The following is a 72,089-nucleotide window of genomic DNA, read 5'->3' as shown; positions in this document are numbered from 1 at the left end:
TTAAAATTATTTGCTTATTGAGAGAACAAAATAATAAAAAAAAAAGAGGCAATTTGTCTATGATATTCAAAGGCAGGACATATTCCACATTGTTTTGTGTTATTGAAGCTTTTGATTTATGCTTAATTTGTGTTGCAAATTGTAAAAAAAAAAAAAATCCAAAGACAATTGAAAAAGATGGAGAAACCGAGATTTAATTATATAAGTTCATGATTAAATACTGAAAAATTAAAGATTTATCTGTAAGGATTAATCTAAATGTTAATTTTTTTTATTTGTCAACCAAAATTTGATATTCGTTGAAAGTATTTCAAAAGCTAAAATTTGAATGTATTTAAATGATGTAAAAAAATACATTTTGAATATTATTTGAGAAAAAATGAAATTAGGTTTACATACAACTTAAAATACATGTTATTTGAAAATTTTTAAATTTTATATCATATAGTACAATTATTAATTGAGTTTATATTTAATACATTATTAATATGCAAATTTTATATATTATTAATGAATTAAATGATATTATTTAATTAATGATCAAATAAGAGTTTTTATTAATTCCAAAGATAAATATATAAAATTTATTTTTTTAAAAAAATTCAATAATAAATTAATATCTTTTAATTAATTAATAATATATAAAATTTATATAATGATAATATAATCAAATAGTTTTACTGCCTTTTTTTTTTCGTCTTTATCAATGACTTTTTTTGTTTTTTTAATGAAACCAATGACTTTGGGGTCTTCGATAATTTTCCTTTCTAACTACGTCTATTTAAAAATTATCATGGTGTTCATTGTTAAATATTTAGGATTTGGCACCCGATATATTGCTTCAAATAAAAACCTTATGGACAGATTTATCCGTTGTTGAACTCTGACAATGTTTCATATCAATTTCTTTTAAATTTCCAGATTGATCTAACAAACAAAAGAAAACAAATTTATTACAGCTTCAAAGTAGGTCGTGTATTATAGAAATTTTTTTTAGTGGGAGTTTTTTACGTTAAAAAAGTAATTAATCGAGTTTGAGTTGATATAATATTAATTTTAAATTTAAGTTAAATTTCAAATTAGAGATTCAAAATTCGATTTGAATTCAATTGAGTTTTATTTTTTAACTCAAATTTTACTCGAGATAAAAATCAAGCTACTTGAGTTTGCTCGATTAGACTCAATTAATATAAAAAATAAGCTCGATTTTATATTCGATAAAAATTAAATTATATGTATTCGAACTCGAGATATTTTATTAACTAAAATAATTAAAATATATTAAAATATGAAATTTTGATTAGGCTCGTGAGCTATTTGAGTTAAGTATAAAAATATTCAAACTCAACTTGATCGATAAATCAAGTTACTCAAATTCAAATTCGACTCGATAATAATTGAATCACATTTAAATTTTATTTAAGTGAAATTTGAATAATTTACTAAATAATAATATATTATTTACATCCCTATCCCACGCTAATTTAAAAATGTGACGGAAATTACAAGGAAAAGGCTTTGAAAACCAAATGACAGCAATGCCCTAGCCTATGACGAACAAGCACCTACACAAATATTAAATATATTTGTTTTTATTTTAAGAATTAAATTCAAATTTCTTTTTCAACAACAAAACATTGGAATTTAATTTTGAACGAGACAATGACATGTATTCTTATTCCCATTTCGTCCAATTATTATGTAGTACGTGTGTTGCAATGAAATAATTTAAAAGACAGTTCATTTAATTTTTCTAAAGCGTCCGTTCGTGTGGGAAAGTGAGCTGCTTAAACATTACATAAGATCTAGCACCCAAAAAAAAAAAAAGATCAAAATTTTCGATTTTGCCCACATTATGGAGCCACTTGCGCAGCAAGGGTGAGTCATTTGTTCGTCTTTTCACTAAGCTTTAGGCCTTCGTACCTCAACAATGCTTGGCAAGAGAAGAAGTTTTGCTTGGAATTTGGACAAAAGTTGTAAAGACCAACTCAAAGGCGAGGAGTTGGTTGCAGATGTAATGTACTTCAAATCTCTGTCTCTAACTGTATTTGTAAGTTCATGATTATATAGCTAATTTTACTTCAAATTGCTTTGTCTCTAACTATATATGTGAGTTCATAGTTAATTAAATGTTAAAAAAAACTTAAATTTCACTCGGTAATTTTCGGTCATATAAAATATTTTTACTTTGATTTTATTGTGTGTTATAAATTGCACAAGATAGATAAAAATAGCATATAAATGCTGAAACAATTTTGCTTGCTAGCATCGGATCATCGAAACTCCAATTATTTGTATAAGCGGACAATTGGACTTTTTTTATTATATATATGACTCCAAATACGATGGACATTAACAGCGTGAACTTATTGGAACCCGCAATTTTCGAAAACCAACAACATACTAATTGATTTAAATATCAATTAACACGATTGGACCCTCTTAAAACAGAGTAATACATTATTAAACATTCAATAGTTGTCCTTTCCTCCTATTATAAAATGGTTCACAATTTTTGATAAAAGAGAAATACATCCAGCTAATACATAGAAATTAAAAATATTGCGCAGATTCAGGCACATCACGTTCTAGTCCTAGAGAAGGAAAAGTAATTTAGACTCTGTTTTGAAAAAAATTGCATCTGTCAAATTGGGTGTCACAAAGCCTATTAAATATGAATTATTTTATTATTTTAAAATATGTTAATTGAAATTGGATCTTTTTTAAAACAGAATAATACAGTAAGTTAAGAATATTGTGCCAAATTCAGCCATACCCTTTGAAGTCCTAGAGAAAGAAGAGTAAGTTGGACTCTGTTTTCGATCGGCAGCAGAAATGGAAGAGGCTATTGTGTCCTCAGCCTTTGAAAGGATCACGGATTTACTCATTCAAGAAGCAGTTTACCTGCGCGGAGTTCGTGTGGATCGTCTAAAGGCTGAACTAAAGCGGATGCAGAGCTTTTTGAAAGACGCTGACCATATGCAAGAACAAGACGAGCGTCTCCGCAACCGAATGGCGCAAATTAGAGATCTTGCTTACGATGCTCAAGATGTTATTGACTCCTACATTCTCGAAATTGCACATCAAGGAGGATTTCTTGGAATCATCAAGAGATTCACCTACATTTTCACCAAGCCGTCTCATCTGCACAAAATAGGGGCGCAGGTCAAAGCAGTCCAGACTAAACTTGAAGCTATTTCCAAGAGTCTTCCAGCTTAGGAGATATCTGGTGAAAGAGAGGAGTCTAGCTCTATTTCCAGAATGCAGCAGCAACAGCGGTTAAGAAGAACATATTCGCATGTTGAGGAAGCGAATGTTGTTGGCTTTGAGGGCATGACAAGGAATGTTTTGGCTCAGTTGACAGAAGAAGAAGACGGAGATAGACCTCATGTCGTTGTTTCCATTATCGGAATGGGGGAATAGGTAAAAGCACTCTTGCAAAAAAAGTATACAACCACATTGATGTGAGACGACATTTTGATTCTTTTGCTTGGTCTTTTATTTCTCAAAAATGTTTGCCAAGAGAAGTTTTGCATGATGTCCTCAAAAAAGTTCATTATCCTTCTGAAAAAGAAAGAAAGAAAACTGATAAAATGACCGAGGATGAGTTGATCAAAAGACTTTTAGAAGTCTTGAAAGAAAAAAAATATTTGTAGTCCTCGATGATATCTGGAGAATTGATCAATGGAATAGTCTTCAAGCTGCTTTTCCACGAGGAGAAAAGGGAAGCAAAATTTTATTCACAACACGAAATAAAGATGTGGCTTACTTGCAGATCCTTGCAACTCCCCAATAGTGCTTCCATTTCTTACAGAAGATCAAAGTTGGGATTTTTTCAAGTGGAAAGCATTCCCTAGAAATACAACGGAGTCTGACGCTGGCTCAGGAGAATTTTTCGAGACGCTAGGAAGACAGATGGTGAAAAAGTGTGGAGGGCTACCTCTTGCAATTGTTGCGTTGGGAGGCTTGCTAGCAACTAACAAATCACGGGCTCAACGGGAGATGGTTCAAAGAAACATTCATGCACACTTAAATAAGGTCCAACAACAAGACCATTAGTATGGTGCAGTGAATAGAATTTTGGTTTTAAGCTACAACGATTTGCCTTATTATTTAAAACCATGCTTCTTATATCTTGGTTATTATCCAGATGATTGGGAGATCTCAAAGAAGGAGCTCATTCGATTATGGATTGCTGAAGGTTTCATTTCACCATCACTTGATATCGGAGGAATGTTGATGGAAGATGGTGCTGAACAATTCCTGGAAGAGCTGATAAATAGATGTTTGGTTCAAGTTAGCAAGAGGGACCGTACAGGAGTAGGTGTGAAAACATGTCAGATACATGATTCCTTGAGGGACTTGTACGTGGATAAAGCTCAAGAGGAGAATTTCTTGGAAATTATTCAGCCAAATGAAGTGACTTCGTCGGCATCTATGCCACGAAGAGTTGCTATTCATCCTACCAAAAGGTATGTTTCTTTGAAGGGAGGACATCCAAAATTATGTTCTTTGTTGCTCTTTCAACATGAGAAATTGATAAAATTGCACATATCAAAATGCAAAAATTTAAAATGTTTAAGAGTCCTGAGTGTTGTGAAAAAGAATGAAGACAAGTGGCATGTGTCAATTGTAATTAGTAATCTATATCATTTGAGATATTTGAGGTTAAAATTGTTGGGATTTGCCTTGAATCTCAGAATCCCACATCGAAAGTTAAGTAAGTTTGAGTTTGTTTTGTATCCCACATCGGGAGTTTAGTAAAGGTATAAAGGGTTTCACCCTTATAAATAAGATGTTTTGGTTTTAGTTTCTAACCCCAGAGAGTTAGACACCAAGAGAATAGCTAAGTGATTAGGCTATTAAAAGGGTGTAATTGGGTTTTGGGTTAAGTTTTGAGTAAGGAGTTTTAGGAGACTTTTCTCATTCTAAAAGTCTCACAATTGTAAAGATTTATTTGATAGTGGATTAGATTTGGAATAGGCCATTTTGAGTTGGGCCGAACCAAATATATTTGTGTGTTCTTATTCTTGATTTGAGCTTGTTATTTTGTGTGTTGCTGCGCGTGGGTATTGTGATATTTCCCAACAAGTGGTATCAGAGCGAGGTTCGAGGTTCGAGGTTCGTGGGTCCAAGAGATCGTGAAGCAGTGTTTAAAGATGTCTGAAGAAGGTATGTCTGGTATGTCTATGCCTAAGTTTGAGATTCCGTTATTTGATGGAAAGAGTAATTTTATGTTATGGCAAAGTACGATTCAAGATCTGTTAGTACAACAAGGGTTGGATCAGGCATTAGAGAGTAGTAAGCCTGAGGGAATGTCTGATGCTAATTGGAATAGGATTCAGAAGAAGGCTGTTAGTACTATTAGATTGGCATTAGCTCCAGAAGTAAAGTACAGTGTGTTGACTGAGAGTACTCCGAAGAGTTTGTGGGATAAACTTGAAGGTATTTATGCTTCGAAGTCGTTGACTAATAGATTATGTTTGAAGATGGATCTGTATTCTTTGAAGATGGATCTGTATTCTTTGAAGATGGAAGAAGGTATGAGTCTTCACAATCATCTGAATGAGTTTAATAAATTGGTTTCTCAATTGCTAGCGATTTCTGTTGATGAGTTAAAAGATGAAGAAAAGGCTTTAATTTTGCTGGCATCTTTGCCCAAGTCTTATAGGCCTTTAGTTCAGACTGTGTTGGTAGGTAGGTCTACTTTAAAGTTGGATGATGTGACTGCTCTATTGCGTGAGAATGAAAGGTTTATGGGAGCTCAGAACTCATCACCTGGGGGGAGTACACTAGCTGTAGAGGGTTTTGATCGAGGGAGGACTCAAAAGAGGATTGATGGATCAAGATGGAGATCTAAGTCAAGAGACAGAGATTATAGTGATGTAGAATGTTATTATTGTGGTGAGAAGGGACATATCCAAGTACGCTGCAGGAAGCTGAGAAGGGATATGGCTGCTTTCAAAAGGGCGAATGATGAGAAGAAATCAGATGAAGAAAAGAGTGATACTGCTGCTGTCGTGTCTGACGATGATGATGTTGTTTTGACAACTTGTGTGGATGAGACCCAGACTTTGAAAAGTGATAAAGGTTGGGTTTTAGATTCAGCTGCTACAGTTCATGTTTGCAATGATAAGAGCTGCTTTGTGGAGTTGAATGAGAATGAAAAGTATGGAGATATTGTGGTTGCTAACAAAGAAAAGGTGCAGATTCAAGGCATTGGGAATGTTCGCCTTAGATCTCACAATGGTGTTATTAGGACACTTCGTCATGTAAGGTATGTACCAAATTGTCACTACAATTTGATTGCTTTGGGTGAGTTAGCTTCTCGGGGGTACACATTTTATGGTAGTAATGATTGGTTGAAAGTGTATAAGAATGATAGTGTGATTCTACAAGGGAATAGGGTCAATCACTTGTACATGTTTGATGGAGGCTCAGTTGCTGGAATGCCTGTGATGAAAGAAAAGAAGAAAGGTAAGCATGTTAGCTTTGCAGATACTGTTGAAGTGTTTGGAGATTCAAGTCAAGGGAGGATTTGTTGGGATTTGCCTTGAATCTCAGAATCCCACATCGAAAGTTAAGTAAGTTTGAGTTTGTTTTGTATCCCACATCGGGAGTTTAGTAAAGGTATAAAGGGTTTCACCCTTATAAATAAGATGTTTTGGTTTTAGTTTCTAACCCCAGAGAGTTAGACACCAAGAGAATAGCTAAGTGAATAGGCTATTAAAAGGGTGTAATTGGGTTTTGGGTTAAGTTTTGAGTAAGGAGTTTTAGGAGACTTTTCTCATTCTAAAAGTCTCACAATTGTAAAGATTTATTTGATAGTGGATTAGATTTGGAGTAGGCCATTTTGAGTTGGGCCGAACCAAATATATTTGTGTGTTCTTATTCTTGATTTGAGCTTGTTATTTTGTGTGTTGCTGCGCGTGGGTATTGTGATATTTCCCAACAAAAATGTTATGGAAAAATAATCTTGCCACGATCTATTGGGAAGTTGAAGAGTTTACACACTTTGCACGTCCAAAGTATTGGATTAACATCAATCCTAAAGTTCTATTCAATATGGAACGTTTAAGCCATATTTTATTACTTGATTATTATGGGAGTCCTTCTTCCGCACTGTATATGTAAATTCAAGATTAATTAAATATTGAAAAAAGAAATACTTTAATTTCACTTTGTAATTTTCAATTATATAAAATATTTTTACTTTGATTTTATTGTAGAGTCACAAATTGTAAAAATAGATAGGAGTAACGTAGAAATGCTGAAGCAATTTTGCTTGCTAGCATCGGTTTATCGAAACTCCAATTACCTGTATAAGCAGATAATTGGACTTTTTTTTTTTATTACATGTATGACTCCAATTACAATAGACATTAACAACGTGAACTTTTAGGAACCCGCAATGTTCGAATACCAACAACATATTAGTTGATTTAAATATCAATCAGCACGATTAAAACTTCTTAAAACAGAGTAATACATTATAAAATATTCAATAATTGTCCTTTGCTACTATTATGGAAAGGTTCACAACTTTTTTTTTATTTGAAACTTCTCCATATTTGATAATTATTTTGGATCTTGAATAATGTAGAATCAAACCGAATTAGATGAAATAAGGGGATAAATTCTCCCAACACTTATCTTTTTTATTCATAAGGCTTAAAACTTAATCCCTTAAATCAATAGTCAACGGTGGTTCACAACTTTTGATAAAAGAGAAATACATCCAGCTAATACATGGAAATTAAAAATATTGCGCAGATTCAGGCTGATCGCGTTCTAGTTCAAGAGAAAGAAAAGTAATTTAGACTGTTTTGAAAAAAATCGCATCTGTCAAATTGGGTCTCACGAAACCTAGTAAATATGAATGATTTTATTATTTTTAAAATGTTAATTGAAATTGGATCTTTTTAAAATAGGGTAATACAGTAATAAATTTTCAGGGTTGGGTTAATCTACCTACAGCAGAAGACTAAAGACAGTGATGATATAATTATATATGCTTCTTTTTCTTGCATTCAATTGATTTTGCGGGACAAAGTTAGTGGAAATGAAAGTAAATAATAAAGATTCTTTCTTCTTTTGCTTTCCCGTCCATTGTTTAATAGTCAGCAGACCCACTAAAAAGACAAAGGTTAACAACTTTGATAATAGAGAAATGGCAGAGGCTTTTGTGTCCTTACTTAGTCATTGAAAGGATCTAGGATTTACTCATTCGTGAAGCAGGAGAAATGCAAATAGAACAAGAAAAGACGAGGCAACTTCTCTATGGAATTGAAATATCAATTTTCGGTAGCCCGTTAACAATTATTAAACTTTAAAATGCTTTTTCTCTTTAATTTTCTATAGTCAATGACCATGTTTAATGGGAAATGCAAGAGGGTTATGGCTAGGCTGCAAATTTTTGTTATTAATTTTGTAGTCTTTTAAATGATTATATATTTGTTGGTTGCATAGCATAACATAAATATTTCATTCTAGCTTACTCTTCTAAATTATTTTTTTATTGAGTGAAAAAAAATTTTAAAAAGGGTAATTTGTCTATGATATTCACGGACAGAACATATTTCACATTGTTTAGTGTTATTGAAGCTTTAGGCTTATGCTTAATTTGTGCTATAAATTAAAAAAAAAAATTTCAAAGACAATTGAAAAAATAAAGAAACTGATATTTGATTATGTAAGTTCATGATTAAATACTGAAAAATTAAATATTTACCTATACGGATTTATCTAAATGATAAATTTTTTTAATCTGTCAACAAAAGTTTGATATTTGTTGAAAGTACTGCAAAAGGAAAATATTGAATGTATTTAAAAATCGTCTAAAAATACATTTTAAATATTATTTGAGAGAAACAAAATTAGGTTTAAATAAAACTCAAAATAGTCATAATCGTATTATTTTAAAAAAATAATTTATATTGTATTTATAATTATTAATTGAGTATATATTTAATATATTTTTAATATATAAATTTTATATATTATAAATAAATTAAATCATATTATTTTATTAATGATTAAATATGAATTTTTATTAATTCTTAAGATAAATGAATAAAATTTAATTTTTAAAAAAATTAAAAAATAAATTAATATTATTTAATTATTATTAATAATATTAAAAGATTATATATTCATAATAAATCAAATATAAATTTTTAATAATTTTATTACCGTACTTCTTTTAAAATCTTTATCACTAATAATTTATTGGATCTTCAATAATTGTCCTTTCAAGCTACGATTATTAAAAATTTGTCTTGATCGGATATGACAGAATTAGCTTGTCATCTTCAACATTTACATTGACAAGGAACGGCCACTCATCAACCCAGTAAAACGTGTCATTAACTCTTCACGCCTCTTTTGCTAACATGTGTGATACCGTGTTTGGTTCCCTTATAGCATGCATGCATTCCTATGGCAGAAAAGATGCAAGCCTTAGCCTAACTTCCAGTGATGAGATTGCCAGTTATGGACAGGTCCTCCTCGTGCTGTCGTATCTGTCGAACCACCCCCATAGCATCTCCCTCTATTTCAATTCTATTAACCCCATTTCAGCTGCAAACTTTGTTACACAAAAAGCTTCAATCTAATCACATCAGTAAAAATAAAATAAAATAATTAATTATATAAAAAATAATAATTTAATATAGTTTGATTTAATCGACTTACATCTACGGATAAAAAAAAATTCACTAATTATAGATAATTATAAATATAAATCAAATCATCAATTTCATTTAACAATCAATACACATAAGATCTTTTCAATCTCTTTTAGTCTTATGAAGTATTCTCAATTCAAACAAATATATATCTTTATACACATATACACCATACTTATGTAAACCTTTTTAATTTCTTTTAGTCTATTTATAAATATACAAACATGCATATTTATAAAATGTAAATCTTTAATACTCTTATGAGGTGTCTGTCTTATAGAATCCTATCTTTTTCTCATAATTAATCTTATATAAATTTCATCTATTTATAATCTATTTATAAATATATAAACTTACTTATTAAGAATCATTTTTTTTTTAAATTTTTTTGTCCATCAAATAATATCTAACTAATTTTAAACAAATTTCTTATGAAATTTGAGACATTATTCTCGACAAACTTCACAGCTTCAGCCGCAGCTCAGGCATCGATCGAGTCTGGATCCCAACAACCTGGAACTAACTTGTGCGTGGCTCCCATTACTTGCCCTCTATTTCAATTCTAATAACCCCATTTCAGCTGCAAACTCCACAGCTTCAACCGCAGCCCGCGCCTCGATCGAGGCTGGATCCCTAAAACCTGGAACTAACTTGTGCATGGCTCCCATTACTTGCCCCTCATGGCGTTCATTGTTAAATATTTAGGATTTGGAACTGATATATTGGTTCAGTAATAAAAAATTTGTGAACAGATTTACCCGTTATTGAGCTCTGACGATGTTTCACGTTAGTTTCTTCCAAATTTCATCGGATTTCTCATTGATTGATTTGATAAACAAAAGATGACAAACTCATGTCAACTTCAATATCAGTCATGTACTATTGATTTTTTTTTTTTGAAAAAAAAGTGGGAGTTTTCCCACACTACTTTAAAAACATGTGAAGAATGAAGTTACCTGGAAAAGAGCCTTGGAAACCAAATGACAGTGAAGTCCTAGTCTATGACAGACTAGCTCCTATAAAAATATTAAATATACTTGTTTTTATTTTAAGAATTAAATTCAATTCTTTTTTGTTTCATTAACAAAACGTTGGAATTTCATTACGAATGAGACAATATTTACATGCATTCTATTTCCCATTTTACCAAATTATTATATAGTTAATGAAGTAATTTATAAGACAGTTCATTTAATTTTTTATAGCTTCTGTTCATGTAGGAAGGTGAGTTTCTTAAACATTACATTAGATCAAAATTTTTTATTTTGCCCACATTGTTTTCTCTGGAGTGTGCTTCATCCCATATGCAAACTACATTACGGAACCACTTACGGAGCTCGGTTGAGTCATTGCTTCGGCTTTTCGCTAAGCTTTGGGCTTTCGTATCTCAACAATTAATGCTTGGCAAGACAAGTTTCGCTTGAAATTTTGAAAAAAGTTATAAAGGACCAAGTCAAAAGAGAGGAGTTGATTGCAGAAGTAATGCGTGGGATATATATAGCAATTCTACTTCAAATATCTGTCTCAAATATATATAATATATATATATATATATCTAACTTCATGACTAATTAAATATTCAAAAAAAAATTTTAATTTCACTTTATAATTTTTGGTTACATAAAATATTTTTAATTTTTTTAAAATCATAATTTAAAAATAAAAAAAAATTAAAAATAATCTATCAATTTTACTTGTAATTATCAATTCATCAAATTTCGTTTACAAATATGAACAGATAATTACACCTTCTCAACAGATTAACACGGTAAACAATATTCAGTAATTGTTTCCCTACTGTGGGTCCAATAATTGTCCCTTGCTAGTATAATAAAGATTCATTGTCCTCTTGCTTTCGTGTCCAAAGCTAAATAGTCCGCAAGTCCACCGCAATGCCAAAGGTTCACAACTGTTGATAAAAGAGAAATGCTGTACCAGATACAACCATTCACTTTGAAGTCGTTGAGAAAGAAGAGTAGTTTGGACTCTGTTTTCCATCAGCAGGAGAAATGGCAGAGGCTATTGGGTCCTTAGCCATTGAAAGGATCTCGGATTTACTCATTCATGAAGCAGTTTACCTAGGTGGGGTTCATGAGGAAGTGGAGTGCATCAAGGCGGAACTAAAGCGGATGCAGAGCTTTTTGAAAGACGCTGACCATAGGCAAGAACAAGACGAGCGTCTCCGCAACCGAGTGGCGGAAATTAAATATCTTGCTTACGATGCTGAAGTTGTTATTGACTCCTACATTCTTGAAATTGCACATCAAGGAGGCTTTCATGGAATCATCAAGAGATTCAGCTCCATTTTCACCAATCCTTCTCATTTGCACAAAATAGGGGTTCAGGTCAAAACAATCCAGACTAAGCTTGAAGGTATTTCCAAGAGCCTTCCAGCTTATGAGATATCTGGTGAAGGAGAGGAGTCTAGCTCTATTTCCAGAATGCAGCAGCAACAGCCGTTAAGAAGAACATATTCGCATGTTGAGGAAGTAAATGTTGTTGGCTTGGAGGACATGACAAGGAATGTTTTGGATTAGTTGATGACTGAAGAAGAAGATAGACCTCATGTCGTTGTTTCCATAGTCGGAATGGGGGCATAGGCAAAAGCACTCTTGCAAAAAAAGTATACAAGCACATTGATGTGAGACGACATGTTGATTTTTTTGCTTGGGCTTTTATATGCCAAGAAAAGTTTTGCTTGATGTCCTCATAAAAGTTCTTTCTCCTTCTAAAGAAGAAAGAGAGAAAATTGATAAACTGAGGGCGAATGAATTGATAAAAAGACTTTTTGATATCTTGATAGAAAAACGGTCTTTGGTAGTCCTTGATGATATCTGGAGAAGTGAAGATTGGGATTATCTTAAACCTGCTTTTCCACAGGGAAAAAAGGGAGCAAAATTTTATTCACAACACCAAACGGGGATGTGGAATTACGTGCTGATCCTCGCAACTCCCCAATAGAGCTTCGACATCTTACCGATGATGAAAGTTTGAAGCTTTTCAAGAGGAAAGCATTCTCTGGAAATACAACTGAGTCTGATGCTCGTTCAAGAGAAATTGAGATGCTAGAAAAAGAGATGGTGAAAAAATGTAGGGGGCTATCTCTGGCAATTGTTGTCTTGGGAGGCTTGCTAGCAACTAAAAAGTCGTGGGTTCAGTGGGAGATGGTTCAAAGAAACATCCATGCTTACGTAAACAAGGTCCAACAACAAGACCATGGTGCAGTGAATGGAATTTTGGTTTTAAGCTACAATGATTTGCCTTATTATTTAAAAACACGCTTCTTATATTTTGGCCATTATCCAGAAGATTGGGAGATTTCAAAGAACGAACTCATTGGATTATGGATTGCTTAAGGTTTCATTTCACCATCAGTGGAAAGTGGACGAATGTTGATGGAAGATGTTGCTGAACAATTCCTGGAAGAGCTGATAAATAGATGTTTGGTTCAAGTTGGCAAGAAGGACCAGGTGTGAAAACATGTCGCATACATGATCTCTTGAGGGACTTGTGCGTGGAGAAAGCTCGAGAGGAGAAATTCCTGGAAATTATTCAGCCACCATCGACTGAAAACTATGGTGTTCCTCTTGATGTGACCTAGTCGGCATCTATGCTACGACGAATTGCTATTCATCCTAGCAAAAGGTATGTTTGTTTGAAGGGAGAACATCCAAACTTACGTTCTCTGTTGCTCTTTCAGAACAAGAGATTGATAAAAATGCACATTTCAAAATGCAAAAACTTCAAATTTTCAAGAGTCTTAAAAATTGTGAGGAGTGATGATAAGTGGCATTTGTCAAGCGAAATTGGTAATCTATACCATTTGAGATATTTGGGGTTAAAATGTTTTGAAAAAATCATCTTGCCTCGATCTATTGGGAAGTTGAAGATTTTACACACTTTGCACGTCCAAAGTAATGAATTAACAATATCTCCTAATGTATTACTCGAGTTGGAACGTTTAAGGCATATTTTAGTTGCATTTGAGTCATGGTTGCGGCCAAGGTTTATTTCAAAAAGTATTGAAACTTTAAAGCACATTGGGGTTGAGAATTTAATTGAGAATAATGCAGTGTTCTGCTTGGCTAATATCCAGATCTTAGGAATATCTTTTAGGAGATCCAAAGATGTTAAGCCTATCCTAAAAGCACTGGTCGAATCACACCGCCTTCGGTCATTGCACATGAGGTTAGATGATTTTAGCCAATCATTTCCAGACTTGGAACCCCTTTCTCAGTGTCATCACCTCTCAAAATTACACTTACAAGGGAAGATAGAAGAAGATCTGCAATCGAGGCATCATGTTTTGAAGTTTGTTCCAGCAAACATTGCCAAGTTAAGTTTGACGGGATCTGAGGTGAAGCAGGATCCAATGGCTGTATTGGAAAAGCTGCCTCATTTGAGGACTCTCTGCTTATGGAGGGATTCGTACAGGGGGACTAAACTTATTTGCTCTACCAATGGGTTTCTTCAACTTGATTCTCTTGAATTGACATTTTTATCAGAATTAGAAGAGCGGAAGATTGAAGAAGGCGCAATGCCACGTCTCCGGAGTTTATCTTTGTCTTGTTTAGATAATTTGAAGTAATTGATGTATTTTATGTGTAAATATAGAAAGCAAATATATAAAATTAATTCTACATAATTAAATTAATGGAATAAAATTTTTATTAATTTATATTTGATTAATAGATTTATATCTCATTAAATATGATTTCATTTAATTTCATTTGGTAAAATATTAATACACGTTTGATTTCATTTGATAAAATATTAATGCGCATGGATTTCATTTGATTTCATTTATAACGTTTTATACTTTTAAAATCTAGATATTAATATACGTTAATTTAAATAAAATTCAATTTGTTTTATTACCATTATTAAATATAATAAATATAATTTGTCTTATTGTTCTAAATTAAAGGATCTATAAATGTTAATGGCAGAAAAAAATATTTCAATATCAATCAACTTACTAATGTTAGACCATTATTCACTCACAATTTTTATTATTTCAATATTAACTTTCATAATTTAAAATTATCTTATTAATTAGCCTACAACACACATTTTGTATAAGTAGCTAAGCATAATGCATCTTTAACTACTTTTCACTAATTTTATATCTTTTGATCACTACTAAACTCTACTTTAATTTTCGCTCTAATTTTCACTTTGTATCATTTCTTGATCTGTGCTGCTCAAAGGTTATTTTTTTTATACTTATATTTTATATTTCTTTAACTATGATATTAGCTTTTTTTAATATATTTTTGTTGATAATTGATTTAAAAATGATTGGGTATATACAAGGAAATTCTTTCACCAATAGAGTTACTATCATGAAAATTGATACCATTTTGGTTGATACTATATGTAATGTGAGTGTAACAAGAAACTATCTGAAGTTTATGGGAAATTTTAATGTTATTCCTGCAATGCTAATGTCCTTAATCCGACTCCAAAGTAATTAATATTTATATTTTTTTATATTTGATACATAAGAAAATTATTATTTCCATGATGATAATGGAAGTATTTTAAATTACTATTGTAGGCACCAATTTTGTTTGATATAATTTTGTTTATATTATTATTATTATTATTATTATTATTTATTAATCTCTAAAAAAAGTAAAAAAAAATCTTTTAGTTTCAACTTTGGCAACTGAAATCAAGTTGACAGAGTAATGTTTTTTCTCTCTAACACTATCTAACTTTGCAATATGAAATCCAATGATCAAAAGTCACTAGACAAATCTCCAAAATTTTTCACAAAAAGATCCCAAGAGATTTGGGATTTCAATCTTAGAAACTTTATAAATAGAGCTAATTTTTGCAAAACAGAGGAGAGAGAAAAGGGGGAAAACCTAGGGCTTTTGCAAAAAAAAAAGAAAGAAGAGGGAAACAAGAAAGCTATTAAAAAAAACATCTTAGTCTTCTTAAGGAGGAACCAACAACAAACACAAAAAAAAAAAATTCAAAAACAAAAAAGAACCCCTCAAAAATGAAATTATCGATCTAGGAGGTTTGAGAATTTTTTTTTTTGAAAAATTTGAGTTTCAAAGAATGTTTAGAAAACAAAAAAGAGCAGTTTGAGATTTTTTGGAAATTTTTGAATTTTTTTTGGTCATCGGATTCTAAAAACTTTGAATTTTTCAGCGACCTTACAAGTTTCTGGCGATCGAAATTTGGATTCATTATCAGAATATGGGAAACTTTGAATTTTTCAGTACTGTTGAAGATTCCAACCACCAGTGCATGGTGGCGATCAGCTGAAATCTAGGTTGCCATGGCAACCGACGAAAAAGGCTGATTTTTTAGATAGAGAGGCTCTGAGGGTAGAGTGAGAAAGGAAAGAAAAAATTAAAAAATTGAAACAAGCCTTTTATAGGCACTTCAAAAGGATGTCATTTTGGGCGTCTGAACAGTGCTCGACCAGCGTAGGATTCGCACATCAACCCGCACGTTGACCTAACTTGTTTGGCATGATTTCCTTTTTTTCTTTTTATTTTGATTTTATTTATTTTGTGTTAATTTTTATGTTAATTTTTTTATTTTTTATGATATTATTGCCATTATTATTATTATTGTTATTTTATAATATTACTAGTAATAATTCTTTTAGAAATAAATAAATAAAATGAAAAAACAAAACTAAAATAAAATATGGACATAAAAAATATAATATGCAAAAAAATTAATAATAATAATAACTATTTGAGGAAAATAAAATTTTATTGCAAGCAAAAAGGTTATTTAAATTTCACCAAAGTGTTGGGATAATTTAAAATATAATTTTATTTAAAATATACTTTAAAAATAAAATTAAAAAAATAAATAAAATAAAAAATGATAAATTGTTTAAATGAATATTTTAAATGTAATTTTTAGAGAAAATTAAAAGAGTTTGGTTTTCTTTAATTATTACAAGTAAAAATGATTTTTTGGATTTTACCATAGAGTTGGAATAATCCAAAATTATTTTTATTAGAATAAAGGTTTATGTAAACAATATAAAATAATAAAATAATAATAATTAATATTTTTGAATAAATAAAATAAATGTAATTTTTTAAAGAAAATTGAAAGTGTTCGATTTTCTTTAATACTAGTGAAAATTTAATTTTTTTTAGATTTTGCTGATGTGTCGAGATAATCTAAAAATTTTTTGAATAATAAAACAATAAATAGTAAATAATAACAAAAAAATAATCACAATAAAAATTTATTAATTGATTAATTAGTTCCCTTAATTGTCATAAAAAAGATTTTATTTACAATCTCATCAGAAAGTTGGGATGATCTTAAAACTTGTTCAAAATTTTTAGGATTTCATCAAAAAGTCGAGATAATCTTAAAATTTATTTAATAAATTTTAAGAACTCACCAAAAAGTCGGGATGTTCCTAAAATCTTTTTTAAACCAAATAAATAAAATATCTTATGACGAGATTTCGAGAATTTTGTGAATGGTCAATTTTGCCAAAATATTTTCTAAATAATGATTTTCTATAAATTTTGTCAAAGCGTTGGAGTATTTATAGAATACGAAATAATAATAATAATGTTAATTTCATAACAAAGAAATATTTTTTCCATAAATAAATTTTACAAAATTAAATTTAAATATAAAAAAGACTACAACATCAAAATTAAAGGATTACACATGTTTAATTGGTACCATTCTTCGAACAGGCGATGTGAGGGTACTAATACCTTCATCACTCGTAACCGTACTCTGGACCCAATCTTGATTTCGAAGACCCAAACTTTTTTTAATAAATCTTAATTAATTTTAAGATTTTTATAAAAAATGATATTTTTGGGTGGCCAATCACACCCTACAAAAAAAATTAGTGGCAACTTCAAAAATTTTCATCCAAGTCTAGCGATTGAGTCCCCCACAGATGAAAAATCATTATGACAGCTTGGTGACTCTTTTAGGGATACTTAAGAGTCAAGCCAAAAATTAAACATGCGTCATCCAAACTTTGATTTTACGGTCTTTTTAGTATTTAATTTTAATTTCTTGTCTCATCTAAGAATAAAAGTAAGAAAAAAAAAGGTAAAAATTTGATGGATTCATCTAGTTTTATTATGTTATTTTATTCATCTTATATTGTTGCTAATTATATTGTTGATTTTACTTTGATTAATAATTGTTACATTTCCTCACACGCACACACATTTGCATTTATGCACGAGCTCTATACCCAGGCTCTCAAATCTATTCATTTTTAGGAGGGAGTAAAGTACCTACACTTTCATGAGGTTATAATGCCTTCGCTTGGGCTGTTGAAATACTTTCACTCAAGTTGAACCCTTTTCGTCGATAGGCCGTTATAAGTAAGGATTAAGGGCCTTACTAATCCAAAGTGGATGATAATGAGGATAAATTTGGGAACCTTTTTAGCATGTGTTAATTACCAAACCATGCATATAGTGAACCTTAAGAAACTAACTTTAGATAGGGCCATACCATTTTTGTAAATTGTACCATAAATTAGGACACATGAGGGAATATTTATTTTAATATGATTAGTAACCCTATTTTTTTTTGCTTTCCTTTTGTTTCATGATCATGCATCATTATAAACACTTGCATATAGGATGTGCTTGTCAATATGCTAATATCATATTGAAGATTTTCAATCTTGCTTCAGAAACACCATTATAATGTTCTCAGTTTTGAAACCTATTGAGTTTGAAGAGACCAATGTGGTGATAACTCTATCATTAGAAGCCCAAAGTAGAATGGGAAACTGTCTGAAAGAATCTAAACAAGAAATTTTGCCTGAAGAAATTAGGGCTTCGATAAAATGATATCTCTGAGTTGGTTGAAATCTGGCTCCATCTAACAACTCCTAAGAATATGGCTTTTGAGGAAAAATATGGTCATATTACTTCATTCCTTGAGGTGTCTATGAAAAATTAGTTGATAAAAGCTCTAGTTCAATTTTGGGACTATGCATATAGATGTTTCATGTTTAACAAGATAGATATAACCCTGACGATCGAAGAGTATATTACATTGTTATGGTTGCATCTCCCCAATCCAAACAAAATCTATTGAAAAAGTCAAAAACTTGGAAACTTGCTTGTATGATAGAGGTTTCCACTCAAAATGTGAACTTATATATCCAAACAAAAGGCAAAAGTGATTGTATCCCATGGGAAATCTTGTGTGATTACATCGTCAAACACTTAGAGGATGAACGAGGCATGAGAATGATAGCTTGGCAATTTATAGCTTGATCATTTTCTCAAAGGTCTTGGGGCACATTAAGTTATCAATAATTAACTTCCTCAAGTAGGTAGATAACAAAATCAATCTTATTTTTTCTATACTAGCAGAAACTTTTAGATCATTGAATCACTGTAAAAAAAAAAGAAGACGCTTTATAAGGTATGCACAGTTACTCTACATTGGGGTAAAAGTCATCTTTAGCATCCTATGGGTAAATTTCATCCTACTTATAGTAATAAAAGCAGGCCAATTGAAGAATGCTACAATGTTGAGTGGCCAGAATCAAAGACCAAGGAAAAATGGGTATTAATTTTGTAAAATCTCACCAGTACTCAAGTTATATGGAAAGCTCCATGAATGCCATGAGAAGCCATGTTGTACAAGTGTGGTGACAAGCTATGGGTTCCACTCTTAGGACTATGAAGAAGTATAAGTTATGCTTTAACAATGATTCGTTGATAATTGGGATCAGAGCAATTCGTTATGATGACTCATGGCCTTTACGAATTAGAATTCTCTTTCGAGGAGCTAGGATTTCTTGGAAAGATAAAATAGATTATCAAAGAATGGAAGCAGATCTGAAGAGTAGATCATAGGGGGGTATACGGACAAAGCCATACCTGAATATCTGATATGAAAAAGTCAACATGTCACAAGCAAAGTTGGTCATAAAGAAGATAGACCATGCCACTAAGAAGATGCCTATTATGAAAAGATCCTTGAAGACATGAAGATTATGAAGCATAAATTTAAAGAAGAAAAAAAAATATGAAAGCTTAAAAAAAATAGGCTTTAACATGAGATTATTGAGTGCAAAGATAACACTGATAAGAGTGAAGCAAAATCTCGAAGGCTTGAAAGAGAGCAAGAAAAGATTTCTGAAAGTTGGTATAAGTCTGTCACTTCAATGACCACAAAGCTTGAAAATTTCAAAAAGAATGTAGAATAGCTCTAATCCAATTTATTGTCTAAGGAAGAAGAACTTAGTCAATTAGTGGAAGAAAAAAAGATATTACAAGGTCTCGTAGATGACTTGAAACAGTAAATGCACTATCGATGTGAAGCCATTCAAGTTTGAAGAAAGGAACGAGATCGATTTGAACATTGAGCACAATATTGAAAGGAAGAATGTCTAGTAAAGGAGTCCCAAGCCACCCGCTTGGTAGAACATTTAAGAAAAGTCAGCTTCAAAGCAAAAGACATGGCCCAAGAAGCTAAACAAGTAAAGGAAGAAATTTATCCAAGACAACACAACTAATGCTTGACCAATTTTTTAATAGTGCTTATGAATAGTACAAACATGTAGGGCACTTTTTTTAAAAATTTTAATATTGTAATAAAAGAAATATTCAGTAGGAATAATGTGACATTATGATATGTTGGTTCAAGTTCAAACTTAAAATCTTTTTCAAATATTGGAAATATAACAAGCACATCATTTGCATTTATGCATTCATGCATCATATGTATGTTCCATTTAAAAGTGCATCATGACTAAAGAAATAGGCCTCAAAATAACAAATCTCAAAGAGTTTCCTTTAACTTAATAAGGTGTAAGAATAGTTAGACTATAAAAAAAACATAGATCAGGCCATTCGTCATCGTTACAACACTCGTTTACAAGTCAAAATCATAAAAAGTAAGCAAGCATCTAGAATAGAAAAGATGGAAAAACCTTAATTTGATATACAAGAGCAAATGATTAGGTCGCAACAAGAGTTGATAGAACAAATTACTAGATCTCAAGAAGAGATCGAAAAGAAATAGTTGCAATGATAGACATGATAAAGAAAATGATCAAAGAAAAAGGGATAGCTGAAGAAATGATTATTGAGAAAGAGCTTCAAGCTTAAGAAAATGCCAGTGATAGGGAAAATTCATTGTATCCACTAGGGTTTACCCCACCCTATGCTCAAACCTTTCATCAAGTGCATCCACAAATGACACAACTTAAAAGTTAGCCAAATGCTCAGTTTAATTTACCTCCCTTTACGGTTCAACCACGTAGTCAAGGACATGTTGGTCTAAACATTGGGGTGAGTCATATTGAGCCCATTATGGTCCCAGATTTAAATGACCCAAGAAAATATGAGAGACTAAAGAAAGGCACATCCAAACAATCTAAGAATACAAAGACATAGTAGAAGTTAGATCTCTTGAAAGAAAGGCTGCGAACTATTGAAGGCATAAATGTTTTTGGCACAATTGATGCCAGTGAACTCAGTTTGGTTTTAGATCTGATAATACCATCAAAGTTTAAATAACCAAAATTTAAAAAATATGATGGATCCAAATGCCCTCAGGCACATATCACCATGTTTTACCAAAATATGACTAGACATATAAACAACGATAAGCTGTTTATCCATTATTTTTAGGATAGTCTTACTAGATCAGCTGTCATATGGTATATTCGATTAGACAAAAGTCGTATTCATTCATGAAAAGATCTAGTCAAAAAATTTATTAATCAATACAAGCATGTCATAGACATGGCTCCAGATAGACTGTCATTGCAAAACATGAAAAAGAAAGCTAATGAAAATTTTAAAGCATATGCCCAGAGATGGCAAAATATTGTTGTTCAAGTTTAGCCTTCTCTCACCAAAAAAGAAACAACTATTCTATTCATCAATACCTTTCAAGGCTTGTACTATGATAGACTCATTGATCATGCCACTAAAAAACCAAAACCAAAACCTTTTATCCCATACCACTAATATCCTGTAAACTAACCTTCTTACCTAACCATTTCTAACATTTCCCAAAACCCATACCATTACCAACCATTGCAAACCTAGACACCTACTTTTCAAACTAATTTCATCCCCAATCACCTCCACCATGACCTTTCCCTCAGTTAAACACCATACACTTTAATCGAAGGGAACCCTAAAATAATCAAGAGCAACAACAGTTTGATCCAATTCCTATTACTTATATGAAATTGTTCCCTTAGTTATTTCAGAAACACTTGATGGTCTGATAACCCATAGAGCCATTAAAACCCTATATCCAAAGTGGTATGACCTTGAAGCTTCCTGTGACTATAATTATAAAATTTAGGGCCACTCTTCGAAAAATTGTACAGCTTTTAAATGTAGGGTACACAGCTTGATTGATAACGAAATTTTAAATTTTATAACAAAAGCTGGACTAAGTGTGAAGGCCAATCTATTAACTAATCATGGTGGGGGAATCAATAAATGTTTTAAGTAATGAGACAACTCAAAATATTAAAAGTAAAGTAAGCAAGATCAGAATCCTTATGGATCAAATAGTTGCTGCCTTTATGAAAGCCAATATGATTTGTCTAATATATGGAAACTTAGACAATGGTAATTTCACATATAATCTTGATCAAAATTTTGAATTCCACATGGGGATAGTTTGTCATTCCTTTCAGATTGTGAAATATTTCGATAGGAATTGCAAAGAATGATGGATTCTTTCTTGCTTGAATTTTATGAGAAACATGAAAAAAGTTCAATAAATGTTGTAATGGAAGATTAATCCAAAAGCAGGCCTTATCGAATAAATTTTGAGCCTATTACCATTTTCTATAAAGAAAAATCGAGTGTTAAGGTTGATAAGCCAGTTTATATGAATTTTGAGCCTATCACAATCTTTTATGATGAGAAATTAAATGCTAAAATTGATGAACCAGTTTTTACAACTATGCTAAAGGTGACAATTGAGGTCCCTAGACCATTCTTGTACAAATATGATAAGGCAGTCCCTTGAAAATATGATTATAATATCATATCACAAGATTTGGATAATGGTTCCCTTTAATGTGGCTCACATGATGCAAGCATAACAAACATAACTGGTGTAGAGTGCATAACTCGAAGTGGATGGTGTTATACCCCAGAAGCACTTGAGAGAGCATGAAAAAAAAAAGTAAAAAAAAGAGAGATGAGGTAGAAAAAGAAGATAAATCATCCAATGATCAAAAGACTCACCCAGCTTCAATCTTGGATCGAGAATGTAAGAATTTGGTTATAGAAAAAGAGACTTGTGAGTTCTTGAAACTTATTAAGGATAGTGAATATAGTGTGGTGGAGCAATTAAATTGCTTACTAGCTTAGATTTCTATTCTCTCATTGTTGTTAAATTCTGAGCCTCATAAAAATGTTTTGCTTAAAGTACTCAATGAAGCTTATGAGCTCACAATATATTTGTGGAAAACTTTGATCGTATAATGAAAAATATCATAGTGAAAAATTTTATATCATTTAGCGATGATGAAATTCCACCTAGTGGTAGAAGTGATGCTAAGGCCTTACATATCTTTACAAGATACAAGGGTCATACATTAGCAAAGCTACTCATTGATAATGGATCCTCTTTAAATGTCATGCCTATGACTACATTATCTAGATTACCAATCGACATGTCTTACATAAAGATGAATCACATGATAGTGAGGGCTTTTGATAGATTCACTATGAAGTGATAAGTGAAATCGAACTGCCAATCCAAATTGAACCATGTACTTTTGATATAATCTTTCAAGTCATGGATATCATTTCTTCCTATAGCTGTCTTTTAAGAAGATCATGGATTCACATGGTAGAAGCTATTCCTTCCACTTTACATTAGAAGGTAAAATTCATAATTAATGAAAAGCTAATCATTGTTACTATGAAGAAGATCTGTTGGTGACTAAACCCTCTATGGCATTATATGTTGAAGTAGCTGAGGAAGCCCCATAATGTTTTTTTAGATCCTTTGAATTCATTAATGCAACTTATGTGGGTGAAAGATCAAAAGTGCCTATTCCATGTCTATCCAAAGATTCCAAGATTGCCCTTAAAGAAGTGATAGAAAAAGGACAACAAGTAGGAAGCTAACTTACAGGGAATGCAATGACCATGGATGATGCCTAAAAAAAATGATCAGTTTGGTCTAGGGTACAAGCCAACTTAAAAAGAAAGAATGAAATTCATAGAAAAAAAAAAGAGAAAAAAAGTTGGCTCATTTTTTGGGGCAGGAGGTAGAAACTAAAGGCCTATCTTTTCCTCCCCTCTATGAAAGTTTCATCTCAATTGCCTATATCTATTTAGATGTAGCAAGAAACATAAAGAGGGGTTTACACCATCATTGGAAGATATCTTTGCTAAATTTTCAATACAAATGGCGAGTAAAGAAAAAAAATGAAGATCCAAGTTATCCATGGGTGTATCTTACTCCTTTTGGTACAAAACTAAAGAATTGACATGTTGAGGAGCTATCTGTTGTTTTTAAATTTTCTCCAAAGTAATGTGTTGAACCTAATCTATATGTTTTTGTTAAAAGCATTAAATGTCTTATTTGTGTTTGTTTCCTCATTTTCAATTGAATAAATGACAAGCATAGCACATTTATCCATTTCTTTTACCTTTTTCATTTCAATTCCTTGCATTACTATACATCCCTCTATATTTCATCCATTTCACTTATTTTTAGTATCTGAATAATAAATGTAAAATCATCATGACAATATTTTGGGATTTGATTTTGAAAATTTTGTTTATATTGGTGAACTCGATGATGAAGATGATTTAAAAGACCATGCAATATCCCTAGAATTATTGAGATTAATGGAACATGAAGAGAAGCAAATCATGCCTCATCAAGAGCCACTGAAGTTGTTAATTTGAGGGACGAAAAAACTAAAAAAGAGGTTAAGATTGGTACTTCGATGTTATCACTAATAAAGCAAGAGCTAATAAAGTTACTACATGAATATGTAAATGTATTTACTTGGTCATATTAAGTTATGCCAAGACTTGATACTAAAATTGTAGTGCAAAAGCTACCTCTGAAACTTGAGTGTAAACCAATTAAACAGAAGTTGAGAATGATGAAACCTGAATATTGATGAAAATAAAGGAAAAAATGAAAAAGCAATTTGATGCAGAATTATTAGAAGTGGCCAAATAATTCAAATAGGTGGTGAATATAGTCCTAATACCCAAGAAAGATGGTAAAGTGAGAATGTGTATTGATTATCGAGATTTGAATAGAGCAAGTCTAAAAGATAAATTTTCATTGCCTTACATTGACATCTTAGTGGACAATACTGCTAGGCACTCTTTGTCTTCATTCATGGATGGGTTTTCAGGCTACAATCAAATTAAGATGGCACAAGAAGATATGAAAAAGACTACTTTTATGACATTATAGGGAACATTTTGCTATAAAAGACATGCCCTTCAGTTTAAAAAATGCCAGGGTAACTTATCAAAGGGTCACAGTGACTCTATTTCATGATATAATGCACAAAGAAATAAAGATGTATGTGGATGACATGATTGCTAAATCCTGTGAAGAAGAAAATTATGTGACTAATTTCAGAAAGTTATTTAAGAGATTAAAAAAGTTTTAGCTCAAGCTTAATATAAATACACTTTTAGTGCAACCTAAAAAAAATTACTGTGATTTATTATTAGTAAAAAAAAATAGAGATGGATCTAGATAAGATACGCACCATCCAAGAGCTACCACCTTTGTGCACGTAAAAATAAATAAAGAGATTTTTAGGGAGATTGAATTATATTACTCATTTTATTTTCTAATTTACAACCAAATATGATCCCATATTCAAGATTCTTCAAAAACATAGGTCAAGAGAATGGGATAAAGATTGTCAAATGGCATTTGAAAAACTTAATAAATACTTATCAAACCCATCAGTATTAATGCCGCTTGTCCTTGAAAGACCTCTTATAATGTATTTGACGGTGTATGAAAAATCAATGGGATGTGTTTTGGGGCAACATGATGAAATAGGAAGGAAAGAACAAGCCATTTACTACCTGAGCAAAAAGTTTACTAATTACGAGTCTAAGTATTCACTATTGGAAAAGATGTGTTATGCACTAGCTTGGATAGCTCGTTGGCTTAAACAATACATGTTGTATCATACCACTTGGCTCATTTCAAAACTAGATCCAATCAAGTACATCTTTGAAAAGCCTTCATTATTGGGAAGAATAGCAAGATGGCAAGTGTTACTTTCTGAATACGACATTATATATGTGTCTCAAAATGTAATCAAAAGAAGTGCTATTGTTAAATTTCTTGCAAAACATGCTCATGAAGATTATGTACCTATGACATTTGATTTTTCATATGAAAACTTGGTATCTGTACTGCACATAGATAAAGAAGAGCATAATAAAGATATATGAAAGATGTATTTTGATGGTGCATCGATTGCTTAGAGGCATGGTATAAGAGTAGTTTTGATATCTCCAGAAGAAAATTACTACCTAATCACTGTAAAACTAAGTTTTGATTGCACTAATAATGTGATAGAATATAAAGCATGTGTTATGGGTCTTCAAGCTGCTCTTGAAAAAAAGGCCTATACGTTAAAAGTTTATGGAGACTCTGCCTTGATCATATTCCAATTACGAGAAGAATGGGAAACCAAAGATTCAAAGTTGGTTTCATACCAAAAGTACATATAGACTTGATCAAAAACTTTAAGAATATTTGGTTTCATCATTTACCCGAGAAGAAAATTAGATGGCTGATGCTTTGGCTACATTGCAGCAATGTTCAAGTTAAATGAAAATGCTAAAATCCAACCCATCAAAGTTGAGCTTGCAAGAGAAATAGCTCACTATTCAAATGTTAAAAAAGAAGTTGATGGAAAACCATGATATTTTGACATATTACAATATGTTAAGTATCACCAATACCTAGAGCACATATTAGAAAATGATAAAAAAACTTTGAGAAGATTGGCAATGGGTTTTTTTCTAGATGAAAAAATTTTATACAAGAGAAGTCGAGACCAAACACTATTGAGATGTGTGAATGATGTTGAAGCCAAAAAGTTGCTAAAAGAAATCCACGGAGGTGTTTGTGAAACTCATGCAAATGGCCACATGATGACTAAACAAATTATGAGAGCAGGATACTATTGTTTGATAATGGAAAAAGATTGCATTGATTATGCTAGAAAATACCACTAATATCAAATTTATGTAGACAAGATACAAGTTCCTCCAACATCTTTTCATGTTATGTAAACACTTTAGCCTTTTTCTATGTAAAGAATGGACGCGATATGGCCCATTACACTAAAAGCTTCAAATGGACATCAATTCATCTTAGTGGTAATTGACTACTTCACAAAGTGGGTATAAGTAGCTTCATATGCTAATGTGACAAGAATGGTGGTTTACAAGTTCATCAAAAAAGAGATCATATGTCGATATAGCCTTCCAAGAAGGATCATTTTCAATAATGCTCTTAATTTGAATGATAAAATGATGACTAAGGTCTATGCTCAGTTCAAAATCAAACACCACAAATCAGTGCCTTATCATTCAAAAATAAATGGGGTAGTTGAAGCGGCCAATAAGAACATAAAGAGAATTATTGAAAAGATGATAGATGTGTATAAAGATTGACATGAAAAGCTAACATTTGCATTACATACTTATCAAACTTCAATTCACACATCTACAGGAGTTACACAATTTTCATTGGTATATAGGATGTAGGCAGTGTTGCCCATTGAAGTTGAAATAAGCTGAGTGGGTTTACACTCGATATAAATATTTGAATTCATTGAAGAAAAAAGACTAGCTACACTTTGCCATAGCCAACTGTATCAAAGAAAAATGATATGAGCTCAAGACAAAAAAGTTCACCCACAATAATTTCGAGATGGAGAATTAGTATTGAAGAAGATTTTTTCTAACCAATAAGATCTTCGAGAAAAATGGACTCCTAATTAGGAAGGTCTATATGTGGTAAAAAAAGCATTTTCTAGCAAGGCATTGATCTTTACAAGAATGGATGTGGATGATTACCAAATCCAGCCAATGTTGATGTAGTAAAAAAGTACTATGCTTAAAAAAAAATGAAAAAGCAAAATGAACTGAAAAGATATCTGAGTTAAAAATCTGAAAGGGTGACTTGGATAAAAATAAAAAAGTATTGAATGAAATGGGCCAATTCTCAATCTGTGTTAGAAGATCTCATTGGTTTTGGGTTAGCTTAGTTTACTGTATTTTTAAAAAGTCAAGGGCACCAATCAAGAGTTTTCAAAAAAGAATCTATGATGAATTAGCTCATAATGATCTAAATGTTCATTATGTGATTATTTGTTTTCCTTATTATATCTTTTTGGATAATGCATGAAACACTTGTCCCTTTCATTGAAATAAAATACCTTTTTGTTTATCCTTCCTTTATCCCTCTCATTGAAAAAAAAAAAGTGCAATGTGTTATAATTGTCATGAAATTCAAAAGATGATAAGGAACAACAACAATCATGAAAGACACACACCTTATTTTGAAGAAGATTTAAAAGGAACAAAGGTCAATGAGAAGGGAGGCCTATAAGTCATGAAAGTGGTAAACATTGAACATGAGAAATGTGAAGAGAAAATTTTTTTTTAATCAATTGCTAGAATCCATGGGAATCAAGTGAAGAAGAAAGGAAACCAACATTGAGAAATTTTTAGGATTAAAAAAAATAAAAAAATGGTGTTTTCATTTGCATCATAAGTGCATTTGCATTATGATCATCATTTATTGTATGACATGGCAAAATCATGAAAATATCATTCATGCACACAGTTGATACAACAAATATATGGGTCTAGGACAATTTAAGACCAACAAAAAAAAAGTCAAAAGCAGGATGTGAACCCTCTATTTAAAAGAATCTTTTAAAGACCATTGCCTTTTAAATTTTTAATTTAAAGTTTATTGCCTTTGGTTAAAAAAACCATTTAAAGTTTGTTGCCTTCGGTTAGAGGAGCATTTTAACATTTAAAGTTTATTGCTTTTGGTTAAAGGAGCCATTTAAAGTTTGTTGTCTTTGGTAAGGGGGCTTTTGGTTAAAAAAGCCATTTAAAGTTCGTTAACTCTGGTCTGAGGAGCCTTTTAACATTTAAAGTTCGTTACCTTTAGTCAGAAGAGCCTTTTAAATTTAAAGTTCATTGTCTTTAGTCAAAGAAGCTATTTAAAGTTTTGTTACCTTTAGTTAGAGGAGCTTTTTAATTTTAAGAGCCTTTGTGCAGAAGACTCTATCAAAATTAGGCATGTTTTGTAAGACCAAAGGGCATAATCTATAAGTCCTCTCAGATTTTTAATTTAAAGTTCATTGCCTTTGGTTAAAGGAGCTTTTTAATATTTAAAGTTTGTTGCCTTTGGTTAAAAAAGCCATTTAAAGTTCGTTGCCTATAGTGAGAGGAGCCTTTTAAATTTAAAGTTCATTACCTCTGGTCAAAGGAGCCTTTAACATTTAAAGTTTCATTACCTCTAGTTAGAGGAGCCTTCTGAATTTAAAGTTTCTTTGCCTCTGGTTAGAAAAGCCTTTTGATTTAAAGTTTCATAGTCTCTGTTTAAAGGAGCCTTTCAAATTTTCTTTCAAAAAAAAAACTTTATGTTTAATGTTTCATCTTTTGTATGTGTTTATCTGAACAAAATTAGTGTCTTTTTATCTTTGCTTTATTCCTATTCGCAAAAATAAACAAAAAGGGATAGTTGTAGGCATCAATTTTGTTTGATATAATTTTGTTTATATTATTATTATTATAATAATTAATTAATTAATTAATCAATCTTTAAAAAAAGAAAAAAAAGTCAAAAAACATCTTTTGGTTTCAACTCTGATAGTTGAAATCGAGTTACCAGAGTGATGTTTTTTCTTCATGACATTACCTAACTTTGCAGTATGAAATCTGGTAACCAAAAGTCACTAGACAGATCTCTAAAATTTTTTGCAAAAAGATCCCAGGAGATCTGGGATTTGAATCCCAAAGCTTTATAAATAGAGCTAATTTTTGCAAAACAAAAGAGAGAGAAAAATAAGAAACCTAAGGATTCTGCACAAAAAAAAAAAAAAAAGAGGGAAACAAAAAAGCTATAAAAAAAAAAAAAACACCTCAATCCTCTTAAGAAGGAACCAGCAGCAAACATAAAAAAAAATAATTTCACAAACAAAAAAAATGACCTTTCAAGAATGAAATTATCTAGGAGGTTTGAGATTTTTTTTTGAAAAATTTGGGTTTCAAAGAGTGTTTAGAAAACAAAAAGGATCAGTTTAGGATTTTTTAAAAAATTTTGGAAATTTTTTTAAGTCGCCAGATTCTGAAAAACTTTGAATTTTCTGACGACCTTTGAAGTTTTCGACGGTCAGAATCTGGGTTCATCACTAGAATCTGGGAAACTTTGAATTTTTTTATGCCATTAAAGATTCTGACCACCGATGCACAGTAATGACTGACAAGAATCTAGGTTTCCATAACAGTCGGTGAGAAAGGCTAGTTTTTTTAGAAAGAGAAAGGCTTTTGGGATAGAGAGAGAAGGGAAAGAAAAAATAAAAAAATGAAACAAGCCTTTTATAGGCACTTCAAAATTATGCTATTTTAGGCGTCTGAATGGTGCATGACTGTGTAGGATCCATGCGTTAACCTGCATGTTGACTCGACCCATTTGGCAAGTTTTCCCTTTTTTTTTTTTATTTTCTATTTTGATTTTGATTTTATCTATTTTTTGTTGATTTTTATGTTATTTTTTATGTTTATCTTTTTTATTTTTATGATATTATTGTTATTTTATATTATTACTAGTAATAATTCTTTTAGAAATAAATAAATAAAATATGGACATAAAAAATATAATATGCAAAAAAATTAATAATAATAATAATAATAATAATAATAATAATAAAAATATTTAAGGAAAATAAATTTTATTATAAGCAAAAAGGTTAGTTAAATTTCACCAAAGTGTTGGGATAATTTAAAATATAAGTTTTGCTAATAAAATAAAATAAATAAAATGAAAAATGATAAATTGTTTAAATGATTCTTTTAAATGTAATTTTTAGAAAAAAACTAAAAGAGATCGATTTTCTTTAATTATTGCAAGTAAAAATAATTTTTTAGATTTTACCATAGAGTTGGAATAATCCAAAATTATTTTTATTAAAATAAAGGTTTATGTAAACAATATAAAAAATAAAATAATAATAATAATTAATATTTTTGAATGAATATAAAAAATGTAATTTTTTAAAAAAATTGAAAGTGCTCGATTTTCTTTAATACTAGTGAAAAATTAATTTTTTTTAGATTTCGCCGATGTGTTAGGATAATCTAAAAATTTTTTAAATAATAAAAAATAATAAAAACAATAAACAGTAAGTAATAACAAAAAGAAATCACAATTAAAATTTATTAATGGATTAATTAAATCCCTTAATTGTCATAAAAATGATTTTATTTAGGATTTCGTTAGAAAGTTTGGATGATCCTAAAACTTGTTCAAAATTTTTAGGATTTTATCGAAGAATCGGGATAATCTTAAAAGTTATTTAATAAATTTTGGAAACTCACCAAAGAGTTCAGATGTTCCTAAAATCCTTTTTAAAATAAATAAATAAAATATCTTATGACGAGATTTTGAGAATTTTGTAAATGGTCAATTCTTCCAAAATATTTTCTAAATAATGATTTTCTATAAATTTCATCAAAACGTTGGAGAATTTATAGAATACGAAACAATAATAATAATGTTAATTCACAACAAAGAAATATTTTTTTCATAAATAGATTTTAGGAAATTAAATTTAAATATAAAAAAGAATGCATCATTAAAATTAAAGGATTACACATGTTTAATTGGTATCATTCTTCAAATGGGTAATGTGAGGGTGCTAATACATTTTTCACTCGTAATCGTACTCTAGGACCCAACCCTGATTTCGAAGACCTAAATTTTTTTTAGTAAATCTTAATTAATTTTAAGATTTTTATTAAAAGATGATATTTTTGGGTGACTAATCATACCTTACAAAAAAGATTGGTGGTAACTCCAAAAATTTTCATCCAAGTCTAGCAATTGAGTTCCCCACAAATAAAACATCGTTATGACAATTATTTTATATTTATAATTGTATATTTTTGCACTTTTTATAGGTATAAGTTGAATATTAAGATATATGATAATTCTGAAAGGACGATGTTCATACTATTCAATACAAAAGCAAATGATTTAATTAATAGAGATATTGACGATCTTTATGAAATATCTATTAAGGTATTTAGTTCAAAATTATTTTAATATTATTTAATATTAATTGAATGATATATTTATACTTATGATTTAAGAAAATGAAGACTATAAAATCCAAGAGATATTTAAAGATCTTAGAGGTAAAACTTGTGTGTTCGAGATGAGGGCAACCAAGTATAATCTTGAGATAAGCAGTACCAAACTTATAGTGAATAAGGTGTACGATTTTGATCCTAGGCTTGAATGTCAAAAATTATTGGAAAAGGTATGTGTAAGCTTATTATAATGATTATGTTTGTTATAAAGTTATATAATCTAAATTATAACTCAACTGTTGTCAAATTATAGATTATTGTTTTATTTATCTTTTCATCTCCATCTGTGAGATTTATTGGCTCATCAAGTAAAATAATACCTACTTCAAAGATAGCAAGAAATACTGAAAAATTAATTGTTACATTTTCGCTTTAACAACAATTTATGAAAGAATCTCCCATGAAAAAAATTTGTATGAGAGATTGATTTTAAGAAAGAAAATTTTAATTTCTTGAAATTGAAAACAATATTGTTTTTTTGTTTAGAGATTATTTGGATTCAATAAATTATAGTTTGAGTTTTCTTTAAAAATGATGATAATTGCATAAATATATTCAATATGTAATTAATTTATTTTATTATATTAAAATATATAAATTTAAATAAAAATAATTATATAAGTTATGAGTTATTTATAAATTTCGTAATTTATGTTATCATTTAAAAAAAATTATATTTATATAAGATTTATTGATATATAAATATATTTTCATGCATTGCACAAGTTTAAAACTAGTTTTAATTTGTTAATACAATCAGTCCAATGCGATTGAATGCTGCTATACTACAATTTTAAAGCAAAATCCTAGCCTTTGTTAAACAAGTTCCGATATTTACTACTATTAAATATAGTATTAAATATAATGTGGAAAAAGAAGGTACAAGGAAAAGAGCTTAGCTTGGAAAACTAAATTACCATAAAGTCCTAGCCTTTGTAAAACAAGTACCGTTATTTAATACTATTAAATATAGTTTTTTTATTTAAAGAATTAGATTCAATTTTTTATTTCATCAGGAAAACATTGCAATTCTTTTTGAATGAGACAATTACATGTAATCTTTCCCATTTCACCAAATTATTATGTAGTTAATGAAGTAATCTAGAAGACAATTCATTTAATTTTTTGTAGCGTCTGTTCATGTAAGAAAGTGGGTTGCTTAAACGTTATATCAGATCAAAATTTTCGATTTTACCCACATTTTTTTTTCTCTAGTGTGTGCTTCATCCCATATGCAAACCATTCTTCGACTTTTCATCAAGCTTTGGGCTTTCATAGCTCAACAATTAATGCTTGGCACATCAAGCTTTGGGCTGTCGTAGCTCAACAATTAATTCTTGGCAAGAGAAGTTTTGCTTGAAATTTTGACAAAAGTTGTAAAGACCAACTCAAAGGGGAGGAATTGGTTGGAAAAGTAATGCGTGGGATACATATCTAATTCTACTTCAAATATCTTTGTCTCAAATATATATATAAGTTCATGATTAATTAAATATTCAAAAAAAGAAATATTTTAATTTCACTCTGTAATTTTCGGTTACATAAAATATTTTTACTTTATTTTTTTTAAAAAATGTAATTTGAAAATAAAAAAATGTAAAAAATGGTCTATCAATTTTGCTTGCAATTATCAGTTCATCAAACTTCAATTACAAGTATGAACAGACGATTGCACCTTCTTAAAACAAAGTAACACAGTGAACAAAATTCAATAATTGTCCTACATTCAATAACTCTGAGTCAGATTTTCAAAAATAAAAATCTGTGTTCAATGCTCAATTATAGCTCAAAAAAGAGGAAAAAAAAAGAAATTGTCAAATGTATTATTAAATATGTTGTAAGCCACTTATAATTCCTAAATTTTCTTTTGGTTACCAATAATTCTGTCAATATCACATAAAATTATCGATCCAATTACAAGCAAACAGAAGATGAAAAAAAAAAAAGAATAAAAAACCCTTCTAAAGTTTCTACATGCCGCTCAAATTCTACCCTGTTTTTCATCGTGCCTTTCAGCTAACAAAAGTGAACTTTCAGCTGCCCAGATCTATATGACACTTGATATTCATAGAAGTTCGGTTTACAATATTAGTTTTGGTATTTGTCCAAATGAAACAACGTTTTATTCCTTCCTATTATTTATTACCGTTCATTATCTTCCCCCTTGCTGTAATTTTCAGGCTCCATAACAGAAAGATCAATAGCTTCTAAACTTTCCTGGAAAAGAAAATTGTTGAGAAACTGGCAATAACAACAAAATCTGAACTGCATTTAGGTTGCATATTTATTTTGTTCATAATTCTTCAAGCAAAATAATGGAAGATGTCAGAAGAACTTCTGAGTGTTTTTGTTTGACTCCCAAATCCACCATAAATCAAGATGTCTTCAGAAACAAAAGACTTGGATCACGCTTGCAATGAGATTTGCTAGAGCTCAGTCAGACATGCATATCCACAAAAAGTAAGCACCAAATTCAAAGCCGAAGTTAAGAAAACATGGAAAGGAATAACACATTTACTGATGCAATTTTGATTTGTTAATACCATCAGCCCAAAAAATGTCTCATTCTATGATTCAATGGGGGCAAAAGAAGAATTGTGGGGGGGGGGGGGGGGGGGGAGGGCCGCAGCATACTCACAGATCAAGGTTACCATCAATCTTGCTGAAAAAATCTCCACCAACAGGATGAAAGGAACTTATCAATCTGTTTATGACAACATCTGTGTCCACATTAAAATACTGTTTGTATGACGAGATACTAAACACTCCCTTCTAGTTGTTTGGTGGCTGTTGTTCAAATACTTCTGCAAAGGATAGACAAAGGGATCATTTAACCTGGAGGTTCCTTCAGTAACACTAAATAAAAGCATTACGATATCACCATCATGAACTACATCTAACAGCGACACCAGTAACTCAGCCACAATCTCCTAAGGTGTTTTAGAATGTGAATGCAAAATCATTAGTCTACAACTCTACATTCTAAGTTAGAAGCGACACACGCAAACACAGAACCAAATAAACAAGGAGAGAATGCCCAAGGAAAGTTAAAAATATAAACAGAAACACCAAAACGATGTAGGCATCAGGGGAAGGTTCATTTCAGTACTTCCCTGGCATACCGGATGTTACTTCCAATAAATAAAACCACTCAGACCAAATCTCTGATATCTCAACACTAGATGTCGTGATTTTGAAGTTTGGGAAGAACAAAGTTTCCTTACTAAACCACACTTTAAGACCCTTTTTTATTTTTTTTTATATATTTAGTATAACTCTTAATGTCATTAATCATTGCAAATATAGCAGAAATTTCAATTTTATCACGTCAATAGCAAAAATAATCACTTTCTAATTATAAAAGTACAGAGTAAGTAAAAGAAAGACTGATAAATTTAACTAATTTTTCTTATATGGCAAGAAAATAAATTAAAAGAAAAAAAAAAGAAAATACAAGTTGGAGGTCCAAGAGTTTGATAAGCTCCACCACCACCTCCTCCGCTACACAATTTGGTGGAAATTTTGCATATTATGTAAAAGATGTAGAAATTGAGACTTAATTATGTAAGTTCATGAGTAAATACTGAAAAAATTGAAGATTTATATGTAAAGAATAATTTAAATGATAATTTTTTTACTTGTCGGTTAAAGTTTGATATTTGTTGAAAATGTTTTAAAAAAAAATTTTTGAATGCATTAAATTGATGTAAAAAAATACATCTTAAATATTATTCGAGAAAAAATGAAACTAGGATTAGATAAAAATTAAAATACCATTAATTGTGTTACTTTAAAAAAAATTTAATTTCATATTGTATCATATAGTTATTAATCAAATTTATATTTAATATATTATCAATATATGAATTTTATATACTATTAATAAATTAAATAATTTTACTTCAAATCAAATATAAATTTTTATTAACCCTTAAAATAAGTACATAAATTTTTTTTTTTAAATTCAATAATAAATTGATATTATTTAATTCACTTATAATATATAAAATTTACATATCAATAATGTATTAAATATAAAATTTCAATAATTTTATTGCCTTATTTTTTGTTGAGTCTTTATCACCTATGACTTTTGAATCTTCAATAATTGTCCTTCCAACTACGTCTACTAAAAAAATTATCTTAGTTGGATATGACAGAATCAATAAAAAAAGAAAGGAAGGATAGGATAAGTCATTGTTAAATATTTAAGATTTGATAGTTCAAATAAAAAATTTGTGAGCAGATTTATCCGTTATGGTGTCAGTTTCTTCGAAATTTCCTCTAATTTCCTATTGATTGGTTTGACAAACGAAAGATGACAAATTCATGTCATCTTCAATGTAAACCAGATATTATCGTTTTCTTTCACACGAAAAATAGAAACATGGTTTGGTCTTCTATTTGTTGTCAGTAAATACAAGCTTAGGGCTTTCGTATCTCAACAATTAATGATTGCTTGGCAAGAGAAGTTTTGCTTGGAATTTTGACAAAAGTTGTAGAGACCAACTCAAAGGGGAGGAATTGATTGGAGAAGTAATGCATGGGATATATAGCTAATTCTACTTCAATATCTTTGTCTCAAACATATATATGTATCTAAGTTCATGATTAATTAAATATTCAAAAAAACAAGTATTTTCATTTCACTCTGTAATTTCCGGTTACGTAAAATATTTTTACTTTATTTGTTTCAAAAATTGTAAGTTGAAAATAAAAAAAATAAACAATGGTCTACCAATTTTGCTTGCAATCATCAGTTCATTAAACTTCAATTACAAATATAAACAGACGATTGCACCTTCTTAAAACAAAGTAACACAGTAAACAAAATTCAATAATTATCCTATATTCAATAACTGAATGTCTGATTTTCAAAAGTAAAAGTCTATGTTCTTTTTTTTTTTTTTTGTAGGAAAAATTCAAGGTAAATAGATTATTCAATCTCCTAGGTCAAGATATCATGACAGTTTAAGATAGATAGCTGCAGGTCTTATATTCGAAATAATCTCAACAAATGGTCATCGGTAGAACTCGAACCCAAAACTTCTTCGTCGAAAAAGACGAGCTTAACCGATTGAATCAACTACTTGTTAGGTAAGTAAAAGTTTATGTTAGAACTTTAATTACAGCTCAAAAGACAGAAAAAAAAAAAGAAATTGTCAAATATATTATTAAATATGTTGTAAGCCACTTATAGTTCCTGAATTTTCTTTTGGTTACCAATAATTCTGTCAATATCCCGTAAAATTATCAATCCAATCACAAGCAAACAAAAGATGAAAACAAAGTCCAAAAAAAAAAAAAAAGGCAACAAACCCTGGATTCTTTCATTGACTTGCTAAACCTCTTCCAATCCAACGTTGAGAAGTAGCAAGATTTTCCATGTGAAGTACTAGACAAGTTAACTATATAGCAAATTCTTTGAATTCCAAATAATTAAAGAATATAAACTTATAGTACGGGACAACCCATTGAATGTCAATGATCACGTGAAATAGCCCGTAAGTTACGCACAAATAACTTTTGCTAGAATAAAAAATATGGATAGTCAAATCCACCAGAAATAGCTAGCCCATAAGTTATGCACAAAAAACTTTTGCTAGGTTAAAAAAATAGATAGTTAAATACAAGAGCCTTTCACGTATCGCAACTCTATGGGCTCAGAGCATCAGGCATGGTATATAGCATCAGCTTGAACTAACCAACTAGATCACTCTTGACTTTCAGGTTTGGGTTAAGCCACCGACGTCAGAAGACTAACGTCAGTGATGATATAATTACATATACGTCTCATTCCTTTATTCAATTGATTTTATATGACAAAGTTTAGTGGAAATGATAGTGTAGAATAGAGATTCTTTCTACTTTTGCTTTCCTGTCCAAAGTTAAATAGTCAGCAGCCCACAAAGGTTCACAACTTATAAATAAAAAAGAAATGCCCCCAGCATTAGGAATATTGTGCCAGATACAGTCATATACTTTGAAGTCCAAGAGAAAGAATAGTAATTTGGACTGTGTTTTCGATCAGCAGGAGAAATGGCGGAGGCTATTGTGTCCTTAGCTATTGAAAGGATCTCGGATTTGCTCATTCATGAAGCAGTTTTCCAGCAGGGTGGAGTTCGTGAGGAAGTGGAGCGCCTAAAGGCTGAACTCGAACGGATGGATAGCTTCTTGAAGGATGTAGACTATGAGCAAGAGCAAACCCAGCTTCATCGCACTTTGGTGAGACAAATCAGAGATCTTGCTTATGAAGCAGAAGATGTTATAGACTCTTACATTCTTCAAGTTGCACATCAAGGAGGCTCTCAGGGAATCATGGAGAGATTCGCGTCCACTTTCACCAAGCCTTTTCGTTTGCACAATATGGGGGTGCAGGTCAAAGGAATCCAGACAAAGCTTGAAGACATTTCCAAGAGTCTTCCAGCTTACAATCAGATCTCTGGAGGAAAGGAATCTAGCTCTAATTTTAGGATGCTGCAGCAGCAGTCAAGAAGAACTTATCCACATGTTGAGGAAGTGGATGTTGTTAGCTTGGGAGGCATGACAAGGGATGTTTTGGCTAAGTTGATGACAGAAGAAGATAGGCCTCATGTTGTTGTTTCCTTGGTAGGAATGGGGGGCATAGGTAAAACCACTCTTGCAAAAATAGTATACAATCACAATGATGTGAGACGACATTTTGATTGTTTTGCTTGGGCTTTTATTTCTCAAAAATGTATGCCAAGAGAAGTTTTGCATGATGTCCTGATAAAAGTTCAACCTCAAGAAAGAGAGCTAATTGATAAACTGACGGAGAATGAGATCATAGAAAGACTTTTTGATGTCTTGAGAGAAAAACGATATTTGGTAGTCCTTGATGATATTTGGAGAGGTGAAGATTGGAATTGTCTTAAACATGCTTTTCCACAAGGAAAAAGGGGGAGCAAAATTTTATTCACAACACGAATCATGGAAGTGGCGTCACTTGCAGCCTACACAATAGAGTTTCCATTTCTTACAGATGATGAAAGTTGGAAGCTTTTCAAGAGGAAAGCATTCCCTGAAAATACAACTGAGTCTGATGCTCGTTCAAGAGAATTTGAGATGCTAGGAAGACAGATGGTGAAAAAATGTGGAGGGCTACCTCTGGCAATTGTTGCTTTGGGAGGCTTGCTAGCAACAAAAAAGTCACTGGCTCAGTGGGAGATGGTTCAAACAAACATGCATGCACACTTAAACAAGGTGCAACAACAAAACCATGAGTATGGTGCAGTGGATGGAATTTTGGTTTTAAGCTACAATGATTTGCCTCATAATTTAAAACCGTGCTTCTTATATCTTGGCCATTATCCAGAAGATTGGGAGATCTCAAAGATGGAACTCATTCGATTATGGATTGCTGAAGGTTTCATTTCACCATCAATGGAAAGCGGAGGAATGTTGATGGAAGATGTTGCTGAACAATTCCTGGAAGAGCTGATAAATAGATGTTTGGTTCAAGTTGGCAAGAGGGACCGTACAGGAGTAGGTGTGAAAACATGTCACATACATGATCTCTTGAGGGACTTGTGCGTGGAGAAAGCTCGAGAGGATAATTTCTTGGAAATTATTCAGCCAATTGATATGACCTTGTCGGCATCTATGCCAAGAAGAATTGCTATTCATCCTACCAACAGGTATGTTGCTTTGAAGGGAGAACATCCAAAGTTACGTTCTCTGTTGCTCTTTCAAAATGAGAAATTGATAAAATTGCGCATTTCAAAATGTAAAAGCTTCAAAAATTTAAGAGTTTTGAAAGTTGTGGAAAGGAACAAAAACGAGTGGCATGTGTCAAGTGTAATCGGTAATCTGCATCATTTGAGATATCTGGGGTTAAAATGTTCTGGAAAAATCATCTTGCCACAATCTATTGGGAAGTTGAAAAATTTACACACTTTACACATCAACAGTTTTGGATTAACAATATCTTCTAATGCTCTATTGGAGTTGGAACGTTTAAGGCATATATTAATAGATCTTTTTTCTGGAAAAGGCTTGTGGATGCCGCCAAGGATTATTTCAAAAAAAATTGAAACTTTAAAGTACATTGGGGTTGAGAATTTAATTGAAAATAATGCAGTGTTCGGCTTGGCTAATATTCAGAGTTTAGGAATATATTTTATGAGATCAAAAGATGTTGAGCCTATCCTAAATGCACTGGTCGAATCACAACGCCTTCGGTCATTGGACATGAGGTTATCAGAGGATTCAAGCCAATCATTTCCAGACTTAGAACCCCTTTCTCAGTGTCATCACCTCTCTAAACTATTCTTAGAAGGGAAGATAGAAGAAGATCCACAATCAAGGCATCATGTTTTGATATTTGTTCCAGCAAGCATTGTCAAGTTAACTTTGTGGGGATCTGAGGTGAAGCAGGATCCACTGGCTGTATTGGAAAAGCTGCCTCATTTGAGGACTCTCCGCTTATGGTGGAATTCATACAGGGGGATTAAACTGCTTTGCTCTGCCAATGGGTTTCCTCAACTCGACTCTCTTGAATTTCGAAGTTTATCAGAATTAGAAGAGTGGGAGATTGAAGAAAGCGCAATGCCACGTCTCCGAAGTTTATCTTTGGCTGATTTAGATAATTTGGGGAAGATTCCAAAAGGGTTGAGGTATGTTACTGCTCTCCAAGAAATGAGATTATATTCGATGAAGAGGTCATTTGTAGAAAGGATTCAAGTGATAGACAGGAGAGAAGGAGAGGATTTCTCTAAAGTCAGCCACATACCCTCCATCCAAATATTTCACACATTGGATAATTACTGAAAACTCTAATTTTGTAGGTGAGTTATTTGTTTTTCTATAAAATATTAATCTATTTTTTTTTCATTTGGGACAATAAATATTCATTTATCTAATTTCCTTTCCATAAGAGATGATGATATATGTCATTTTCATCTTGTTGTAGGTATAATAAGATAGGCACTGATAGGAGGCGGAGTTGGATGCTTTGTTTGATCATGAAAATCATCAGTGCCAATAGAAGCAAGAAAAGGCTGGAGGCACTTCGATTTGCTTTTTGATTGTTTCAAAGTGTGATTTGTTTCTTTTTTCCTTGATAGTTGATTCTGATGATCAAGTGCTTTTAGGAAATGAATTGCTATGAGCTTTAATGAACTGGCTGTTTATTGATTTTCAATGTGCAGTGTATGAAGATTGTCCATGTGTTGATGGCAAGCTACCGATAGTTTTATTTTCTGAATTTTATTTTTTTTTAAAGACTTTTTTCTTGTTTATTACTTTGTTTGACTGTTTCTTTTCACTAATAAACAGCATTGCTAGTGGACTGATAAGATAGAACAGCAGGAGGGTAAAAGTAATTCTTGATTGATGGAAATTTTCTTGCTCGATGACATAAAGATCAGTAGCAACAATACTTCTGAACTTTCCTGGAAAAGAAAATTGTTGAGAAACCGGCAATAACAGCAAAATCCAAGCTGTGTTTAAGTTGCATACTTATTTTTTTTCATAATTCTTCGAACAAAATAATGGAAGATGTAAAAAGAACTTTAGGGTGTTTTGTTTGACTCTCAAATCCACCATAAATCAAGACGTCTTCATAAACAGAAGACTTAGACCGTGCTTGCAATGAAATTTGTTAAAACATGGAAAGGAATATCATATTCACTGATGCAATTTTGATTTGTTAATACCATCAGCCCAAAGAGATTGAATGCTGCTTTACTATAATTTGTGCATCAATAAGTAACTAAAAGAATCGAAAAGAAGAAAAAAGGAAGGCCCAGATGTCTTCCTAAGGGGGTTTATATATATATATATATATATATATATATATATATTTACTTATTTAAAGTTGTCAAGATTTAATTTATGATCATTGGAGCTAAAATTCAACGCTTTGCCAAAGACCACTCTACCAAGTACCAACAGACCTCACAATTGTTGGCCTTCCTGATCAGTCTTTGAAATCAGGAAAGCCAGCTCAAAGCAATCCCTAGTACAGAGAACAAAGCAGCAACTGCAATTTCAAAATCATTGATGATAAAATTGCAAAAGACAAGTACTCAATACTCATGAAAAGTCACTTCTGTAAAAGAAGGTAAAGTATTATTAAAATTTTAAGTTATAAATGTATTGATACATGTCAGTGATTTACGCAATTATCTAAAAGCTTGCACCTGGGAAAAGCAAATTCAAAGATGATCACAGTTGGTATCAAAATGTAAGTCACCCTCCATCTATTTTCATGGAAAAATATATTTCTCACTGCAGCATCACAAAATTTGCCACTGCAAGATGAACTGTGAAAGTTAAATGTATTGTGCTGTGCTATCACATAACCAAAATTAGCGAACCCATCATTTCAGTTGCAGATCAAACATAACTATAATTTTGTGGTAATATCTGCTAAAAGCATCTTCAATATTTCATAGGTCATGAAACATAGACCAACACATAGCACCACTTGGTAATATTCTAGCAATATCCCTCTAAAATTTTTATTAAAAGATGATATTTTTGGGTAGCCAATTACACCTTACAAAAAAAATTAACAGCGACTTTGAAAATTTTCACCAAATCTAACGATCGAGTTTCCCATAGATGAAAAATCATTATGACATTTCTTATTAATTTTGTAGTCTTTTAAATGATTATATATTTGTTGGTTGCATAGCAAAACATAAATATTTCATTCTAGCTTACCCTTTTAAATTATTTGCTTATTGAAAGAAAAAAAAATAAAAAAAGGCAATTTGTCTACTATTCAAGGGCTAGATTTATTCCACATTATTTTGTGTTATTGAAGCTTTAGATGTATGCTTAATTTGTTTCTGCAATTGAAAACAAATCCAAAGACAATTGAAAAAGATGGAAGAAATTGACACTTAAATTATATAAGTTCAGAAATAAAAAAGGATTTATATGTAAAAGTTAATCTAATTGGTAATTTTTTTTATCTAAAGTTTGATATTTTTGGCAAGTACTTTGTAGAGTAAAATTTTAAATACACTTTATTGATGTAGAGAAATACATTTTAAATATTATTCGAGATAAAATTTAGAGAAATTATTTAATATACTGTCAGTGAAATTTTTTAATTTTACAAATGAAATTAATAAAGTCACAATGGTCATATTTTTTTAAATAATTTTTTATTTTTTTTAAATATACACTAAAAGATATATGTCACCCAATCTCTCGTAATACTAAAAAAACTAGTTTACTACTCGTATGATGCACGAATTATTTTTATTTTATTTAAATTTAAATAAAAATAAAAATTAATATTATTAAATTATGAACATGTTCAAAATATATATAAAACATAAATGGAAAAGAAAAGAAAAAATAAAATCCACCTTAAATGGAAGAGCAATAAAAAAGTAATGTTAAAGTCTGTTAGAAGATGAAATATTGTTTGGAAAATAAATTGAATAAAAAGATGATAAAGAATCAAGCTATATAATTTTATTTAATCCATAAATATATTTAAATAATAATTTTATTTATTTAATTATCTTATATTTAAATTAATTTTTCATTTAAATCTTGATAAACTTTAATCCAAAAACATATTTAAATAATAAATTTATTTATAGATAATATATATTTAGATAATAATATTTAAATTTTAGTATTTTATATTTTTATCTAATAATTTTTCTGATATTTTATATCTTGACTCTATTTACAATAAATATCTTGAAAAATTTTTACTACTGACATTTCTATTGTAGAGGTATGAGAAAGTTTAGAATCTAAATGAATTCCTGATAACCAATTTCTCAAACATATCATAAATTTAAATCATAAAATATTCTTGCAATCATATGACTAAAAGGTGTAGAAATTTTATACCAATTATGTTTAGCTACACATGAAAGGCTTAAGAAATGTTGTAAGTGCGGAAGTCTCATTGATACATTTGGCTTTTTTTTTTTTTTTTTAATTTTGAAATTATGCATTTGCCTTTTGACTAAGTTGAATTGGTCCACTAATTGTTAGACAAATGGTTCCTATTTTGTAACATAGAAAATAATCTCTAATCTTCATTTTTGTTAAAGTTTATATGACTTTGTTAGTACCTGTGTTTGTTTATTTATATATATTTATATTTTCTTTATGAAATATATTTAAAAGTTGAAGATAATGTAATAAGTATTTATCAAAAATATTAAAGATATTAAATAATATTTTTAAAAATTGTGATAAACTTAAATACATATTTTAACTATATTAGAATAGATAAATTACTTTAAATTTGATTTTAAATTAGTGATGTGCAAGATAAAAGAATTTCATTAGAATTTAAATTAATTTTTGATTAAATTTTAAAATTTTAGATAATTTAATAATTTTTAAAATATATTTTTTATAATTAATTTAAAATTAGTAAATATCTTATGTGTTATTATAATGAGAAATTTTAGAAATGATTTTAAATGTCAAAAAAAAAACCTGTCCACATAAGTATTCACATTAGCAATTATTATCTGGTAACTATGTATGTTATAATATAATATATATATGATTTCTCTATTAATGTATTTGATAATTCCTCTAAAACTTGATGTACAATAAATAATATTATTATTTTAAAAAATTAATTTCACATTGTATTGTTACTGATTTTATTTCCTTGTTTTTATAATTTGTTGAGTGTTCGTCAGAAATGACTTTTGGGTCTTAAGTAATTGTCCTTACTCCTTTGCAGCCATTGCCATTAAAAAATTTTCAGGGTTGGATTGATATTAATTCATACACAGCAGAAGACTACTTTTTTCCGTATATGACAAAGTCAATGACTACATGTTATTATTTTGTGTTTTGAATAACTATAATTGATAAATCTTCCCACTCGAACATTTTTCCTTAAAGTTTCCTATATTCATTTTTTTTTCTTAATGATTTTTTTCACTTTTCTTATTAAATTGATTAAATTTTAATATTAAAGAATTTGTAAATATCAACAGCAAAGTAAAAAAAAAATGGGACAAATATAGTACCAAAGTAAAATTAACGATTGAAATTAATGTTAAATATTATCTTTAATGTTAAGGGTTATTGTGCAGACTCTCAAATGAAGAAATAATTTTTTAAATTTCGTCTACATATGGAGGAATTTTGAAAAATTTTTAAAAATTAAAGATATTTATTTAATTCCTAAAAAGAATTTTTTTAGAAATATAAAGAAATTAAAGAAATTATTCTTAAACATTAAATTAAGACCATTTTAATTAAGACTAAATGAATAACAAATAATTAATTGGTACTCTTTTTTTTTCTTAAAAAAAAAAAAGCATTGTGAAGATGCTAATATTTTCCTACGTATAATTAGATTATCCAATCCAATTTTGTTTTTGACAGATCGAAAAATTATATTTTTAAATGATTTTAATTGATTTTAGGATTTTATTAAAAAGATAAATTTTTTTAGAAAATCAATCACACTTAATAAAAAATATTGATGGTGACTTCTTTTATTTTCAAAATCGTCAAACAATATAGTTTTTGAATGTAATCGTTGTGTAGAAACACTTGAAAAAGATGAAAGAAACTGAGACTTATCATGATTAAATACTAAAAAATAACTATTTATCTTAAGGGTTAATTTAATTGATAATTTTTTGTATTGACACAAGACTAAAATCTTAAATGTATTTGACTGAGATAGAGAAATACATTTTAAATATTGTTCAAGAAAAAAAGTTAAGGTTAGATAAAACTGAGACACCGTTGGTAAAAAAAAAAACTTGATTTCACATGGTACCTAATATAATATAATATATATATATATATATATATATATTACAACATATAAGAGTATGTAATAAAAATTGCTTTTATGAACACTTAAGTAGATGGTTTTTTTTTTTTTACATGTAAGAAAATTTTTAAAATTTTTTTATAATGACATATAAAATATTTCTTAATTTAAGATTATTTATAAACAAATTTATTTAAAATTTCATTTAATTATATCCAAAACTTTAAAATTTTAAATAAATGATCACTTCATATATATTATTTAGCTATCCAAATATATATTTACATAGATAATTTTTAAATTATTAGTAACAAAATCTAATTTAGATATATATATATATATTTTAAAATGGATTTTCTAATAATCTAAATATATATCTTTTTAAATTTAAAAATCTCATGGATATATTATCCTCTAAAATTGATTTATAAAATAATTATATTTAATAAATTATTTAAATTTAAAATGAAAATCTATCAAAGATTGAAAATTTTGTATAAATTTTGAATTCAAATATATCAAATTTAAAATTTATCTTTCTTTTTTAAATTTAGCCAAAATTTAAGAATATATATATATATATATATGTATCATAAATTTTGAATGCATACCTCCACTAAAATTGATTAAATTTGTCTTTAACTATTCTGAATTTGAAAGACAAGTTTTGTTTTTTAATTCCCTTGTCATTAGATTACTTTAAAAATTCAACGGCAGTCACACTTACCCATCATTTTATCGTTGTCATTTTCCAACTTTGCATCGGAAATAGCAATGAAAGGCGTTGATGGAAAAATTTTTGTTGTTTCACTCCCACTCACAGTCACCCATCATTTTTTTTGTTTGAGAAAATTTGTAATTTGTAACTATAACACTTATATATATGTTTGTGAAAAAATCAGCCAATTTTTATTCGTTGGATGATTCGCAATTAGAGTTAGAGATTCAACCACCTAAAGTTAAGAAGCAAGGACTTCTCTTCTATATACATTTACCTTTATATCAATTGCCCTTATATCAATGTCAATATTTTTTTACAAATTGAACAGTAATTTGGTAATTAATATTTTTATTTCATGTAGAAAAAACTCATGGACCATTCGGAAATGAGACATTATTTGGACTTTAAAGGTCAATGCTAAGGAAAGGTCAATGATTACAGTTATAACACTTTCAATACTTCCTTTCAGTTTTTTTGTTTATGGGAAGAGCAACATTACCTTAAAGAGTATTAATTATTTGCTTTATATAAATAAATTTAAATCAATTAATGATTATAATTTATTTTTAGTTTAATTTATCTTAAATCACTCTGAATTAAATTTTAATTTTAATTTTTAACATCCAATTTCATTATAAATAAGAATGAATAGCCTTTGGTGTGGTAAAAATTAATTTGAAAATATGTTTCAATACTTTTATTTTGTTTGGGTTTACTTTTTCTTTTTTTTATTAGATCCATTTGTTTGTTTTTTCATTTTTTTGATTTGTTTTTACAGTAATTTTTTATTTTTTAATGAATTAATTTTTAATTTTTGTACATAAAGGTTACGTATATTATGTTAATTTCCGGAGTTTATTTTTGCGTAATTTAGATAATTTTAGGATGATTCCAGAAGGGTTGAGGAATATTACTGCTCTCCAAGAAATTAAATTAGAGCTGATGACGAGGTCATTCCTAGAAAGGATTCAAGTGATAGACGGGAGAGAAGGAGAGGATTTCTCTAAAATCAATCACATACCCTCCATCCAAATATTTGGCAGAGTGGATGACTGAAAACTCTAAATTTGCAGGTGAGTTATTTGTTTTTTTATTCTTTTGTTTTTCATTTGGGACTATAAATATTCATGTATATCATTTCCTTTCCATAAATGATAATGGTATATGCCATTTTCATCTTGGTGTAGGTGTAATAAGATAGGCGCTGATACAAGGTAGAGTTGGATGCTTTGTTTGATCATGAAAGGCAATCGTGCCAATAAGAGCAAGAAGAGGCTGGGGTCACTTCGATTTGCTATTTTATTGTTTCAAAGTGTGATTTGTTTCGTTTTTCCTTGATATTGATTTTGATGATCAAATGCTTTTAGGAAATGAATTGCGACGAGCTGTAATGAACTGGCTGTTTATTGATTTTAAATGTGCAATGTATGAGGATTATCCATGTGTTGATGGCAAGCTACTGATAGTTTTATTTTCTGAATTTTATTTCTTTTTATGGACTTTTTTCTTGTTTTACTGAGTTTGTTTGACTATTTATCTTCACTAATTGTCGTAACGATTTTGGGACTATCAAACGTAAAGGATTTTAAAATAAAAAAAAATAAAATGAGTCACCACGAATCTTTTTTAGGGTGTGATTGATCACTTATAAATTTATCATTTTAATAAAACTATAAAAGCGTGCTTAAAGTTTATCAAAAAGATAAATTTTGGTCTACGAAAATCAAGTTGGATCCGAGAGTCGATTACATGTGAGGAAGGATTAGCACTCCCACTACGCCCATAAATTGGTACCATTTACTCATGCACTATTTTTTGTGTTGGATGAAATGATTTCAATTTGAAATTTAATACTAATTTTCTTCATTTAAAAAATATTTTTTGCTAAAATTTTTTATTTAGAAATATTGAAAAAACCTTTAAGTTAAAGAATTATCTTAAAATTCTCTAACATCTAGGTAGAATTTAAAATAACTCTTTTCACTAAAGATTTAATGCAACATTTCTTAAAATAAAAATAACATTCTTATTGAAAGATAATTATTAGTGACTCTTCAACATCTAGGTAAAGTACCGAGAATTATTTCCTTCGGAATGTTATTTTTGTTTTATTTTATAATATCAAAATTTTAAAAGTAAGTAAAAAAACCATTTTGTGTGAAAAAATAAATAATGGTATTTACCATATAGCAAATAAAAATTAAAGACAGAGAAATGCTAGCGAGTGCAAACAATAACAAATAAATGTATGTAAGTCAATAGGTGCTGTGTATGATGATGAAATGCAAATTTGAAATTGGATTCTTAAATATAATGAGATCACCTTAACTTTCCAATATCTAGGCAGAGCTCAAGTGCGACTATTTATATTTAAGATCCTATATTATTATTATACCTTTTTTTTATCAAAACTTATCAATTTTAATCCCATCGTTAAAGCAAATTAAGGACTGGTATGAAAACTTAAAGAAATAAAGTTTTTTAAATAGCCCATCATCTAGGCGACATTTGAGAACAAATTATTTCAATTGAAATTTTCATACGTGTCCTTAAGATTTTGATATGGTTTTGGTTAAAGCTTAAGTCGATGTTTTAAAGGTTAGGGTCTCAAGATTTTGAAGATTTGAAAATGTGTATCAAATTTGGGTCTTTACCTTTGGATTTTTAGGTTTTGGATTTTAGAGTTTAGGATTTTGGATTTTAGGGGCTTTTAGAAATTTGGATTTTCAGGTTTTGGATTTTAGGGTTTGGGATTTTGAATTTTAGGGTTTCATGTTTGGGTTTGAAGTTTGAGGTTATAGTTTTAGGATTTAGAGGATTTAGGGTTTGATTTTAGGGTTTAGTGTTTAGAGACTGGAATTTAGGGTTAGGATTTTGGATTTTTGGGTTTTGAATTTAGGGTTTCAATTTTAGGGTTTGGATGTTTTAGGGATTTGATTTTAGGGTTTGAAGGATTTAAGGTTTCGTTTTTAAGATTCTAAAGGTTTAGGGTTTCGTTTTTAGGATTTAGAAGGTTTAGGGTTTAATTTAAGATTTAGAGTATTTAGGGTTTAATTTAGGGTTTAGAGTGTTTAGGATTTGAAGGATTTAGGGTTTTGATTTTAGGATTTGAGGTTTAGGATTTTGACTTTGGGGTTCAAAGTTTTAGGATTTTAATTTTAGGGTTCGAAGGGTTTAGGGTTTAATTTTAGGGTTTGAAAGTTTGAAATTTTGATTTTAGGGTTTTTAGGTTTAGGGTTTAGGGTTTAATTTTAAGGTTTAAAGAAAACGTGAACATCTCTAAAAATCTCCAACATCTAAGTGAATTTTCGAAGTAAGTTTGGTTCCTATGACTTTTGAAAATTAATTTTTTATTATAAAGAGTTAATATTAATTTATTTAATTTTAATATATTATTTTTTAATAATAATTCCCCAACATCTAGGCAGAATTATCATTATTTAAAGCACAATTGTATTCCTTCCAATATCTAGGTAGGAACAAGTTTTTTTTTTAATTATTACATATATTTTTTTATTTTTTATTTAATTCTTGAATTATTAAAAAAATTAAAAGGAATTAAAAGTTAAAAAAAACATTTGGATTTTTATTATTGTTATTGGCGTTTAATTATTATTATTGTTAGTTATTACTATAAAACAAAAAGTATTTATTTTAATAAACTCTAAAAGTTTTAAAGTATGCATAACAACAATAATAATAATGTTAAAGATGATATAAATAAATAATATATAAAAATAAAAATAACAAAAAAATATTGATCTGAACTGGACCGATCAACAGTTCGGTCAACAGCTGGTCTGGTCGGCTCTATTTGCAAGAGTTTGGACCAATTCAAATCGGCTCACTATAGTTCGTCTGAATCGGCTGAAAGCTGGCTGAGGCATGTTAGTAGGTCGATTTGCGTGGATCTCAGGTCAGGTTTGGTCCACACGCGGATCCTCTTTTACTAAAACGACTTTATTTTGGTTTGTTTAATTTTCTATATAAGCTCCAAAAAAATTTTTTTGCTCATTTCTTTTTCTGTTCCAAAAAAAACAATTTTCCCAGCCTAAAAATTCTCTCTAGCTTCGCCAAAGTTCAGTGCCATGCTGCTGCATCAGTCGTCGTCTAGGTCGCCACTGGTGGTCGTCGTCGGTGAACGCCAATGACCAAAAAATTTCAAAATTCACCAAAATCTCCTTTCAACCTCCTAAGCTCAAATCCGCTGCCTTTTTCGAGAGAAAAAGCCTGATTGGCATAGATCAAGCCTAGAAGTTTTCTGTGTTCTCCCATTTTTTATTTTTTATTTTTTTGTTAAAGACTCAAACTGACACTCTTTTTTTCTTTGTTGTATTAGAGCTTTGACGCTGAGGTTCCTCCTTACAGGGAGGACTGTTTGTTTTTGTTTTTGTTTTTGTTTTTCTATTTGGGTGTTTGGGTATGAGTTTGAAGGTTTTTGAATGCAAAGAATTGGGGTTTCTAAATGGAGAGGAACCGGGTCTCTGGATATGTGTTTTTACCTTTTTTGAATTTGAGAGCTTGAAAGTGGAAAATAATGGATGCTTTATAGGACTGGGAACAGTGGTGGTAGGGAATGAAGATGGGGTTACAGCGCCCAGTGAGGGGATTGGACAAGGGGGTGGCATGATGGCTAGGGTAATGGCATGATGGCTAGGCAGGGGCGCGGGCAGCCAATGGTGTCGTGCATGGCACCCACTGGCACTAGCCCCTACGTTTTTGTTTTTTTTTTCCATTTAAACTTTTCTGTTTGTATTTTTTTTCTTCTTTTTCTTCTCTTTTTTAATTAATTTTTAGTTTTAATTAAATCAATATTATTACTATTATTAAAATTATTATTATTATTACTAAAGAAAAAATGTAGACCGAATAAAATTGGTGTTTACAGCTACCTCTTTTTGCACATTACTGAGGATCAGGAATAAGGCAAAGACAAAAACTATGGTTTTGTCCGAAACTAACTCGAAAATTTTCTAAAATTTTTTGTTTTGTTATTTGGCTTTTTTTTTTAAATAGGATTAAATTATGAATTAAGTGGAAAAGAACAATTAAAATGATATCGTGAAGTAAAAATGATGATAGAGATAAAATGATTAGGGTTAAAATGTGAGTTAGAAAATAATGATGACGAGATTGAACCATAAGTCAGAAAAATAAAAGGCGACTAGGATTAAACCTCAAGTCAGAAAAATAAAAATGATCCGAATTAAATTGCGAGTCAAAGATTAACGACGATCGGAATTGAACCGTAAATCAGAAAAATGAAAGCGACTGGGATTAAATCGCAAGTCGAGAAACTATAAAAATGACTAGGATTAAACTATGAGTCAAAGATTAACGATCATTGGGACTGAACCGTAAGTTAAAACAATAAAAGCAACTAGGATTAAACTATAAGTTGGGAAACTATAGAAATGATCGGGATTAAACCATAAGTCAAAGATTAATGACGACTGGGACTGAACCATAAGTCAGAACAATAAAAGCGACTGGAATTAAACCACAAGTTGGAAAACTAAAGAAATGATCAGGATTAAACCACGAGTCAAAGATTAATGACTATTGGGACTAAATCATAATTTAGAATAATAAAAGTGATTGGGATTAAACCACAAGTTGGGAAATTATAGAAATGATCGGGATTAAACTATAAGTCAAAGATTAATGACGACTGGGACTAAACCACAAGTCAAAAAAATAAAAGTGACTGGGATTAAACCGTAAGTTGGAAAACTATAGAAATGACCGGGATTAAACCACGAGTTAAAAATTAACGACAACTGGGACTAAACCACGAGTCCGAAAAATAAAAGTGACTGAGATTAAACCGTAAGTCAAGAAACTATAGAAATGACCAGAATTAAACCATGAGTTAAAGATTAATGACGACTGAGATTAAACCGTAAGCCCAAAAAATAAAAGTGACTGGGATTAAACCACGAGTCGAAAAACTACAGAAATGATCGGGATTAAATCACAAGTCAAAGATTAACAATGACTAGGACTGAACGCGAGTCCGAAAAATGAAAGTGATTGGGATTAAACCGAAATTCAGGAAACTATAAAAAATGACCGGGATTAAACCACGAGTCAAAGATTAACGACAATTGGGACTGAATCGCAAGCCTGAAAAATAAAAGCAATTGGGATTAAACTGCGAGTCAGGAAAATGGAAATGAATAGGATAACACCATAAGTCAAAAAGTAAAGAAAACGATCAGGATAACATCACGAGTAGAGAAATAAAGAAAATGACCAGGATAACACCGCGAGTTGAGAAATAAATAATGATCGAGACAACATCGCGAGTCAAAAAGTAAGAAAATGATCCGGACAACACCCAAAGTTGAAAAGTAAGTAAATGACTGGGATAACACTGCGATTCAAGAAGTAAAGAAAATGACTGGGACAACACCGCGAGTCGAGAAGTAAAGAATTCGGGACAACATTGCAAGTAGAAAAGTAAGAAAATGATCGGGATAACACCACGAGTCGAGAAGTAAAGAATTGATCGGGACAACACCGTGGGTTAAAATTAAGCCTGGAGGTCTTACAGAATCGATTAGGACAACACCGCAAATTGAAAAATAAAGAATCGATTGGGATAATACCGTAAATAATAATTATACTCCGAGGTCTTAAAGATTATGCCCGAAGGTCTTACAAATCTCAAAATTTTTGAATGCTCCTCTAATCAAAGGCCATAAAACTTTAAAATGTTGAAAAGTGAAAATGGCTTTCCCCCAATCAGAGTTGATAAATGCAATCATGATATAAATCTATCCTCATCAAATGATGCTTGTAGACACCCAATCAGGTCCGGGCCCGGATCAATTGGGCCTGACCCAGATCATTTGGGCCTGGCCCAAATGGGCAAGGCCCAATTGAATTTTTACCCCGTATTTTTTATTTTTATTTATTTATATTTTTTTTTCTCTTGTGTATTTTATTATTTATTATTATTATGTATTAATATATGTATATATATATATATTTTTTTTTTCATTAGAATAGATTTATATGTATATAGTTATATATTTATTATTATTATATTATTATTCTTATCTTTTTTAAATTATCTGTTCTGATTTTTTCTGAGTTTCAGATATTATTTGAAAATTTTTTATCTTTTGATTTATCTTTCCAATTATCTAGATTTTTTTAATTTTATTTTAATTTTTATTTTGGAGGGCTAGGATTCAAAGTTGAAGACTCCCACTCTGGAGGGGAATTCAATCAGAAGAGTCCAATTGGATTCAAAGACTGAATTCCCGTCCAAAGAGGAATTGGGATTGATCAGAAACTCCTGATCAATCCCTATAAAAGGGACCCCCCTGGAACAGTCAACAACACACAGAAAACAGAAGCAAAAGCTACTGATTGAGAGAATAGGGGTGTTTAGAGAGCTAAGGAAAAGTTTAGGAGTGTTCTGGCAGTGAGAAAAATTTTTTAGAAAAATTTGGCGAAAAAATTTTCTGGAAATTTCTGGGAAATTTCCAGATTCCGGCGAAAATTCCGGCGACTTTTGAATTTTCCGGCGACAAATTCCGGCGAACTTTGAAGTTTCCGGTGACAGACCCAGTTTCCGGCGGAGAATCCCAAAAACCGGCGACCATCCGGCCAACTTCCGGCCAATTTCCGGCGAAATTCCCAGATTCCGGCGAAATTCCCAGAATCCGGCATCGGCGTTCTTCAAATTCTAGAGAGAAGGCAGAGAAGAAGGAAAGAAGAGAGAGAGAGGGGAGGAACGGTCTGCTGAAAAACGGAGGAAGGTGCCTTTTATACCCTCCCAAAACGACGTCGTTTTGGCTTTAAGTTAATAAGAGGATCCGCGCGTTTTGCCGAACCCGACCCGACCCGAAGCGTCGACCCGCTTTCTGACCCGCGCGTTTCAGCCCCTCCGAGCCGAGCCGAGCCGAGCCGCTTCTCCGAGCCGTTTTCTCTTCCTTGAGCCGAGCCGAGCCGAGCCGCAACCCGAGCCGCTCCAGGTTTTTTTTTTTTTTTTTTTTTGAATTTTTTTTTATTTGACTTTGATTTTGATCTTGATTTTTTTTTTCTTTTTTCTTTAATTAATCCGACGACGGAGCCTCTACAAGTAAAAACAGTAGTTTTTCTTGCATACTCCTGAGGTGAGGGAATTTTCTCAAGTTTCTGCTAAAAGTATTAGAGTCAATTGAGAATAATTTCCGATAATTAATTACTTGGCTGATTTTGATTTTTTTTTTCTTTAATTAATCCGACGACGGAGCCTCTGCAAGTGAAACAGTAGTTTTTCTTGCATACTCCTGAGGTGAGGGAATTTTCTCAATTTTCTGCTAAAAGTATTAGAGTTAATTGAGAATAATTTCCAATAATTAATTGGATGATTTTGATTTTTCTTTAATTAATCCGACGACGGAGCCTCTGTAAGTGAAACAGTAGTTTTTCTTGCATACTCCTGAGGTGAGGGAATTTTCTCAATTTTCTGCTAAAAGTATTAGAGTCGATTGAGAATGATTTCCAATAATTAATTACTTGGTAAATTTTTAAGGCTCATTGGATAATACAAATTTAAGCTGGTACCATCTTTTGATGGGCGTTGTGAGGGTGCTATAACCTTCCTCACACGTAACCGAACTTCCGAACCCTGTTCTGGTTAGCAGACCCGAACCTATTCTTTTAGGGACCCTTAAGCTTAGGTGTTCCCTAAAAGGGCAGATTCTTTAGGTGGCCAATCGCACCTAGATAAAAAAGATTGGTGGCGACTCCCTAAAGTCAATGTCTGGCGATAGATCCCCGGATCTAGACGTTATGACAGCTTGGCGACTCCGCTGGGGACCTTGAGAGTCAGGCCAGCAAATAATTTGTGTTATCCAAAAGCCTAATAAAATTGAACCTTTTTGTATATATGTATTATTATTCATTCATGTTTGTTTATCTTGTTAATTATGTCATTCATATGCATGTGCATAACATGAGTTCTATACCCGAGCTCCGTCCCTCTAGGAGGGAGTAAAGTACCTATTGCTTTCGTGAGGTCTAACGCCTCCGCAGTGGCTAGCGAAATACTCCCACTCAAACTGAACCTTTTTCGCTTGTAGCCTGTAATGGGTGAGGATTAGGGTGCCTTACTAGTCTGTGATGGACAAGGATGTAAGGAACAATTTGAGGACCTTTAGACTTTGGCCCTAAAACCACATGTAGTGAACCTTAAGAGTGTCTAACCCTAGGATAGAGCCCTTTCTACCCAATGATAGATATACCCTGAAATTAGGACACAAAAAAGGGTGTTTATCTAATCATTTTGATTGCTTAACTTTGTGTATTATTTTTTGTAATACTATGCATCAGCATCACTTTCATTTCATTCATGAAACTAACTATGTTGTTTGTCTGATTGTATGCATCCGCATTACTTTCATGACCATGTTTTAACACAATCATTTGCATTCATTTCATACTAGATTTCATTCAGAAAAATGTACATTTCATTTGTGTATCAAAGCATCACACATAAGGCACAGCATAACATTTCTAATCATAAGTATGGTACTCAAGGATCAAGGATAGCTCCATTTAGTGAGAACCCTGCCCATCCATACAACACAAGATCCAGAGCAAGGCAAATGGAGGAAGAAAGTTCTCATAGATTTGAAAAGCTAGAAAGAGCTCAGGAGAAGATTGAAAGTGAACTAAGCAAGATTCTGGAGGCTCTAAATAACATGAATAAGGGGAAAAGAGTTGCAGAAAATACAAGCCAGCAAGATGTGGCTGACCCTTTATACCCTCCAGGTTTTGGCCCATCTCAGGCCCAGCCTGCTCAAGAGGTCCCCCTATATCCTGGAATGCCATCAGCTTTCAACACAGGGCAGTATAATAGCTATATAAATCCTGTCTTCACTGAAAAAGTAGCAGAACCAATTCCTGACCTAGATGCCTTAAAAGAAAAGATGAAAGTGGAAGCTGAGGAGAGTTCCAAGATTAGCATGCTAGAGCAGAGGCTACGGGCTGTGGAAGGATTTAGCTTTTATGGGTCAGTAGATGCTGCTAGGCTCTGCCTAGTTCCTGATGTGGTTATCCCCCATAAGTTCAAAGTACCGAAATTTGAAAAATATGACGGTACCAAGTGCCCCAAAACCCACATCACCATGTATTGCAGGAAGATGGCAGCTCATGCTCATGATGAAAAACTTCTGATGCATGTTTTCCAGGACAGTCTTACTGGCTCTGCCGCCAGATGGTATGTTCAGTTGGATAGGACTCGTATTCGCTCTTGGAGTGATATGGCACACGACTTCATCAGTCAATATCGACACATTATCGATTTGGCTCCTGATCGTTTGTCTTTGCAGAATCTGGAGAAAAAGTCAAACGAGTCTTTTAAAGAGTACGCCCAGAGATGGAGAGATATGGCTTCACAGGTACAACCTCCTCTGACAGAAAAAGAGACCACAGTGCTGTTTGTTAGCACTTTGAAACCTCCCTATTATGAAAAGATGATAGGGAATGCAACAAAGAATTTTGCTGACATGGTGATCTCTGGAGAAATTATTGAAAGTGCCATAAAAAATGGCAAATTAAAAGGAGGAGAAACCAAGAAGGTATCAGAAAAGAAAGAAGCTGAAGCTCAAGCTGTGAGCTTTGATAGACAACAATTCAGGGGTTATCAACCCTATCCATCCCAAGGCTACTCTCCATACTACCCTGCTGTGAATAATGTCTCATCCTACCCATACCAACTAGCTCCACAACCATCTTGTTCATCCACTTACCGCCTTAACATTCAAGCTCCTGTAAGGACCCAAATTCGCACTACTAACCCAGCCAGTGGCTCGCGAGAACAACGAACTACTCGAGAAAAACCTGTATTTGATCCAATCCCTATGACTTATACAGAGTTATATCGAGAGCTTTATAATAGCCATTTGATTGCCCCCAACCATGTGGAGCCGCTTAAACCACCCTATCCAAAGTGGTATGATCCTACAGCCCACTGCGACTATCACTATGGAATTACTGGCCATTCTACTGAAAATTGTACTGCTTTAAAGCATAAGGTGCAACGGTTGATCAATGATGGAATGGTAAGTTTTGATCAGGGAAAAGCAACAACATCTAATGTTAGCGCCCTGAGTGAAAGTCAAGAACAGAAAGGGTCCGGAGAGTCACAATGAATTGAGGGGCAAGACGTCAATGGGGATTTCTTCACCTGATCATATAGGGGGCTAATTTTTAATGGAGATAAGGCGGGTTGAAAGTTTTTTTGTCACTTTAAGATTTCTTTTCAAGTAATGTTGGATTTCTTTTTGCAATATGACTTTACTTGTTATCATTTTAATAAAGGCAAGTCAATGCATTTCATTACATTTTTCTCTTTCATTTGACCATTACTCCATGCCCTGTTACCTTTCATAACTTTACATTCCCATTCTTAAATTTCAGATGATGAATATTTAGACAATGATAACAATAATTCTGGGATTTAATTTTGAGAACTCACCCACATTAATATGAGGAGATGATTTGAGCAAAGGGTAAGCCATTACCGGAGGTGAAATAGATGTCTTGAAGATGTGCAATCCTTCATACAGGATCACGAGCTTTGTTTAATAGATGATGTTCAAGAAAGGTATTCACAATTGAGATGAAAAATGGCCATCTTTCTTTTACCATTGGAAAAACCATTTATTGCTACCCCTTTGAGCCTGTTATGATTTCTTTTTCAGAAGAACCCCAACCAAGGATCACCCTCTACACTGGAGGGTAATTTTTGAAAAAAAAAAAAAAAAAAAAAAAAAAAAAACACCACAAAAGGTCTCAAAAATGAAAAAAAGAAAAGAAAAAATAATGCCACACATGATTTAGGGCAAAGTAATGAGAATCTTTTGTGTGAGGAAAGAAAAAGCAGATGTGGGGCAAAATGCCAAGTTGTATCAAATGATTCTTTGGTTTTGAACCTATTTAATATATGTTTTGAGCCTATTAGATCCATTTCTTTTATGATCCCTCACCTTGGCCTACATTACAACCTTGAAAAGTCCATTTGGATCAAGTGTGAATACTCAACTTGAATGATCATATGTTGAGCGAAGGTATACTCATGATGAAGCAATGGAATCATGCTACATTGCTCTAAAGTTGGAATGAAAGATATCAACAATGAATGAAAAATGAGAAAAAAAAAGAAGATGAAAAAAAGAAAAAAAAGAAAAAAGGAAAAAAAGAAAAAAAGAAAAAATGAGAAAATGGAAAAAAAGAGATTCAAATTGAAAACCTAAAAGGGTGATCTAGGTAGAAAAAAAAGATCCAGGTCAAATGGCTCACATGAATGGAAGATCAAAGACATCTGAAGATCCCTCAAAGACTGGGGCAAAGTTCGCCAAGCTCAAGTTGACTTCAACAGTAAATGGATTGAGTTTTTGAAAAAGAATCCTAAATTAATGTTGAGAATTGTTTGAATATTCATCATTTGGACATACCATCCATCCCAATGACATGTATCCAATTCATTTCCTTTCCCATTTGCTTTGTACTAAAACAGATCTTCATTGATTATCTTGACCATAATTCACCTTGTGTTTCTCTTATTGTTACACCCCCAGAATGAATTGAGAAAATATTTGGTTGCATTGTATTTGTCAAGATTTGAAATGATAATGAATATGTGCTTAAAAGAGTCTTGCATTCATTTGAAAAGAAATCTAAGATGATGAAGAAATGGTAGAAACCTAAAGGAGATGATTTGAAAAGGTACATGATATAATGGGGCAAATCTTGAAAAGTGATGAATTGATTGATATGACTTGCAAGTTATGATTGAATGATGAGAACAATCAGTAGACAGAGTTTGTTTCGGGTTAATGCTGAGACAATGACCCAATGATGGTGGATGGAATTTGTTTTGAAACTTGCTAGTGCTGAGAAATTCATTGAATGTTTGATGAGGCTTATTCCAAGGTATTGAGAAACTGAACAAGGAAGAATGTGAGTGGAAAAGACAATTGAGAGCTACACTGGTTCGATCTTAGAAGAGCAGTGTAATTGGATCCTGGAAGAATCAAAGGGCTTGACACCCAAGAAAAAAAGAGCTTGAGAAACTTGAGTACCATACATTGAACAGGAATTAATTGACCAATATTTGCATAACATGCATTGAAATTCATGCATTTGCACAGCATACACTACTTTCAGGAGAATATAGTGTATAAATTCAAGAAGCAGGGGTGTTCCAACATCCCATATGGAGAAGACAAATATGAAGATATTTTGCAAAACTGAAAAAGAGAAAGCCTGTCAGGTAAGTTCCTAATCCTTGAAATAGGATGTCTTTTGGTATCAGGGTTGATTTATAAGACCTTTGGGCATAATCACCTGAAATCCCTTCAAACACAACTTTCAACTCCTTTGGACATGATTGTCAAGGAGCAATTTACTTTCTCAAAGTTCCGTTGCCTCTGTTTAGAGGAGCAATTTACTTTTCAAAGTTCCGTTGCCTCTGTTGAGAGGAGCAATTTATTTTTTCAAAGTCGTGGTACCTCTGTTGAGAGGAGCAATTTACTTTTCAAAGTCGTGGTGCCTCTGTTTAGAGGAGCAATTTAATTTCAAAAAGTCGTGGTGCCTCTGTTGAGAGGAGCAATTTACTTTTCAAAGTCGTGGTACCTCTGTTGAGAGGAGCAATTTACTTTTCTAAAGTCGTGGTGCCTCTGTTGAGAGGAGCATTTACTTTTCTAAAGTCGTGGTGCCTCTGTTTAGAGGAGCAATTTATTTTTCAAAGTCGTAGAGCCTCTGTCAAGAGGAGCTAAAAAAAAAATAAAAAAAAATAAAAAAAAATGAAAATGTCGAGTCGGGTCTTGACTGGGTGTCTACGTCTTTGCGCAATTTCTGTTTCACAGAGAATACGCAAAGAGGGGCAGCTGTAGACACCCAATCAGGTCCGGGCCCGGATCAATTGGGCCTGACCCAGATCATTTGGGCCTGGCCCAAATGGGCAAGGCCCAATTGAATTTTTACCCCGTATTTTTTATTTTTATTTATTTATATTTTTTTTTCTCTTGTGTATTTTATTATTTATTATTATTATGTATTAATATATGTATATATATATATATTCATTTTTTTTCATTAGAATAGATTTATATGTATATAGTTATATATTTATTATTATTATATTATTATTCTTATCTTTTTTAAATTATCTGTTCTGACTTTTTCTGAGTTTCAGATATTATTTGAAAATTTTTTATCTTTTGATTTATCTTTCCAATTATCTAGATTTTTTTAATTTTATTTTAATTTTTATTTTGGAGGGCTAGGATTCAAAGTTGAAGACTCCCACTCTGGAGGGGAATTCAATCAGAAGAGTCCAATTGGATTCAAAGACTGAATTCCCGTCCAAAGAGGAATTGGGATTGATCAGAAACTCCTGATCAATCCCTATAAAAGGGACCCCCCTGGAACAGTCAACAACACACAGAAAACAGAAGCAAAAGCTACTGATTGAGAGAATAGGGGTGTTTAGAGAGCTAAGGAAAAGTTTAGGAGTGTTCTGGCAGTGAGAAAAATTTTTTAGAAAAATTTGGCGAAAAAATTTTCTGGAAATTTCTGGGAAATTTCCAGATTCCGGCGAAAATTCCGGCGACTTTTGAATTTTCCGGCGACAATTCCGGTGAAACTTTGAAGTTTCCGGCGACAGACCCAGTTTTCGGCGGAGAATCCCAGAAACCGGCGACCATCCGGCCAACTTCCGGCCAATTTCCGGCGAAATTCCCAGATTCCGGCGAAATTTCCAGAATCCGGCATCGGCGTTCTTCAAATTCTAGAGAGAAGGCAGAGAAGAAGGAAAGAAGAGAGAGAGAGGGGAGGAACGGTCTGCTGAAAAACGGAGGAAGGTGCCTTTTATACCCTCCCAAAACGACGTCGTTTTGGCTTTAAGTTAATAAGAGGATCCGCGCGTTTTGCCGAACCCGACCCGACCCGAAGCGTCGACCCGCTTTCTGACCCGCGCGTTTCAGCCCCTCCGAGCCGAGCCGAGCCGAGCCGCTTCTCCGAGCCGTTTTCTCTTCCTTGAGCCGAGCCGAGCCGAGCCGCAACCCGAGCCGCTCCAGGTTTTTTTTTTTTTTTTTTTTTGAATTTTTTTTTATTTGACTTTGATTTTGATCTTGATTTTTTTTTCTTTTTTCTTTAATTAATCCGACGACGGAGCCTCTACAAGTAAAAACAGTAGTTTTTCTTGCATACTCCTGAGGTGAGGGAATTTTCTCAAGTTTCTGCTAAAAGTATTAGAGTCAATTGAGAATAATTTCCGATAATTAATTACTTGGCTGATTTTGATTTTTTTTTTCTTTAATTAATCCGACGACGGAGCCTCTGCAAGTGAAACAGTAGTTTTTCTTGCATACTCCTGAGGTGAGGGAATTTTCTCAATTTTCTGCTAAAAGTATTAGAGTTAATTGAGAATAATTTCCAATAATTAATTGGATGATTTTGATTTTTCTTTAATTAATCCGACGACGGAGCCTCTGTAAGTGAAACAGTAGTTTTTCTTGCATACTCCTGAGGTGAGGGAATTTTCTCAATTTTCTGCTAAAAGTATTAGAGTCGATTGAGAATGATTTCCAATAATTAATTACTTGGTAAATTTTTAAGGCTCATTGGATAATACAAATTTAAGCTGGTACCATCTTTTGATGGGCGTTGTGAGGGTGCTATAACCTTCCTCACACGTAACCGAACTTCCGAACCCTGTTCTGGTTAGCAGACCCGAACCTATTCTTTTAGGGACCCTTAAGCTTAGGTGTTCCCTAAAAGGGCAGATTCTTTAGGTGGCCAATCGCACCTAGATAAAAAAGATTGGTGGCGACTCCCTAAAGTCAATGTCTGGCGATAGATCCCCAGATCTAGACGTTATGACAGCTTGGCGACTCCGCTGGGGACCTTGAGAGTCAGGCCAGCAAATAATTTGTGTTATCCAAAAGCCTAATAAAATTGAACCTTTTTGTATATATGTATTATTATTCATTCATGTTTGTTTATCTTGTTAATTATGTCATTCATATGCATGTGCATAACATGAGTTCTATACCCGAGCTCCGTCCCTCTAGGAGGGAGTAAAGTACCTATTGCTTTCGTGAGGTCTAACGCCTCCGCAGTGGCTAGCGAAATACTCCCACTCAAACTGAACCTTTTTCGCTTGTAGCCTGTAATGGGTGAGGATTAGGGTGCCTTACTAGTCTGTGATGGACAAGGATGTAAGGAACAATTTGAGGACCTTTAGACTTTGGCCCTAAAACCACATGTAGTGAACCTTAAGAGTGTCTAACCCTAGGATAGAGCCCTTTCTACCCAATGATAGATATACCCTGAAATTAGGACACAAAAAAGGGTGTTTATCTAATCATTTTGATTGCTTAACTTTGTGTATTATTTTTTGTAATACTATGCATCAGCATCACTTTCATTTCATTCATGAAACTAACTATGTTGTTTGTCTGATTGTATGCATCCGCATTACTTTCATGACCATGTTTTAACACAATCATTTGCATTCATTTCATACTAGATTTCATTCAGAAAAATGTACATTTCATTTGTGTATCAAAGCATCACACATAAGGCACAGCATAACATTTCTAATCATAAGTATGGTACTCAAGGATCAAGGATAGCTCCATTTAGTGAGAACCCTGCCCATCCATACAACACAAGATCCAGAGCAAGGCAAATGGAGGAAGAAAGTTCTCATAGATTTGAAAAGCTAGAAAGAGCTCAGGAGAAGATTGAAAGTGAACTAAGCAAGATTCTGGAGGCTCTAAATAACATGAATAAGGGGAAAAGAGTTGCAGAAAATACAAGCCAGCAAGATGTGGCTGACCCTTTATACCCTCCAGGTTTTGGCCCATCTCAGGCCCAGCCTGCTCAAGAGGTCCCCCTATATCCTGGAATGCCATCAGCTTTCAACACAGGGCAGTATAATAGCTATATAAATCCTGTCTTCACTGAAAAAGTAGCAGAACCAATTCCTGACCTAGATGCCTTAAAAGAAAAGATGAAAGTGGAAGCTGAGGAGAGTTCCAAGATTAGCATGCTAGAGCAGAGGCTACGGGCTGTGGAAGGATTTAGCTTTTATGGGTCAGTAGATGCTGCTAGGCTCTGCCTAGTTCCTGATGTGGTTATCCCCCATAAGTTCAAAGTACCGAAATTTGAAAAATATGACGGTACCAAGTGCCCCAAAACCCACATCACCATGTATTGCAGGAAGATGGCAGCTCATGCTCATGATGAAAAACTTCTGATGCATGTTTTCCAGGACAGTCTTACTGGCTCTGCCGCCAGATGGTATGTTCAGTTGGATAGGACTCGTATTCGCTCTTGGAGTGATATGGCACACGACTTCATCAGTCAATATCGACACATTATCGATTTGGCTCCTGATCGTTTGTCTTTGCAGAATCTGGAGAAAAAGTCAAACGAGTCTTTTAAAGAGTACGCCCAGAGATGGAGAGATATGGCTTCACAGGTACAACCTCCTCTGACAGAAAAAGAGACCACAGTGCTGTTTGTTAGCACTTTGAAACCTCCCTATTATGAAAAGATGATAGGGAATGCAACAAAGAATTTTGCTGACATGGTGATCTCTGGAGAAATTATTGAAAGTGCCATAAAAAATGGCAAATTAAAAGGAGGAGAAACCAAGAAGGTATCAGAAAAGAAAGAAGCTGAAGCTCAAGCTGTGAGCTTTGATAGACAACAATTCAGGGGTTATCAACCCTATCCATCCCAAGGCTACTCTCCATACTACCCTGCTGTGAATAATGTCTCATCCTACCCATACCAACTAGCTCCACAACCATCTTGTTCATCCACTTACCGCCTTAACATTCAAGCTCCTGTAAGGACCCAAATTCGCACTACTAACCCAGCCAGTGGCTCGCGAGAACAACGAACTACTCGAGAAAAACCTGTATTTGATCCAATCCCTATGACTTATACAGAGTTATATCGAGAGCTTTATAATAGCCATTTGATTGCCCCCAACCATGTGGAGCCGCTTAAACCACCCTATCCAAAGTGGTATGATCCTACAGCCCACTGCGACTATCACTATGGAATTACTGGCCATTCTACTGAAAATTGTACTGCTTTAAAGCATAAGGTGCAACGGTTGATCAATGATGGAATGGTAAGTTTTGATCAGGGAAAAGCAACAACATCTAATGTTAGCGCCCTGAGTGAAAGTCAAGAACAGAAAGGGTCCGGAGAGTCACAATGAATTGAGGGGCAAGACGTCAATGGGGATTTCTTCACCTGATCATATAGGGGGCTAATTTTTAATGGAGATAAGGCGGGTTGAAAGTTTTTTTGTCACTTTAAGATTTCTTTTCAAGTAATGTTGGATTTCTTTTTGCAATATGACTTTACTTGTTATCATTTTAATAAAGGCAAGTCAATGCATTTCATTACATTTTTCTCTTTCATTTGACCATTACTCCATGCCCTGTTACCTTTCATAACTTTACATTCCCATTCTTAAATTTCAGATGATGAATATTTAGACAATGATAACAATAATTCTGGGATTTAATTTTGAGAACTCACCCACATTAATATGAGGAGATGATTTGAGCAAAGGGTAAGCCATTACCGGAGGTGAAATAGATGTCTTGAAGATGTGCAATCCTTCATACAGGATCACGAGCTTTGTTTAATAGATGATGTTCAAGAAAGGTATTCACAATTGAGATGAAAAATGGCCATCTTTCTTTTACCATTGGAAAAACCATTTATTGCTACCCCTTTGAGCCTGTTATGATTTCTTTTTCAGAAGAACCCCAACCAAGGATCACCCTCTACACTGGAGGGTAATTTTTGAAAAAAAAAAAAAAAAAAAAAAAAAAAAAAACACCACAAAAGGTCTCAAAAATGAAAAAAAGAAAAGAAAAAATAATGCCACACATGATTTAGGGCAAAGTAATGAGAATCTTTTGTGTGAGGAAAGAAAAAGCAGATGTGGGGCAAAATGCCAAGTTGTATCAAATGATTCTTTGGTTTTGAACCTATTTAATATATGTTTTGAGCCTATTAGATCCATTTCTTTTATGATCCCTCACCTTGGCCTACATTACAACCTTGAAAAGTCCATTTGGATCAAGTGTGAATACTCAACTTGAATGATCATATGTTGAGCGAAGGTATACTCATGATGAAGCAATGGAATCATGCTACATTGCTCTAAAGTTGGAATGAAAGATATCAACAATGAATGAAAAATGAGAAAAAAAAAGAAGATGAAAAAAAGAAAAAAAAGAAAAAAGGAAAAAAAGAAAAAAAGAAAAAATGAGAAAATGGAAAAAAAGAGATTCAAATTGAAAACCTAAAAGGGTGATCTAGGTAGAAAAAAAAGATCCAGGTCAAATGGCTCACATGAATGGAAGATCAAAGACATCTGAAGATCCCTCAAAGACTGGGGCAAAGTTCGCCAAGCTCAAGTTGACTTCAACAGTAAATGGATTGAGTTTTTGAAAAAGAATCCTAAATTAATGTTGAGAATTGTTTGAATATTCATCATTTGGACATACCATCCATCCCAATGACATGTATCCAATTCATTTCCTTTCCCATTTGCTTTGTACTAAAACAGATCTTCATTGATTATCTTGACCATAATTCACCTTGTGTTTCTCTTATTGTTACACCCCCAGAATGAATTGAGAAAATATTTGGTTGCATTGTATTTGTCAAGATTTGAAATGATAATGAATATGTGCTTAAAAGAGTCTTGCATTCATTTGAAAAGAAATCTAAGATGATGAAGAAATGGTAGAAACCTAAAGGAGATGATTTGAAAAGGTACATGATATAATGGGGCAAATCTTGAAAAGTGATGAATTGATTGATATGACTTGCAAGTTATGATTGAATGATGAGAACAATCAGTAGACAGAGTTTGTTTCGGGTTAATGCTGAGACAATGACCCAATGATGGTGGATGGAATTTGTTTTGAAACTTGCTAGTGCTGAGAAATTCATTGAATGTTTGATGAGGCTTATTCCAAGGTATTGAGAAACTGAACAAGGAAGAATGTGAGTGGAAAAGACAATTGAGAGCTACACTGGTTCGATCTTAGAAGAGCAGTGTAATTGGATCCTGGAAGAATCAAAGGGCTTGACACCCAAGAAAAAAAGAGCTTGAGAAACTTGAGTACCATACATTGAACAGGAATTAATTGACCAATATTTGCATAACATGCATTGAAATTCATGCATTTGCACAGCATACACTACTTTCAGGAGAATATAGTGTATAAATTCAAGAAGCAGGGGTGTTCCAACATCCCATATGGAGAAGACAAATATGAAGATATTTTGCAAAACTGAAAAAGAGAAAGCCTGTCAGGTAAGTTCCTAATCCTTGAAATAGGATGTCTTTTGGTATCAGGGTTGATTTATAAGACCTTTGGGCATAATCACCTGAAATCCCTTCAAACACAACTTTCAACTCCTTTGGACATGATTGTCAAGGAGCAATTTACTTTCTCAAAGTTCCGTTGCCTCTGTTTAGAGGAGCAATTTACTTTTCAAAGTTCCGTTGCCTCTGTTGAGAGGAGCAATTTATTTTTTCAAAGTCGTGGTACCTCTGTTGAGAGGAGCAATTTACTTTTCAAAGTCGTGGTGCCTCTGTTTAGAGGAGCAATTTAATTTCAAAAAGTCGTGGTGCCTCTGTTGAGAGGAGCAATTTACTTTTCAAAGTCGTGGTACCTCTGTTGAGAGGAGCAATTTACTTTTCTAAAGTCGTGGTGCCTCTGTTGAGAGGAGCATTTACTTTTCTAAAGTCGTGGTGCCTCTGTTTAGAGGAGCAATTTATTTTTCAAAGTCGTAGAGCCTCTGTCAAGAGGAGCTAAAAAAAAAATAAAAAAAAATAAAAAAAAATGAAAATGTCGAGTCGGGTCTTGACTGGGTGTCTACGTCTTTGCGCAATTTCTGTTTCACAGAGAATACGCAAAGAGGGGCAGCTGTAGACACCCAATCAGGTCCGGGCCCGGATCAATTGGGCCTGACCCAGATCATTTGGGCCTGGCCCAAATGGGCAAGGCCCAATTGAATTTTTACCCCGTATTTTTTATTTTTATTTATTTATATTTTTTTTTCTCTTGTGTATTTTATTATTTATTATTATTATGTATTAATATATGTATATATATATATATTCTTTTTTTTTCATTAGAATAGATTTATATGTATATAGTTATATATTTATTATTATTATATTATTATTCTTATCTTTTTTAAATTATCTGTTCTGACTTTTTCTGAGTTTCAGATATTATTTGAAAATTTTTTATCTTTTGATTTATCTTTCCAATTATCTAGATTTTTTTAATTTTATTTTAATTTTTATTTTGGAGGGCTAGGATTCAAAGTTGAAGACTCCCACTCTGGAGGGGAATTCAATCAGAAGAGTCCAATTGGATTCAAAGACTGAATTCCCGTCCAAAGAGGAATTGGGATTGATCAGAAACTCCTGATCAATCCCTATAAAAGGGACCCCCCTGGAACAGTCAACAACACACAGAAAACAGAAGCAAAAGCTACTGATTGAGAGAATAGGGGTGTTTAGAGAGCTAAGGAAAAGTTTAGGAGTGTTCTGGCAGTGAGAAAAATTTTTTAGAAAAATTTGGCGAAAAAATTTTCTGGAAATTTCTGGGAAATTTCCAGATTCCGGCGAAAATTCCGGCGACTTTTGAATTTTCCGGCGACAATTCCGGTGAAACTTTGAAGTTTCCGGCGACAGACCCAGTTTTCGGCGGAGAATCCCAGAAACCGGCGACCATCCGGCCAACTTCCGGCCAATTTCCGGCGAAATTCCCAGATTCCGGCGAAATTTCCAGAATCCGGCATCGGCGTTCTTCAAATTCTAGAGAGAAGGCAGAGAAGAAGGAAAGAAGAGAGAGAGAGGGGAGGAACGGTCTGCTGAAAAACGGAGGAAGGTGCCTTTTATACCCTCCCAAAACGACGTCGTTTTGGCTTTAAGTTAATAAGAGGATCCGCGCGTTTTGCCGAACCCGACCCGACCCGAAGCGTCGACCCGCTTTCTGACCCGCGCGTTTCAGCCCCTCCGAGCCGAGCCGAGCCGAGCCGCTTCTCCGAGCCGTTTTCTCTTCCTTGAGCCGAGCCGAGCCGAGCCGCAACCCGAGCCGCTCCAGGTTTTTTTTTTTTTTTGAATTTTTTTTTATTTGACTTTGATTTTGATCTTGATTTTTTTTTTCTTTTTTCTTTAATTAATCCGACGACGGAGCCTCTACAAGTAAAAACAGTAGTTTTTCTTGCATACTCCTGAGGTGAGGGAATTTTCTCAAGTTTCTGCTAAAAGTATTAGAGTCAATTGAGAATAATTTCCGATAATTAATTACTTGGCTGATTTTGATTTTTTTTTTCTTTAATTAATCCGACGACGGAGCCTCTGCAAGTGAAACAGTAGTTTTTCTTGCATACTCCTGAGGTGAGGGAATTTTCTCAATTTTCTGCTAAAAGTATTAGAGTTAATTGAGAATAATTTCCAATAATTAATTGGATGATTTTGATTTTTCTTTAATTAATCCGACGACGGAGCCTCTGTAAGTGAAACAGTAGTTTTTCTTGCATACTCCTGAGGTGAGGGAATTTTCTCAATTTTCTGCTAAAAGTATTAGAGTCGATTGAGAATGATTTCCAATAATTAATTACTTGGTAAATTTTTAAGGCTCATTGGATAATACAAATTTAAGCTGGTACCATCTTTTGATGGGCGTTGTGAGGGTGCTATAACCTTCCTCACACGTAACCGAACTTCCGAACCCTGTTCTGGTTAGCAGACCCGAACCTATTCTTTTAGGGACCCTTAAGCTTAGGTGTTCCCTAAAAGGGCAGATTCTTTAGGTGGCCAATCGCACCTAGATAAAAAAGATTGGTGGCGACTCCCTAAAGTCAATGTCTGGCGATAGATCCCCGGATCTAGACGTTATGACAATGCTAATGGAAATGTTGATGTGAACACAAATGTCAATGCAAATGCAAGAATGTGAATGCTTGATGCAAATACATTTGACAATGACAATGTTCTTTTCATGTAAATGCTCATACAAATACCTTTTCTTAGAATGCAGATGCCATGATACAAATGCAAATTTTTTTTATATTGCGAATACAAATATCTTATACAAGTGCAAATGCAAATGATGCAAATGTGAATGTCTTTTTTGTGGTGCAGATGCAAGTGATGCAAATGCAAATATCCCTTTCATGATGCACAGGCTAACAATACAACTATGAATATCTCTTTTTCATTTTTTTTTTACAGGTCAAATGTCTTTCTCATGATACAAGTGATACAAATGCAAGATCTTTCAAAAGGTTTTACATCAAGAATTTTTTTTTATTCTGGATAGAACCTTAAAACTCTAAAACTTTTTTGGAGCCAGATAAACTGGGCTTAAATTTTATTAAAAGTCGGTTAAACTGGACTTAAAACCTCATTTAAGGCTAGATAAATTGAGCTTAAAACTTTATTGATAGCTAGATAAACTGGGCTTAAAATTTCCTTAAGGGCCAGCTAAACTGAGCTTAAAACTTCATTGATGGCCAGATAAACTGGGGTTAAAATTTTCTTAAGGGCCAGCTAGACTGGGCTTAAAACTTCATTGATGGCCAGATAAACTGGGCTTAAATTTTTCTTAAAGGCCAACTAAATTGGGCTTAAAACTTCATTGATGGCCAGATAAACTAGGCTTAAATTTTCTTTGAAGGCTAGATAAACTGGGCCTAAGATTTTTTTAGGGGTCAAATAAACTAAACTTAAAATTGAAGGTCAGATAAACTGGGCTTAAAACTCAATTGATGCCAGCTAAACTAGGCTTGAATTTTTTTTAGAATTTGGCAATCTCTATCAGAACTGAAATAGGTAAGAATTTTGTTTTCAAATGGATGTAATGGTTCTGTAGATAGATTTTTGTTTATTCAGAAGGTTTCAACACTTGAAGGAAGTGAAAGAGGCATCTATAATTTTTCATGCAAGCTCACAGATGAAACATAAGCTTTTGTGAAAACATGAATTCCTTGAAAATCAAACATATTCAATATTTTCTTTAGTCTCCAAATGCGACATTTTGATATATGTCAAGATCAACTATAAGGGATTGAGATTTTAAAAGGTTATTTGGGAAAGAACAACAGTTGAGATTTTTGAAATCAACCCATCTCAGACTTCTATGGCTTTGATATTTCAGATATTTAAAAAAGGTATGGCTTTACCTTTGTTCAACATCCATCATATTCAACATTAGGAGTGGCCTTTCAGGGTTTGCTCTAGACTACCCTTTTGAGGGTTTTCACCCTAAAGCCACTTTTATTTCTATTTTTTATTTGATTTTTTTTACACACCATGCACTTGAAAAATTCAAACCTAATATGAAATAGGGAAAGAATTTTTTTGAAAGGGTTTAACGGTTCAAACAGGAAATTAGGTAATAAAGGGGAACTTGAAACATTCATGTTCATTTTTTTCAAAAGAAACTCTTTAAGTTTAAGCCTTCATACTTGATCCAATATGGACTTTTTAAAGGTTGTAACATAGGTTAAGGTTCATGGTTGCCAAAAAAAATGGATAAAAAGGCCCAAAATAAGTATTTAAGGGTATTTGAAACTAAGGATCATTTTTCATTTGTAGGATACACTTTAAGGTATATTCCCTTTTATGCTTTTCATCCATTCATTTTTTTTCTTTTTCCTTCTTTTATTCTTCCTTTCCTTTCATTTTTCATTTTTTTTTTTTTTTTGCATTCTTTTACTTAGTGGATTCAAAACTTTTATGAACTTTATATTAGACATTCCCATTCTTAACCCTCAAACGTATTCCTTTTTTTCTTCCAATATGGAGGGTGATCCTTAGTCAGGATTTATTTTGAAAGAATTCAATCAAGCTCAGAAAGGTAACAAGGGATAAATTTTTATTTTTGTGAAGGGATAATGAAAGATGGCCATTCGTCATTTCAAACATAAACACTAAAATTGAAGAGTAATTCTCTTTAGAAAAATGAACTTGAAGAAAGGTTTTTATTTCAAAAGTCTTTTTGGTTTTTTCTATTTTAGGGTTTTTTTTCATCCATTTTTCAAAACTTTGACTTTGCCAGGACTTTATTTGGATTTGCTCAAATTTTCTAAATGCATGATGTTATAACCATTTTTTTTTTTTTGCTTTTTTTTTGACATGCCCCTATGGTTCACACCTAGATTCATTCTACCAATAATACACTTCATGAAAGATGTCCCATTTTAACAAACCACCATTAATGAAAGTAATGATCATGTAGAATGAATTAAAAAAGTATTATGTAAGCTAAAACTATTTAAGGTATCAAATGATCTAGGTTACTCCACAAAAAGATAACAAAAGGGTTGATCATAATTCATGTTGTTTTAGAGACAATGAGGTCTTTTTTTCTGACAAACATGCCCCTAGGACAAAGGACCAAGTCGATTTTGGGGTAAAAAGCTGAAAGGTCAATATGTTTGAGTTCATTTCACAAATTTTGGGTTTG

General features: G+C 32.0%; 2 protein-coding genes and 2 pseudogenes across 2 annotated transcripts; all 4 read left to right on the top strand.

Annotated features, from left to right (window-relative positions):
- Positions 1-2,835: 2,835 nt before the first annotated feature.
- On the top strand, positions 2,836-7,134 carry LOC111297600 (putative disease resistance protein At1g50180; annotated as a pseudogene).
- Positions 7,135-11,370: 4,236 nt separating this feature from the next.
- Positions 11,371-14,274, top strand: LOC111297599 (putative disease resistance RPP8-like protein 2; annotated as a pseudogene).
- Positions 14,275-23,142: 8,868 nt separating this feature from the next.
- On the top strand, positions 23,143-26,908 carry LOC149515731 (uncharacterized). The gene is made up of 8 exons (XM_089741784.1): positions 23,143-23,393; positions 23,668-23,782; positions 24,876-25,012; positions 25,110-25,283; positions 25,549-26,068; positions 26,150-26,388; positions 26,484-26,493; positions 26,621-26,908. The coding sequence occupies exons 1-8, from the start codon at positions 23,143-23,145 to the stop codon at positions 26,906-26,908; spliced, it is 1,734 nt and encodes a 577-aa protein (XP_089597910.1).
- Positions 26,909-37,821: 10,913 nt separating this feature from the next.
- On the top strand, positions 37,822-40,858 carry LOC111297598 (putative disease resistance RPP8-like protein 2). The gene has a single exon (XM_022892258.2). The coding sequence runs from the start codon at positions 38,108-38,110 to the stop codon at positions 40,856-40,858; it is 2,751 nt and encodes a 916-aa protein (XP_022747993.2). The 5' UTR covers positions 37,822-38,107.
- The last annotated feature ends 31,231 nt before the right edge of the window (positions 40,859-72,089 follow it).

The sequence above is a fragment of the Durio zibethinus genome, chromosome 12 (genome assembly GCF_047325235.1).
Source record: "Durio zibethinus cultivar Kanyao isolate XHJ-2024 chromosome 12, ASM4732523v1, whole genome shotgun sequence".
NCBI classification, from domain to species: domain Eukaryota; kingdom Viridiplantae; phylum Streptophyta; class Magnoliopsida; order Malvales; family Malvaceae; genus Durio; species Durio zibethinus.
This window is presented reverse-complemented; position numbering and strand designations above follow the sequence as displayed.

Coding starts and splice junctions, on each gene's coding strand:
- LOC149515731 (XM_089741784.1), top strand. CDS start 23,143: ATGAAAAATATCATAGTGAAAAATTTTATATCATTTAGCGATGATGAA. Junction 25,013..25,109: donor TTAGTGGACAATACTGCTAG/GCACTCTTTGTC, acceptor ATGACATTATAG/GGAACATTTTGCTATAAAAG. Junction 26,069..26,149: donor ATTTTTCATATGAAAACTTG/GTATCTGTACTG, acceptor TCGATTGCTTAG/AGGCATGGTATAAGAGTAGT.
- LOC111297598 (XM_022892258.2), top strand. CDS start 38,108: ATGGCGGAGGCTATTGTGTCCTTAGCTATTGAAAGGATCTCGGATTTG.